Source organism: Salmo salar, chromosome ssa01, assembly GCF_905237065.1.
Source record: "Salmo salar chromosome ssa01, Ssal_v3.1, whole genome shotgun sequence".
Lineage (NCBI taxonomy): Eukaryota > Metazoa > Chordata > Actinopteri > Salmoniformes > Salmonidae > Salmo > Salmo salar.
The window spans coordinates 40,163,915-40,236,003 of NC_059442.1; the positions used below are offsets into that span (position 1 = coordinate 40,163,915).

General features: G+C 42.4%; 2 protein-coding genes across 4 annotated transcripts; both read right to left on the reverse strand.

Moving 5' to 3' along the window:
- Positions 1–7,861: 7,861 nt before the first annotated feature.
- On the reverse strand, positions 7,862–25,641 carry ak7b (adenylate kinase 7b). Of its 2 annotated transcripts, XR_006769802.1 has the most exons (19): positions 25,365–25,641; positions 24,923–25,105; positions 24,689–24,797; positions 24,403–24,497; positions 17,914–18,024; positions 17,710–17,793; positions 17,011–17,099; positions 12,569–12,659; positions 12,386–12,463; positions 12,044–12,193; positions 11,666–11,794; positions 11,354–11,456; positions 11,112–11,240; positions 10,833–10,898; positions 10,365–10,562; positions 9,898–10,118; positions 9,108–9,266; positions 8,609–8,706; positions 7,862–8,038 (listed from the first exon to the last, which is right to left on the reverse strand). XR_006769802.1 is itself a non-coding variant. In XM_045717706.1 (18 exons), exons 1-18 carry the CDS (start codon positions 25,455–25,457, stop codon positions 8,668–8,670), a joined length of 2,127 nt encoding a protein of 708 aa, XP_045573662.1. In that variant the 5' UTR covers positions 25,458–25,641; the 3' UTR covers positions 8,445–8,667. The 2 variants fall into 2 exon arrangements, 1 of the variants encoding a protein (XP_045573662.1); XM_045717706.1 differs by lacking the exon at positions 7,862–8,038 and having other exon boundaries at positions 8,445–8,706.
- Positions 25,579–35,193, reverse strand: galcb (galactosylceramidase b). Of its 2 annotated transcripts, none has more exons than XM_014194036.2 (17): positions 34,935–35,193; positions 34,724–34,792; positions 34,531–34,594; positions 34,246–34,359; positions 33,938–34,077; positions 33,782–33,820; positions 33,257–33,384; positions 30,139–30,294; positions 29,287–29,411; positions 28,853–28,980; positions 28,293–28,382; positions 28,115–28,204; positions 27,681–27,825; positions 27,359–27,539; positions 26,974–27,137; positions 26,636–26,712; positions 25,579–26,452 (listed from the first exon to the last, which is right to left on the reverse strand). In XM_014194036.2, exons 1-17 carry the CDS (start codon positions 35,073–35,075, stop codon positions 26,306–26,308), a joined length of 1,998 nt encoding a protein of 665 aa, XP_014049511.1. In that variant the 5' UTR covers positions 35,076–35,193; the 3' UTR covers positions 25,579–26,305.
- Between the last annotated feature and the right edge of the window lie 36,896 nt (positions 35,194–72,089).

The window sequence follows — 72,089 nt, forward strand, 5'->3', positions numbered from 1 at the left end:
CCTGTGAATCTACTTAAACAATTATGCCGTTCGGTCTGTTTTTATATGACATACTAACGCAAGAATGTTATGTACTCTAACATAGGAAATATAAATGTTGCCTCCTACAGAAAAGAAGCACAATGTGATCATCTCTGGAGCCTTCTGGAGTCCGGTACTTTTTTTCAGGGCCAAACTGATCCTAAATCATTACACCCTTGATACACACAGCGCCATGATCTTATTAACATGTCAGTGTGATGGTCGTACATATTGTCTGATGGTTGTGACGGTTTCTGTGTTTTCCCGTAGCGGAGAGCGAGCATGTGGTGTAGCTCCAGTGTGGTGGTCATGCTGCTCCTTTGTATAAAACGTTTCATGCTCGTTATACAGCATATGGTCATTATTGCGGTGTGTCGACCTTGTATGTCAGAAGGTAGCTAGGCTACACAGTATAAGGCTGTATTCCAATTGAACCCACATTCATATTCTTTACAGATGGTCTTTTTCCCATGGTCAAAATAAAATCGTACAATGGTATTGTAAAACAAATAAAAATGACTATTACTAAGTAGGTAGTCTCCCCTCTTAGGTAGATGCTTCCAGTGTTCAGAATAAGAAGTGTGTGTGTGTGTGTGTGTGTGTGTGTGTGTGTGTGTGTGTGTGTGTGTGTGTGTGTGTGTGTGTGTGTGTGTGTGTGTGTGTGTGTGTGTGTGTGAACAGACAGTAGTTAGTAAACGCAGAACGCTGTAGCCTATACTGTCTGTTTACTGTACAATGCGAGATGAACATGCTAGTACTACACACAATGTGCTACCAGAAAAACGTCCATCCGGAGAGAGGCCTTGCTCCACTCCTCTCTAGTCTGCTACTGCGTTCGGTAGCATGGCAGGCCGACAGCTCCTTGCTCCTCTGCTCCTCTCCCTCATCACAGCGCTGCATGGCCAGAGCAGATCAGAAGCCTTCATTGTATATTTTTCTCTGGGGTTGTTTTGATCTTCTTCAAGACAGAGAGCAGCTTTTTTTTCACACTCACTCACTCACTCACTCACTCACTCACTCACTCACTCACTCACTCACTCACTCACTCACTCACTCACTCACTCACTCACTCACTCACACACACACACACACACACACACACACACACACACACACACACACACACACACACACACACACACATATATATATATATATATATATATATATATATATATGAATTGTCTTTGAACAATGCACTGTTTGAACAGGGTAATGCGGCAAGCTGCAACTCAGCTGGAAAGGATGAATCCACTGTTGTCACCTGATGTTATCAGTGCTGGGATTTCATTAAAAAGGGGGGACGGTGTTGGGGATTGGGGGATGCGCTGTTGTTGGACAGACAGACCGACAGGCAGGCAGGTCCCAAACTTCAAACAGAGTCAGAAGGAGGAGAGGTGTAGCACCCAGACAGCCTTCAGTGCAGGGGAGGAGTGACACTGAGAGGAGCACAAAGCGAACGAGTAGAGCACCTGCCTGGCTGTCTGGGCGTACCTGTGTGCTGTTAAATCATTAATTAGGGTGTGGGCTGTGCACTCGGCACTCAACACCTCCCTTTCTATCACCGTGCCAGGGATATCCTCACTAGTATCCTCACTAGAACGCTCTGTGTTTGGCTGTGCATGTCTGTGTTTAAGTAAAAAAAACTGAGCATTGTAAATGTTACTCAAGATAATGCCTAAAACCTCTGTGTGTGTGTGTGTGTGTGTGTGTGTGTGTGTGTGTGTGTGTGTGTGTGTGTGTGTGTGTGTGTGTGTGTGTGTGTGTGTGTGTGTGTGTGTGTGTGCATATGTACCTCATATTTGACCTCGCCGGCACTACAGCATGTCGTCACTGGCATCTCTTTCTCCTCCCTCCCCCCTCCCTCTCTCTCCCTCCCCCACTTCTCTTTGCGCTCTCTCTTGTGCTTTCTCTCTCTCCAGAAGGCAGCGGCTGTGAACTCTGACTCTCTGACTCTGGCAGTGAGAGTCACCAGCCGCTGATTTGCTCTCCTCATCTCCTTCTCCTCTCCTCCTCTCCCTGTCTTTCTCTCTCCTACTCCAGAAGGCTGGAGCAGCGTGCTCTGCATGCCCCCATCTCTCTCACCCTCCTCCCCCTCCCCCGGCAGGCAGCAGTGTTGGCACGGCTTGAAGCGGGGTGTCGGGTTGGGTGCCGGGGGTGTGGGTGGCACGGGGCGGTTGGAGCGGGTAGAGCGGAAGGCGGTGTGGTGCCTGTGCCTCCTCTCCTGGCTGCTGTGCAGCGAGCGTGCCCTCTGTCACTCACGCAGAGACGCCCTGTCCAACTGTCACTTCCTGACAGCCTGATAATCAATCTCTTTATTAACTGCTCTGCTGCAGACCGGCCCGGCCGCGCAGTGGGGAGGAGGAGGAGGAGGAGGGAGAAGGAGACCCATACTGCTGCCTCTGCTTCACAATAACACATGGGCCTGGACATGGGTTGGGTTGGTGTGGGTTTTGCTCGGGCTGCGGTTGAGGGTGGGTGGTTGGTAGTCACTGCGGGACGACAGCGGGTCTACGCAGGGTTCCGTCCCCAACGCTGAAAGAATCACACCGGTGTGCTGGAGGGCCTGGTCGTCACGACGATAATTTATGAGGAGGAAACAGCATCTCTAATGCTGTCCTCCAGCCAGCTCACTACGCGTCAGATCTCTCTCTCTCTCTCTCTCTCTCTCTCTCTAAACACAACATGGCAGCAAGAAGCATCTGTGTGTTTGTTCCCCTACTTACTCATGAGTTCCCCTCTATCACATAGAACTCAAAGAAACACAAAGGAATAGATAAATAAATAAGAATAAGACGAGATGGAAAGACAGTGCTGTAGGAGATGAAATATGCATCCTGTGGTCCTCCCTACTGTACTCTACTGTACTCAGTGTCTTTGACTGTTTGTCATTTCCAGGAGGACTTTCTGATGGAGACACAGAAGAGTCTACTGAGAGAGATCAGTGAGCTCTGCACGGGGAACGCTGCACGTCACCGCATCGCCACGGAAACAGAGCTGCCGTGGCCCGACTCCTCTGAGACCCGCTGACAACCCCACAACATGACTGAAACGGATACACACACATGCTCGCAGATGCACACTTTCTCTCTCTCACTCTCTCTCATGCACACACACACACAGACGTCCTGTTCTAATGTCCATCCCAAACAGTTGACTAGCAGATCTATTCGAATAATAATTCTATGGAAAATAATGATAACCATAAAACTCATAATCTGGGTAACATAGCCGGAGCTCTGCTCCCTAATGAAACTTGGGGGATATGTCCCAAATAGCACCCCTATTCCTTATGTAGTGCACTACTTTTGACCCTGACCAATGGGGCTTTGGTCAAAAGTAGTGCACTATGTAGGGAATAGGGTGACATTTTGGATGTAGCCCCAGCCGCCCTGCTGTTCCCAGGGTAATGCTCCTGCCTAGGCTCACACACTTTCCATGAAGCAACATTGCAAGCCCACTCAAAACGTGAATCACCTAGAAATGAAGAGAGCTGTTCTCTCTGTTCTCCGCCTCGTTCTCCTCTTCCTACCCCCGTCTCCCTCGTTTAATGTCCCCGGAGTGTGATGCGGACTAAAGCTCTGTTGATACGGAAAGGTGTGTGTCATGACTAATGTTCAGGGGAGCACTCTTGTGTCTGGTTGTTACTTATGTTCCACAGCATCATCTGCATGACATCCACAACTGAACTTGACTCTGCTAACTTACATTCACACATGGACAGCCTCAGGTATGTCACACAGTTTTAGCGACAACAGTTTACCTTTTGTTTTTATTGCGCTGTCTTGCTTCTTTTATGAGTTTTCACATAATCAGTTTGTACCCTGGTATTTTTAGGATTCATGTTAAGGAACTTGATGTAGTTCTAAACAGATATTAACATTTGAATCATTGGTTTGGAGCTTCTGGTAAAACTATTTTAGTTGGACTGAGGGAACAAGGGATCAAAATGCTTCACATCAACAGGGAACAGTACTATTTTAATGTTGTATTATATGACTTAATTTCTCTATCTAGGATTTTATATACGTATGATGATGTCATCTCGTTGTTGCTGTGTATTTGTCACACTTACAAAAAGTGTATATTTGTCACACGGATAAAATAAATAGTCTCTGCAGTAAAAAAGGAATGACAGAATTGCAGCTAAGGAAGGCATTACTTGATTTTGACATAAGCGTCATGAAAATGAGAGCGTGGGCAAAATGCTTCTCTGCATAACCACTCTGTTAATGTATAGGCTAATACATAGTACTTACGGTACTTACTGGACACCATTTCCACTTTGAATCATACAGGGATTGAAGTTTGTAGTGATTCTGATGGATTTGTGCTTTTTGTGGCTATAACAGTTACACAACTTTGTGCACTTTTTGTTAAATAACAAATAAATACCTATACAAAAACCCACTTTCCCCTCTGTTCTCGCTCATGTCTATGCCTGCGTCCCAAATGGCCCCTTGAGGCCCTGGTCAAAAGTAGTGCACTACATAGGGAATAAGGTGCCGTTTGGGACGTAACCTATTTCTCTCCTCTCCTCTAAATCCATGTTTATTCAAGATCTGCTGATTGACAGATGAGGGTAGACAGGCGTATTTAACAGGGGATGATCTCTCCCTCTTCGTCCTTGGGTGTGAATTGGGTTTCACACTGCCTGGATAACCACCCAAACACCCCTGCCCGGTCAGTCCCTTCCTCTGGTGGCCTCTCACACCCCCTCCTTCCTTTCAGCTCAGGCAGGGGTGTGTCTGTGACTGTGTGTTTGTGTAGAGAGGGGGTGATGTGGTAGAGTTAGAAGCAGATTGACAGAGCAGCATGGAGCACCCCTGCCCCCCTTGGTGCCCTGTGCCCAAACCCCCACACTCCACGTGATGTTTTAACAAAGGCCTCCATCTCTACCATCGGCAGCACCCACCACAACCATGGCTCCCTCCCAACCCCCAAGCCCCAGCCAGCCCCTACCTGAGCCAGGTCAGCCGTAGCCAGGTCCAACCCTAGCTCCAAGCCTCTAGCCAGGCCCCATCCCAGCGGTGCCTCCACCATCCTGGAATCAACTAGGTATGAAACCTGATGGCAGCGAGACGAGGAGAGACAGAAGCAGATGTACTGACAGTGGGAGTAGGGCTGGGTCCTCTACGGCTGCTGCACATGAGTGAAACACCTACACCCTTTATCACATTTGGGAAAAGCAGTGAGAAACAGCACAAGGTCAGCACTATTAGCACTTCATTCAACCTATTTGTTTTGTTTAATCACACACATATGAAAACTGAGAAAAAAAAAAGATGAACTACTTGTGTATTTGAGCTTAGAAGTGCTGAACAAATTTTTTACGAAAGCAACTTTTAGTTTGTGATTAAACATTGTTACCGTAACAGATGCTGGACACATGTTAATGACCCACTTAATATCCACTTTTAGACATATCAAAGTAGTAAAGTTGCAGCGCAGGGGAAATCTGCAGCACCGATGTGGAGAATAGGTCAGAGGGAGTTTGATCATTTCTCCTACACTGACAATTATGGGTAAGCAATTAGACAGGACAGTAGCATACATTACTAATGAGCAATACTCTAACGAAGACCACCTCAACTCTCCCATCCATCACGGAGAAATAGCCCTGACTTTCCAATAGCAATGAGAGCAACCCACAGAAACACACACACAGAGCTCAACAGAGCCTGCTGTTGCAATGTGGCTCTTGGAGGTGTTCCCCTAGTTTGATGAATTTCCGTCCCTGCTGTAAATGTGGCTGCTTCTCCTTCTCTCCTCTTTCCCCCTGTCAACACAATCCCTCTGTCGATCTGTTGTGAGGCCGGGGCGCGGTGGGGGCCGTTCCGCCCCTTGCGGCGTCCTCTAGGCGCTCACTGGGCCCCCTCTTTCTCCGCCCCGCCTGAACGTACCCCCTCCCTCTGTCAGCGCCTGTCATCTACTTCCGAAAGCTGGCATGGCCCAGCCGGAAGAGGAAGAGTGATTGTCCCATCCCTCCACCACTTTCCCTCTCTTTTTCCTCCTCCTCCTCCAAATAATTTCCTTGGTACTTATCAGTGGCATATTAATGAATCTGCCTTGCCATTACAATAGGCAGAAACTAACTTCAGAGGGAGAAAGGAGGAAGCTCTCACTCTGGGCTTGCTATGCTGTCCTCACACAGTAATGAGAGAGAGCAGCTTCTTGGCTTTGTCAGAGGAGGATGTTTGGAGCAGAAGAGCAGTGCCTCTGCTGTGTGTGTGTGTGTTGATCATGTAAGGTGAGAGTTTTCACACTTGGGATCTAAAAGTAAGCTACTGAGGATATTTCAAAGTCAAGCATGTTTTCACAGGGAAGGGTGTGTGTGTGTGTAGGAAATGCTGGAAATGTTCAGGTGCCACTTATTTAGAGGGTGGCTCATTTGTACTCATCTAAAGGACAAACCACTCAAAATAACTCGAGACGGATACAAATACAAAGCTGAGAATAAGAACAATTAAGTAATATAGTTGTGCTTTTGTATTATTTAGCAATTAGATTGTCTTTGCAGATGTCCCCATAAAGCAAAACAAAACAATATTGTCTGTAAGCTTGAAGCTGTCCTCTAGAAATATAATGTTGACAAATTATAAAGGTAGGTGACGTCTCTCACAGACTTCGCTTGCCTAGTAACCCCTTTAATCAATGAAAGCATTTTCCAGACCTCCCGACAGTGAGTGGAGCAGACAATAAATATTGGCAGAAAAGAAAAATGTGTCGTCCTCCCGACTCGAGGGGCACATAATGATATTCACAAGGAGACCACCCGCAGAGACGGAAGGCAAACTGTTCCTAAGCAACAAAACACATTTTCTTTCTGAACGCCAATGAGGCAAGGTTTTCTGGGGGAAAATTTCCTCACCAAGTTAAGGCCTCGGCTCATGGTGTGTGTGTGTGAAAGAGACATCCCTCCATGGCTTAAGCAGCTTTAAGGAACAGTGACCAGCATCACACAGTGGATTCTGTCCACCTGCAGCTCAGCATATTGACCCTGTGATATAGTAAGCTATAACTGCTTAAATTGCGTAATGTGCTGAATTTCTTTATGGTAAAGATGAATTTATCCATTTATGATTAAATAAATATCTAAATAAATAAATATATATATAAACAAAATATACAATGTCTGGTGTATAATTGTTGTTATTGGTAAAGCCAGAAAACTACATTATCAAAATTAACCCATAGCTGGGGCAAGGCTGCCATCTAGTGTTATAATGCTGCCATTCAAAAGCAGTAGAGACTGACCCCTTTTGGATGATATTGGACATGACACCAGTTTCTACTATGAAGAATGCATCTCTATAGTCTTTTGTGGCTTCCTCTTCTCTCCTCGTCTCCTCTCCAGCAATTGCATGGATCAGAAAAGCTGAAAAGCAATATGCAATGTGGAGGTGGATGTCAACCACTATTTTCACCTGTGAAGGTAGGGACCGTCGGTGTCAGCTCAGATGACGAAAGGGAGACTAGAAAAGGGTAATGTAGCCTAACTGTCAAGAATCTGTATTAATTTCCCCCCGAATAAAACAATTTCAACAACAAAGACAAGTACATCTTATTTAGTTTAAGGGGAGTAAAAGTAAAAGTCCAAGCAAACTGCATATTTTTACCTCAGATCTGTGGTTTGATTTACGCCTACATATCAGAAAGGAAAATATAAAAACACAGCTTGAAATTGTGTTGTTGTGGCTCGCGCTACAATGTTCTCAAACAAAGTGATTTCCCAGTGTGGTGATTAAGCATGTACAATGAAATAATTTGGTGTTCCAGTACAGCTAATTATGTACACTTAGAGCTGCGAGTGGAAACATGAGAGAGTGACACAATTAGCTGCCATTTTTAACATTTATCCTTTGAAATCACAAGCCAAATCAAAGTCATTATGACCCGACTGGGTCTACTTTTTAGTTACCAAGCGCACCCAAGTTCATTACGCAAATTAACATGTTAATTAGCTGTTGGCTTCAGTCAGGCTTTCATCCAGTTCTCAGGGCTTTTAAGTAATGGTCTGCAGAAAACAACACAAACAAAGCTGTGTGTTAATAAAACAGGGCAGGGAATGACATAATTTACTAATCTAGTTTATCAAAGTCACAGCATGAAATGGGGGGCCACTTAAAATGTTATGGCTGAAATATGTCTGCAACCAAACTCAAGAAAAGTTTTTATTTTGATTATATTTATTATACATTGACAGTATATTGTAGTTGTTTTATATTATTTTGGCAATAACGTGATTACAACACAACTGTGAAAGATGCAATGAAGCCATGACGTTCAACTCATAACATTTCAACATAGTGAGTTTACATCAAAAGTAATATTTAGACACTTTACACGTGTGAACTGAAATATTACTTTTGATGTAAACTCACTAAGTTGAAATGTTATGAGTTGAACGTCATGGCTTCATTGCATCTTTCACAGTTGTGTTGTAATCACGTTATTGCCAAAATAATATAAAACAACTACAATATACTGTCAATGTATAAGAATCCCCCCTAAATATAATCAAAATAAAAACTCTTCTTGTGAGAACAGGCTTTTACTAAATCACTTTTAAATATGATGTGAGTACAATTCTGAAATGTAGATGGTACTGATATGAGGTTATAAATCTTGAAGACAAGTCCCATTTCACTCCACTTGGGGGTTGTTCTTGAAGAGATATTCTGCCTGAAATACAAAACACAGAATAAGACATTTGAATATGTTTTACAAAATCGCTGTCGGATTAAAACCTTGTAACTATTTTTGAAAACCTCAACTATTTTTGCCAATTTTCATTTTTCTTAAACATGTATTCTTCCATATCAAGCTATATAGCATAGCTTGATATGGAAGAAATTGCCATATTTCAATACATCACTTTGATTTGAGGATGTCTTGGAAACTTTTTACATATTTTGTATGAGGATTTGTTCAACAAATAATGCTGTGTATGTGGTTGTTTTTCGCTACTAAACGTAGTTTAATGCACTACCTAGTTTAATGCACTAACTGTAATTCACTCTGGATAAGACTGTCTGCTAAATTACTGAAATATATATATTTTTTTATCTATAATGTGGTCTCACCAGGAAATCAACAGGGTCCTGAGGCCTGGTTTTGCAGCACTCGATCAGGCCCTGGGTGAGAGTGGGCATGACGTTCTTCATCAGATAGTTTCTCAGGGGAACAGACTGGACCTCCAGGAGATCATGCTCCTGCTTCTTCACCTCCTCCAGACACTTACTCTGGAACACATACAGAAACATTCAAGTGCAACGCCACCACTTCTCAACCAAATTGTTACTATCGCCGACACAATACCAGTGTCAACATATGTGAAAACGGCTTATTTCTACGTTTTGTAGAAAAAAATATGAAGCTAAAAAGTGCTACCCGGTGACATCATCAAAAGTTGCAACATTTTAAAAACAGTGATTTTCAAACACTATGAGATTCATGGTGATATGGGGAGCAAGAAAATACCCTCCCTTGGACAGAAACGTGTTGCAGGTTTTAAAAATCACAGTTGATTTGATGTCATAGAGAAGCATTTTTTTAAAACCTTTCTTTTTAACCACAGATCATAGAAACACGCTGTTTTCACAAATGTAGACACTGGTTTGGTGCTGGAGATGATGAATATGAGCTTGAAAAGTGGCAGAATTGTCCATTAACATACAGTATGAGGACTGCTACTAAAAACATCACAGCGGCTGTATTGAATAAACAAAATATGGCAATTATGCGAGATGTTCACATAGGTGTTGAATTTTTTTTTGTACCTAGCCCTCAATCACTTCCTTCAAGAAAGCTACAGGTAAGAGGAAGAGAGTGGGTAAGTTCTAATCTCCCTTATACCCCGCCTCTTGAACTCACCCACTCCTCCCAGCGGGCTGCTCTCTGCTGGGCCTCCTCTGTCTCCCACCTCTCTGTGTCAGCCCTCTTCTGGGCCTCCGTTCTCAGCCGGTGGTCTGCGCTCCTCCTCTCCTCCTCCTCCAGCTCCTGGCTGGTGGGGCCGTAGTTCTTAGGCTTCCCCACTGACTTGATGATCCTCTCTGTCACCACCAGGTACTGCTGGTCGTCACTGCTGGTGATCTCTGACACCGAAATAACACAAATGACTAGTTTAGATACACTGAGTAGGTAGTAGTCAGTAAAATCACACTGTACTGTACCTGAATTCATAGATGAATAGTAGAATGTAACTAAATAGAAAAGTACTTTATAGCCCCAAAAGAAATGGACAATATGGAGATCTACTTATGACATAGTGGTATGCGTGGTACTAGTACAAGTGGTATGCCAGTGGTTCATTTCTATGGGTTAGTTCCCTCAGTATTTACCAATGTGCTCCGGGTGAATATCTAGCTCTTCAAAGTAGTTGAGGACGGTTTCGTCCTCCACGTTGCTCTCCCGGAACCTGGCAAGGCGGCGCAGGAACTGCTCCTGGGAATAGGACGTTCCCTCCACCAGGCTCTCCGGGAGGTTCAGGACACGGTTCTTCAGGAATGCATCGGAGGTGTCCAGGGAGAACACAAACTCTAGAACCGAGAGAGTACACAACATAAGAAAGCTACTATAATCTCCAGTGGGGAGACACAATCTCTAACGCAATATTTTGGTTCTGGGTTTCCGAGATGAGAAAAGCACTGAAAATATACTGTTCTGAAAGATCTGAAAAGACAGGGTCAGCTCTGTAACTACTATGAAATAATGATGACCACTGTGTCTGGGACTACTTGGCTTGGTATTCACGTTCACCGTGTAATGAACAAAAAGGCAAACATATGTGTTTTCCAGCTTGGACAGACCTGGAATTATCTTCTTGTTGAATGGAGGGATCTTTGACCTCATATCCTCTGGCTCATCATCATCAGCTAAACAAAAAATACAGATTTTGGTAAGTGAGCTGAAACTATAAATATGTGTCCCAAATATCACCCTATTCCCTATATAGTGCACTACTTTTGACTAGGGAATAGGGAATACGTTTCTTGGTCAAAAGTAGTGCACTATATAGGGAATAAGGTGCCATTGGGCCGCCGCCATTGTAACATACTTCCAGTAGTGAGGATACAGCTCTGTCTCACCATAGAACAGGTCCTTGGCCTGTTCATATGTCTTGGGAAAGCTGTCCAGGACAAAACCCTGGTTCCTGCACTGCTTTGACTTCAGCTTGTCTCTCATGATCCTGATCACATACTGGTCATCCAGTCGACCTTGGAGAATAGAACAGGATAGAACAGACAGAGAAAACATGTATTGCACTGACTATATCATCTTGTTTTAGAAAAGGAATATGGCTAAAACAACAAATTGCATCATTCTGTACCTCCATTTTGATCCATGTTCTCCTTCAAAGTCTCCAGGAGTTCTGATGAGGTGGCAGAATCCTCTGCCTCAGTCTCTCCGTCCTCCATCCTAATGATAGACTCCTGGAATGATGGATCTCATTTAAAAGGCATACATTGGTATGGTGCACCTGGATCGTTAGGCTGCCTTCCAAATGGCACCTTTATAGTGCACTATTTTTGACCAGAGGCCTATGGGCTCTGGCCCAAAGTAGTACACATCATAGGGAACAGAGTACCATTTGGGACATAGCCCTGGTTTGTTAGTCTTTGTCTGCTGGATGGAAACTGACCAGGTGTGCAAGGGTCTCAGTGATGGTTTCCTTGAGTCTGATGTGGTGCAGTTTGTAGTGTTTACAGATCCTCTCTGCTACTGTGCTCTTTCCCACTGCTGGAGGGCCCATGATACACACTCGGATGGGCTAAGGAAAAGACCACATTTACTATACACAGAGTAATTTACAGTACACACCACATAACTTATTCAGTCAAATGCAATGGGTTTTTACATTAAATAATTTCAGCAACCCACACTCGGAATTTAGTTTGATCTAGTTGAAATCTACACACCGTCATGCAACAATATAGACCCGTTCAATACAAGAGTGCCTTTGTTCAATCTTAAATGATAGTATGGGCTGCTAGCCTGCTACAGCTGCTGTCTAACTTACCAGCAGGCCCCTGGTTTGCTTGTATTCCTCCACAACACGGTCAATGTTGTCTATGAGACCAGACTCACACACCCAGTGGATGTTGAAGTTCTCTTTCAGGTAGACAGCCTCAATCCGAAGGTTGACAAAAAGAGCATCGATGTCCATTTGCTGAGGAAAAAAAAAAGAAAAAAGACCAGATTTAATGATTTGCTTCTTGAATAATTATAATGATAAACAGTAGACCATGGTAATAAAACTGCCATCTAAACCTTGTATTTACCTTATATTCTATGTGAAGCATATTGTAACGTCTGAATCAAATGTATTATGAATAAAGTTTGATTTGATCTTTGTACGTACTCTCAAATCCCGAGTGAGAAAAGCATCCTCTTTTGGCACTCTCTTGGTCTTTCCTGGCCCCACCACATCGGCTATTGTCTGGTGATGAAAAAATAAGAATTCAAATAATCCTTAAAGCACTTTTTTGGGATGATTGAACCTATAGTCGAATTCCCAATGATCAAACATATTTGCTTTAACTACCTTTACAATGTCATCGATAGTGGTCTTGGAATCATCCACAGCGACTAAGTAATGTGGTTTTGGCTTGTGGTCAATTACATTCTGGATCACTCTTCAGGAGAGAAAAAAAGTGTCTGATTAATAGATACTGTGCCTAGTGAAAGTCTACACACCCCTTGCACAGTCTTCACATTCTGCTGCCTTAGAATTACATCTGATTTTTCCCCCTTCAGTCTACACAACCTACTCCACATTTTCCAAGTGAAAGAAAGTTATTGAACAGAAGAAAGTTAGTGCAACATATGTCCATTGTTTTTGTCAAAATTGCTCAAGCTCTGTAAATTTTGTTGAGAATAATTGACGGACAGCAATATTCAAACCTTGTCTCTGATTTGCAACCCAGGAACACTCAACACCTCTAGGAAAGCGATTCTGGTGTGTCTTTGGCATGAAAATGTATGTAATTGTCTCGTGGAAAAATAAAACTCTATCCCAGGGATATGTTTTCAGAAGGCCAAAGCGGGTTTTCCTTTAACTTTTTACCTGGGCTTTGTTCCTTTCACATATATTTTAAACCTGACCAACTCTCCAATCCCTGCCGATAACAAGCATACTCATAACATGATGCTGCGACCACAATACTTGAAAATACAGAGGGTTTCACTCTGTGTTGTGTTTCTATTGGATTTGACCCAAACCTGTAGTTTTTCATTCAGGCCAAAAAGTGAATGTCTTTGCCTTGTTGTCTTGCAGTATTACTTAACTGCCTTGCTGCTGTTAAGAATGGATGATTTGGAATGGATTTTTTTTGGAAGACAGGTTTCCTTCTTTTCAGTAATGTGGAGTGAATGCAATGTTGTTGATCCCTTTCTATTTTCAAGTATTGTCATGGCAGCATTAGGGCTGTGGTGGTCATGAAATTTTGTCAGCCGGTGATTGTCATGCAAATAACTGCGGATCTCACGGTAATTGATCGTTAATTAACATAAACACATTTAGTGTCTCCTGGCTTCCACGCATTGCATAAAAGCCACTGATGCAGACCTTTGGAACATCTACATTTAAAGAAATCTGATAAATCAATTTATAGCCTATACCATCACAATAAATCCATTATTTATTTTAGACAGGTCTAAAGAAACATGATATGAAGAAAATGTTGTCTATTTCAGAAGAACAGAATAGCATACTCTGAGTTGTCCTTATGTTAGGTCCTGATCTGGCTATTTATTTATTTATTTCACTTTTATTTAACCAGGTAGGCAAGTTGAGAACAAGTTCTCATTTACAACTGCGACCTGGCCAAGATAAAGCAAAGCAGTTCGACACATACAACAACACAGAGTTACACATGGAGTAAAACAAACATAGTCAATAATACAGTAGAAAAATAAGTCTATATACAATGTGAGCAAATGAGGTAAGGGAGGTAAAGGCAATAAATAGGCCATGGTGGCAAAGTAAATACAATATAGCAAGTAAAACACTGGAATGGTAGATTTGCAGTGGATGAATGTGCAAAGTAGAAATACTGGGGTGCAAAGGAGCAAAATAAATAAATAAATAAATACAGTAGGGGAAGAGGTAGTTATTTGGGCTAATTATAGATGGGCTATGTACAGGTGCAGTAATCTGTGAGCTGCTCTGACAGATGGTGCTTAAAGCTAGCAGAATTGCTCAGAAATCCGTGGCATTATTTGCTTGTATGAAGAATACAATTCATCATAGCTGAATAAAATAGAAAGGATATTTTCTCCAAACAATTTGAGGGAGTGCCCACATGCGGCTATTCTGTGTTGAGCGGTTAACAAAGAAACAGGTCCTCCAATATGATTAATTTAGAGTTATTTATGCAACTGTAGTTCTGATACAAACTTTGGGCTATATGTTCTGAATTTTAATACATTCTAAGGCTGCATTATGAGACTCTAATGATGATTTGAAAAAAGTTGCATGAAAGGCATGAGCTCTGCTTTGTTTTTTTGCATCGGCTGCACACACCTCCTCAAGTCTATCATTTACAATTTGACAAGGACTTGATAATGCCTTAAATGTCCCGGTGGCATCCTCTTTGTGTGGCCGTAATGCCCCCTAAAAAAATCGATGCCCTTTGCGGCCAGTGGACATTGTGCCCTTTGGCTGAATATAATAATTATAATTCCCTTCTTCCGTCTGCGTGCTCCGAAGCATCTCTCACTCACATGGCTCTCTCAGTTATCTCAATTCTTATTAGCCAATGCCCGTCACATCATTGGGTCTTTCTCACAGGCTACAAGTGAAGACAAACACATCGGGGACGTAACTGCACGTCCTTATTGAATTCCGAGGCACATATTGAAGATGTTGGAAGAACTGTCTACATTTACTTTTAGTCAGCCAACAAGATGAGTAGGCTTAACAAACAGCAAAAGCACTAGCCTATGTCAATCTGCTATCCCCCATAATACAAAAGTTGACCTATTCTATTCTGTGAGAGAAATAAATATTCCAAACATAGTCTGGGACAGTTGTGGGATTTGATAGATCCCAAAATATACAACCACTAGCTTCAAAAAAAACGTTTAAAAGCTTAGTTTAAAATGCTGACAAACTATTAGGCTATTTCTTCACATTATAAGCGCAGCAATGCGACACAGCAGTAGGCTATAAGCGCAAACGTTCCAAAATGCAATCAATTAGCGGGAAAACATTTTCTCAAACGTGATCGCAAATGCGTTATGCATGTAATGCTTTTATTATAAGGTGCATTTGTATTGTGAAAATTATCTTCCCCAAACTTGAAACTCACGTGCTGCGTATGTATGCCAGTTAAGCTCTACACCCCTTGTAAAGTGGATTCATTTTCTTAATTTTGAAAGTTATTTGGCCACTTTAGTTGTGATACAAACCTTATCAAAATATATAGGTCTATGGGCTAGGCAACATGAGGTGTGTGACTATGATTTGAAAAAAGTCACAAAAAAAGGCATGCACTGCTTCCTGCCTTACTGCACACAAGCTGGGCATCATTCACAAGATATAGGCTAATATTGTCACCCATCAGACGATTCTCGATTTCATCTTGTCTTTACATATACTAAATAATATATGTGAGAATTTATTTTGATTTGGAATGGACCATTATCATGCATATCAAAACAGGAGCAATGGAAAAAAATACATGTCATCTATGCACTTAAATAGTGAATGGAGGACGCTTTTCCCATGGTTCCTTTTCATGCCAGCCAGGTAGACTATACTCCTGTTGTAAAGAGAAGCAATGTGCTTAATATTATGAAAGTTGAGAAATAAATATAGTAGGCTTAACCTATAGAAAGCTGATGGCCATCAAAACTCTGCATAGCCTATAGAAATGTTGCCCAACATGAGCTTATGGGCTCTCATGAAGTGTTTGATTCAATTTTCAATTATATTTTCATTGATGTCAAAGTGATTTGAGGGCCAATAGAGTGTTGAGTACCAGGCAGTTAGAAAGTTCGGTAGGTTACTAATGACCATCCGCAGCATCAGAGCTTGGAGAAGCGTTATGACTCGTGACCGCCGGTGTGGCGGTAATACGGTCACCATAACAGCCCTAGGCAGCATCATGTTACAGGTATGCTTGTCACCGGCAGGGACTGGGGGTTTGTTAGGATCAAAACAAATATAAAAGGAGCGAAGCCCAGGTAAAAAGTTTGCAGAAAACCCGCCTCAGTCTTCTGAAAACCCTGCGACATTTTCACACATTTTAATGCCAAAGACACACCAGAATGCCTTTCCAAGAGGTGTTGAGTGCTCCTGAATGGTCCAGTCTCCATCCTGACTTAAATCTGCTTAAAAAATCAGAGACAAGGTTTGAATATTGCTGTCCATCAATGATTCCCAACCAAGTTTACTGAGCTTGAGTAATTTTGACAAAAACAATGGATATACTGTATGTTGCCCTAAGAGCTGTGCAAGGTTGGTAGAATCTTTAAAAAAAAAATGTTTTACAGCTGTAATGACTGCCAAAGGTGCTTCCGCCAAGTATTTCTTAGTAATTTGGGAAAAGTTATCATTTTTCTTTCACTTTGAAAATGTGGAGGTTGTATTAATCAATTTATTTTATTAAACTAGGCAAGTCAGTTAAGAACAAATTCTTATTTACAATAACGGCCTACCCCGGCCAAACTCGGACGACACTGGGCCAATTGTGCGCCACCCTATGGGACTCCCAATCACGGCCGGATGTAATACAGCCTGGAATCGAACCAGGGACTGTAGTGACGCCTCTTGCACTGAGATGCAGTGTCTTAGACCGTATAAATCAATAGGGGGAGACATTAATTTAATCCCTTTTGAGATTTAATTTTATTAAAGCAGAAAAATGTGAAGACCATGCAAGGGGTGTGTAGGCTTTCACTAGCGACTGTACATGACAGAGATTTTGCTTTATAAAGACAGGCCTATTTCATGTTTTGAAGGAAAATAAGAATAGAACTCACCCTGCAAGGTCATTGATGTGAATAGTAGGAATGACATTGGTGCCTTCTCCAAAGATAGGGACTTTGGGCAAGTCTCCCAACCAAGATGTCTAATGAAAAAGGAACCACACAAGACAACTTACATTCAATGATCCCTTGTACAAATATACATGGAGTACACCAAATATGAGGAACACCCTCCCCCCTTTTGCCCTCAGAACAGCCTCAATTCATCAGGGCATGGATGACTCTACATGGTGTGGAAAGCATTCCACAGGGATGCTGGCCCATGTTGACTCCAATGCTTCCCACAGTTGTGTCAAGTTGGCTGGGTGTCCTTTGGGTGGTGGGCCAATCTTTATACACCCCAGGAAACTGTTGAGTGTGAAAAACCCAGCAGCGTTGCAGTTCTTGACATAAACCAGTGTACCGGGCACCTTCTACCATACCCCGTTCAAAGGCACGTAAATCTTTTGTCTTGCCCATTCACCCACTGAAGGGCACACATACACAATCCATGTCTCAAGTGTCTCAATGCTTAAAAATATTTTTTTTAACCTGTCTCCTCATCTTCATCTACACTGATTGAGGTGGATTTAACAAGTGACATCAATAAGAGATCATAGCTTTCACCTGGTCAGTCTATGTCATGGAAAGAGCAGGTGTTGTTAATGTTTTGTACACTCAGTGTAGGTAACAATAATCAATGTTATGATCTACCTTGAAGAAGAAGTGGAAGACTTGCTCTCCCATTCCATACTGAACTCCTGAGGCAACTACGTATGTGGAGAGCAATGAACTTTTCTATAGCGAAAGAAAAACATTGTAATGAGCAGGTTGAATAATGTTATGTATTGGCACTGAACAGTAATGCCTACACAATTTTAATAACACAATAAACTGACAAAGAATATGCAGATTAACCGTTTTGCCCATTTTGACCACAAGTTTTTCAACGTTGATATGCTCTTTGAAGTTGGGATGGGCTCTTCTTCTCCTGTAGTCTTCCTCAGTGAATGGAATCTCAGGGTCATCCTGAAAATGTAACAGCAAACAACATACATTCAAAAAAACTTCCAGTGAACAAGTCTGGGTTGAAACAGTTAAAGCTATTGATTACAAGTGATTACTCTATCATACAATACTTTGTAAACACACGTGGATCATTTTAGATATTGTAGAGAGTTCGGGGGTGGCTCTAACCGGGACTTGAACACAGGTCCAGCGACTGTCAACCCAACACCATAGCCATTACGCTAAGAGATCCGAAACCTCTTGACAAGGTCGCTAGGTGTTGGCTAGCCTGGGTACCAGTCTCTTTAGCTAACATTCAACTCCTTGCCACTCCTCATTGCCAAAGAGACTGGCCTTTCAGCAATCTCAACATTCAATATGCAGCCAGATTTACGGCGCAGTTGCTGATTGGTAGTTGGAAACAACATTAATATTTTCCATGACAACGTTCTGGAACATGCATGGAACAGTGCGCACAAATTCGGCGCAATATAAAATACACATTTTACGTACAACAAACAATACCGTTACGACCTGCTGCAGTAATTCCCTTTGTGAGAAGGCAGTGCTAATGCAAGATCATGTTGTTCAAAGTGGCTAGAGAGGACTCCGTAATGAGAGAGAGAAATATATTATCCTACAAGATTCAATCGAGTAAGGTTTTCTTCAGTTGCATCCCATAAATGTGAGGAAAGAAATGCAAAACAGCCACCTTTCGTCATTCCTCGCACACATGCTGATCATAATGACTTGCTTAAATGTTGACAATTTGCTAAGCTAATTTCAGATACATTATTTGTCCCTCCTCTCTTATTAAGAAATGGAGTCCAGAAAGGTTACTTTAGGAAACATTCTGAATAGACTTAGAGTGAATTAGCGAACTCACACACACATACACACCCTAAAAGGACCCACCAATCAAAGCCAACAGCGCACCTCAAACATACACATCACATTTGTCCTTTCCTAAAAACATATTCAAAACCTAGGCTCACCTTCAAATCTTGGCTGTAGTCCATCAGAAAGTAGGCCTAGGCTACATTATAGCATAATGCTAAAATAATATTGCCTATCAAATGAATTGATAAGGAAAGTTTGAAGGGGGAGACAGACAACTATAGTATTACCAGAGACGTTGGTTATGTAATTATTATCCACGTATGTGACTTACTCCAGAGTAAGATTAGCACGGGATTCATTTTTCCAAACTGCCCCATGTAATTCTTCATTTTTTCATTCATTTGAGTCTGACGGAAGCCTGGAGGTTTTTATTCTAGGCGTGAAGACATTTCAACATTGTGTCTCGACGATAAAAGGCTACAATGATCACTCGTGCTTGGCTGCCAAACGTATAGGTGTCCCCATAGGTCAAATATTAAAATTGAGGAAATGTGATAGTAATTATTTTAGTGATCCACGTTAGACGTCCCTCCTAATGAAAAGGCCCCCCATCCTACTGATGTGAGCTGATGGACCGTGCACTTGCACTTGATATGCGTGTATGGATGAGAAAGTAAACTTGCCATTCCCAAAAATCAGCTCACTGGGGAATGGGGATTCCCTGCTTTGCGATCTGCTGCCTACGTCAACAGCCCAACAGCCAGGGTTTCATTAAATAGGCCTAGGCACAATACTTTTTTATTGCACATTTAATTAATGCGATGCTCAACTTCTATTCATTGGCACAAAGTGTGTGTCAGGGCTTGCATAGTTCAGGAGGGGGTGCCTAAATTCACTATAGTAGGATTAGGCTAGGCCTAATATATAGGCTAGCATACAAATGGTGGATTAATAGCCCAGCCTATGAATTAAGTTATATTTTACAAATCTCTGTCTTGCCTGTTCCCATCGTGTGCAAATCAAATGAAACTTCATTTGTCACATGCGCCGAATACAACAAGTGTAGACCTTACCGTGATATGCTTACTTACAAGCCCTTAACCGACAGTGCAGTTCAAGAAGATTTAAGAAAATATTTATCAAATACACTAAAGTAAAAAAAAAGTAACACAATAACGAGGCTATATACAGGGGGTACCGGTACCGAGTCAGTGTGCGGGGGTACATATTAGAGGTAATCTGTAGATGTAGGTAGGGGTGAAGTGACTATGCATAGATAATAAACAGCGAGTAGCAGCAGTATACAAAACAAACGGGGGGGAGGTCAATGTAATAGTCCGGTGGCTATTTTATTAATTGTTCTGCAGTCTTATGGCTTGGGGGTAGAAGCTGTTAAAACCTGTTCACGGCCGGATAAAAAACGTACCCGATTTAAACTGGTTACTGCTCTTGCCCAGAAACGAGAATATGCATATTATTATTCGATTTGGATAGAAAACACTCTAAAGTTTCTAAAACTGTTTGAATGGTGTCTGTGAGTATAACATAACTCATATGGCAGTCAAAACCCGGAGACAAATCCTAACAGGAAGTGGAAATCTGATGTGTGGAATCCCTTTCAAGCCTTTGCCTATGAAACACACAGTGAGTTAGGATTCATTTAGCACTTCCTAAGGCTTCCACTAGATGTCAGTCTTTACAAAGTGGTTTGAGTCTTCTCCTGTAAAACCTGACCGAACGAGAAGCCTGGAAAGTTTGACATAAGGGAAAGGCGATTACAACTATGACGCGCGTGCATGTGGGTACTCTTTTGTTCCGAAACGTTTTGTAAGACAATGCAATCGTCCGCCTTCAATATTATTGAAGTTCTGATTGAAAAAGGTCCTAAAGATTTATGCTTATACAACGTTTGACATGTTTGAACGAACGTAAATAAAAAAAAAAGAATTGTACTTTCGTGGCGACATGTTCCGCGCGCTTCGTACATTTTGAGTAGCCTTCGGAACGCGCTAACAAGAAGGAGCTATTTGGACATAAATTATGAACTTCTTCGAAGAAAACAACATTTGTTGTGGGCCTGGGATTCCTGAAAGTGCCTTCTGATGAAGATAATCAAAGGTAAGGGAATATTTACAATAGTATATTTGATTTTAGATGACTCCAAGATGGCGCTAGTCTGCATCGCCTAGCCTATTTTTCTGAGCATAGTACCTTGTTTATTGCAAAGTGTGATTTCCCAGTAAAGTTATTTTGAAATCTGGCAATGCGGTTGCATTCACGAGATGTTAATCTATAATTCTTTGAATGACAATATTATATTTTACCAATATTTTCGAATAGTAATTTTGTAAATTGTAGCGCTGATTCACCGGCACTTTTGGAGGCAAAATATTTTCTGAACATCACCGCCATTGTAAAATGCTGTTTTTGGATATAAATATGAACTTGATAAAACAAAAAATGCATGTATTGTCTAACATAATGTCCTAGGAGTGTCATCTGATGAAGATTGTCAAAGGTTAGTGCATAATTTTAGCTGGTTTTCTGCTTTTGGTGACGCCTGTCTTTGCATTGAAAATAGCTGTGTGTAATGTTTTGTCAATGTACTGTCCTAACATAATCTAACTTTATGCTTTCGCCGTAAAGCCTTTTTGAAATCGGACAACGTGGTTCAATTAAGGAGATGTTTATCTTTCAAAGGGTGTAAAATAGTTGATTGTTTGAGAAATTTAAAATTATTCGATTTTTGCTGTTTTGAATTTCGCACCATGTATCTTGTCAAGCAATCCCGTTACTGGGATCCGAACGGGAAGGGGTGGCCCCAACAGGTTTTAACCTGTTGGGGGAAGGGGGCAGTATTGACACGGCCGGATAAAAAACGTACCCGATTTAATCTGGTTACTACTCCTGCCCAGTAACTAGAATATGCATATAATTATTGGCTTTGGATAGAAAACACCCTAAAGTTTCTAAAACTGTTTGAATGATGTCTGTGAGTATAACAGAACTCATATGGCATGCAAAAACCTGAGAGGATTCTATATGGGAAGTGGCCTGTCTGACAAGTTGTTGTTCATCTGGGCTCTTTTTATTGAAGACTGAGGATCTTTGCTCTAACGTGACACTTCCTACGGCTCCCATAGGCTCTCAGAGCCCGGGAAAAAGCTGAACGATATCGAGGCAGCCTCTGGCTGAAACACATTATCGCTTTTGGCAAGTGGCCGATCAGAGTACTATGGGCTTAGGCGCGTGCCCGAGTCGACCCCATGCTTTATTTTCTTTTGTCTGTTTACCTAAATGCAGATTCCCGGTCGGAATATTATCGCTTTTTTACGAGAAAAATGGCATAAAAATGGATTTTAAACAGCGGTTGACATGCTTCGAAGTACGGTAATGGAAAATGTAGAATTTTTTGGTCACGAAATGCGCCATGCTCGTAACCCTTATTTACCCTTTCGGATAGTGTCTTGAACGCACGAACAAAACGCCGCTATTTGGATATAACTATGGATTATTTGGGACCAAACCAACATTTGTTATTGAAGTAGAAGTCCTGGGAGTGCATTCTGACGAAGAACACCAAAGGTAATAACATTTTTCTTATAGTAAATCTGACTTTGGTCAGGGCTAAACTTGCTGGGTGTCTAAATAGCTAGCCCTGTGATGCCGGGCTATCTACTGAGAATATTGCAAAATGTGCTTTCACCGAAAAGCTATTTTAAAATCGGACATAGAGTGCATAGAGGAGTTCTGTATCTATAATTCTTAAAATAATTGTTATGCTTTTTGTGAACGTTTATCGTGAGTAATTTAGTAAATTCACCGGAAGTTTGCGGGGGGGTATGCTAGTTCTGAACGTCACATGCTAATGTAAAAAGCTGTTTTTTGATATAAATATGAACTTGATTGAACAAAACATGCATGTATTGTATAACATAATGTCCTAGGTGTGTCATCTGATGAAGATCATCAAAGGTTAGTGCTGCATTTAGCTGTCTTCTGGGTTTTTGTGACATTATATGCTAGCTTGAAAAATGGGTGTCTGATTATTTCTGGCTGGGTACTCTGCTGACATAATCTAATGTTTTGCTTTCGTTGTAAAGCCTTTTTGAAATCGGACAGTGTGGTTAGATTAACGAGAGTCTTGTCTTTAAAATGGTGTAAAATAGTCATATGTTTGAGAAATTGAAGTAATAGCATTTCTAAAGGTATTTGAATAACGCGCCACAGGATTCCACTGGCTGTTACGTAGGTGGGACGATTTCGTCCCGCCGGCCCTAGAGAAGTTAAGGAGCCTTTTGGTCCTAGACTTGGCGCTCCGGTACTGCTTGCTGTGTGGTAACAGAGAAAACAGTCCATGACTTGTGTGACTGGAGTCTCTGACAATTTATGGTCTTTCCTCTGACACCGCCTATTATATAGGTCCTGGATTACAGGAAGCTTGGCCCCAGTGGTGTACTGGGCTGTACGCACTACCCTCTGTAGCGCCTTACGGCCAGATGCCGAGCAGTTGCCATACCAGGCGGTGATGCAACCGGTCAGGATGCTCTCGATGGTGCAGCTGTAGAACTTTCAGTCTCCTGAGGGGGAAAAGTTTTATTGTGCCCTTTTCACGACTGTCTTGATGTGTTTGGACCATTATTGGTGATGTGGACACCAAGGAATTTGAAACTCTCGCTCCGCTCCACTACAGCCCCGTCAATGTTAATGTGGGTCTGTTCGGCCCCCCTTTTCCTGTAGTCCACGATCAGCTCCTTTGTCTTGCTCACATTGAGGGAAAGGTTGTTGTCCTGGCACCACACTGCCAGTTCTCTGACCTCCTCCCTATAGGCTGTCTCATCCTTGTCGGTGATCAGGCCTACCACTGTTGTGCCGTCAACAAACTTAATGATGGTGTTGGAGTCGTGTTTGGCCACGCAGTCGTGGGTGAACAGGAAGTACAGGAGGGGACTAAGTACACACCCCTGAGGGGCCCCAAGAGTTGAGGATCAGCGTGGCAGACGTGTTGTTGCCTACATCTCCGCTGGCATCTCCACTGGCCTCTCTTCCATCCTCTGTATTCCTCTTATAGCTCTTGAACCAGTAGCCTAGCCCAATGCAAGTCCCAAACGTAGCAATGTACAGTAGTTTGGTAAGTTATTTTGAGCAATATTTTATTGCGGAAAGAAGCACCTTGCTCTTGCTTGCTGGATATAAAATAGACTCAGTATTCACAATGAACTGCTGGGGAATCCTCTGCTCTCCCCACGTCCAGTGTTTATATTTACAATGAAATGCCCAATGTTAGAATGTTTCCATTCAAATTTATGAATTAAGTTAGAACGTTTTCCTATTAGTCAAATTTTCTGTGAGGGTTATCGAATCAGAATCAAATCCTCTGATTTCCTCAAGCTCATTAATGATAGAATGTTAACATTTGAAGATTGCCAAAAGGACAGTCTCTTTGGCAATGACAAGGAGTGGCAAGGAGTGGAATGTTAGCTAAAGAGACTGGTACTTAGGCTAGGTGTTGGCATAAGGTCGCTACAATAAAGCGGAAGTGAATCCTGGCCCACTCACCGCATCGACAGGCTTGCTGAGTGCCCAGGTCATTACAGTTGAAATGAGGATGAACATCTTTGGCTGACTGAACCTGGCCATCTCAGCATGAAGGGCTGGTGAAACAACAGTGAACTGTGAAGTAGGTATTGATTTCTAGGGTCATGCAATGCAGACATTTCAATTTAATCAATGGTGTGTTATGCAATGTGTTATAATTCCCAGACCAACACAGAGAGATAGTGTTGTAGTGGTGTGTGTGTGTTTGTATTAATAATCAGTCAATGAGAGACAAACAGTAGCCTACCTGAGATTGCCCAAGAGGCCTCGTCCATCTGGTCAGCATCCTCGGTGATGTTGTAAATTATGATATCACACTCCATCAGGCGCTCCAGGAGTTCTTCCCTTTTCAGTTGCTTAAATCATACAAACGCATAGCATAGGACTTGTTTAGGTAACACTTACCGTTCGTTTTCTTTGACGATAAGATGCAGAGCATGTGGAAATGCCATTCTGCTACACATATTAGGCTGTTACTCACAAAATATTCATCCAACACATAACTTGGTCTTCTTTCGTTTTTGTTTGCAACAGTCCCGACAATTTGAAAGGTTCCCTCTTTGACTTTTGGATGCTCATCTTTGGACAGCCTCTCTTCCCCTTCCTCCACCTCTGGCTCGTCAGTTTCCACCAGGGACGCCCCCACTACACAGGCAGACAAGAACTGCACACAGCATAGAGAGACATTTTAAGCAGGTATGGTTCTGGTCAACCCAGTCTAACCCATTGCTTTAGCTACTTTCTTTTATATAGCTACGCATACAACCGACACATATTTGTTTTGAAGGCATTGATTGGATAGCAACGGTCAGCACACCGCTAGGCTAACGTTAGCTGGCTAGCAATGGATGAGACCCACGGTTTAGTTCCGAGTCGTAGATACATTTTTATTTACACAATATGTCCGTTTCAGAAAGCCCAACCTTTGCGATACATTTCGAGGCATAGGAGTCAAAGTTGTTGATAAAAATACGCTTGGTGTGACGAATAATCTTCTCAACTTCTTCCTCAGCCATCCTGCGCTCAGATGTTGACTGGGCGTCTCTCCCGTTACTTAGCAACAACCGTTCAAGGGGGTATCGTTTGCCCAATGTTTGACACAAACTTGACAAATATGCACAAAAAAATAGAGCCCGGTTCAAAATATGCCTTCTCTTTAATGTAAAGAGTTATGACAATTAATAATCTATATTTACAGTCATTAGGCAATGATTATTTTATCAGTGGAAAGACAAAAAAGGCTTAACAGAAAAGTAATTCCATCACAGTAATTCTCAGATCCAAACTTGAGTAATTTCACCATATTTCTGGGGAAATACTAGGCATGTAACAATATTTAAAGCGAAGGTTTGCACTTAAGATGGTGGATAAATGAGGTCTTACTAACAGGTAGCCTAGCAGTTAAAAATCGTTGGGCCAGTAACCGAAAGGTCATTGGTATGAACCCGAGCAGACTAGGTGAAAAGTCTGTTGATAAGACTCTCTGCTAAATTATGTAACTATTACTCAGGCCGTTGACAAGTTCTGGTCTAAGGGGTGGCTATCCCATAGAAACCAATGCAATAGCAACTGGGTCTGGTCAACTTAGTTCATTGACTGTATAGGAGCCAGTGAGATTTCTCGCTTCCTCTTCCGTCTCTGCATGCACACACACAAAATAACAATAGAAAGTATGGATATTTGTGCCAATGTTTGATTGTTAATGAAATAGCACTGAATCCAAATTAATCCCTTTAAAAAATATTTCTGGAATTAAAAAACACCACCATTCTCATTTTACACACAATCACATTTAAGGGCTCAAAGGCATAATTGTGCCAATAAATTAATGACCAAGGTTTATTCACCACAAAACACAGAAAAATTATAATTTTGCTTCCACAGCAAAGTTGTCAAACTGTGCAAGTTCAAATGAGTGTGTTCCTATGGCAGCCCAGCCATTCTTTGGTCCCAATACCACAGCATCCTTCCATAGTGGATATCCATTCAGCAACCCTGTGGCATACTGCCCCTGAAAAAAAAAAAACGTTTCCCCATTTAGTATAGCTAATGTGCCCATAGTCAGACAATATGTCACCCTACCAAGGTCTGGAAGTCATTTAAATGAAAAACAAAATTGAAAAAAATGCATTTTGATGAAGTTTCTCTGAAAATAGTTGGTGTACTGTTTCAGATATTGAAGTTGTAAACATACCTCGACTGTGAGGGTTAACGTGTGCCAGCCATACGCTCTCGTTCCAGACAGACCCTCTGCCAGTACAGTCTTGCCAACTGTGGAGTAAAAAGACTTGGCATATTGATTTTATCAACGCCCTGTGCTTTACAATGATACATAATTTACTGAAAAGCAGGCATGTTTAAAACTCAGGTATAAACATTATTGCGCCGTTTCCCCAGACAAGCCTAGTCATGGACTAAACAGTTATTTCAAAGGAGATTATCCTTTGACCATGGTTTTCAGTCCTGGATTAGGCTTAATCTGTGTCGGGGAAACTAGCCCTTAATGTGTATGTCTATGATTGAAATACTGACCTAGGTCATTGGTGACTTTGTAGGAGCCATCTGCGAACACCCAGAAGAAGACTCCCTTGGCGCTACGGACAGACTGCCCTCCTTTGTCCACTCTGGCTGCGATGAACACTCCCCCAGTCTTCACCGTCTCCATGAAGACATCACACGTCACTGTCAGGTTCTGCCTGGAAAACAGTATACAACATTACAAAATACACACAGTAAAATGACCACTTTCTTGACCTGAACCGTTTTCCTTACCAGAGTAATATTACTATCATTGTGGATTTGAGCAGAGGAGTCTAAGGCCTATTGCTGAAACACTACATACACAATACATTACAAAGTGCACACTTCAACCCTCCAGGATAAGGGTTGGCGTCAGGCCTGACCCCTGCCCTCTCACCATTTATAGTCTCCAATGACGCTGATGGTCTGGTCAGCATCTGTTGCCCAGGTAACAGGCATCTGTGTGACCACCTGGCGCAAAGTGAAGACATGAGGACCAGGGTCCGTCAGGTTAATGTAATACTCAAACACCCCCGTCTGGTCAGCAAAGTCTGGGGCCTCAGAGAAGGAAGGGTTGGCTGCAGAGAGAGAGAGAAAAGAGGAGAAAGGTAGCAAGCGAGAGCAAGACAGACAAAAGCATTTATTTAATTAGAATTTACAGATCATTTGCAGGTTGTTTTTGGCAGATAGTGACATTTCTAGCTTTATAATGCACTTACCAACATTAAAGTCATCAAAGTAAACTTTAGGGAATGGGCCAGAGGTGGGTGGATCAGGGTAAGTCCCTTTCAGTCCAGTGGATATGGTGGTTAAAGTGTAAACCTCATCAACATCCAGGCTCAAGGTGAACGAACCATCAGAAATCTACCAGAGAGGGAGGGAGGGAGGAAGGAAGCATGAAACTCATGACAATGTGGTAAATAAAAAAATGCCCACATCAAAACATCTTCAACCTAAAATCATAAAACCTCTCATAAAAAAGTTAGTGAGGAGATGTGAAATGTCATGGGAGAGTAATATCATTTTGTACAACACTCGCTCTAAAAACAAGATCCAAAGACGGTGTCATCCTGTCAGATATCATCTTGTAAAAATATTTTAGAGGCTGGCGTGCCCTATTGCAGAGCTATTTCTGTCAGAGGAGTACGTTTACCTTTAAGGGGCTCAATTTCTTGAAGAAGAACGGCTTTTTAGTCTTGAAGTCAAACCTTGACTGCCACACCTGTAGTTCCTTGATCAAAGCCTAGGACAGAGAAACAGGTACTCAGACAAAGTGGCCTCTCAATCATTAAGTGGGCAGAAAAGTCTCAGGGGATTGCGACAGTACTCACAAAAGATCCCTTGAGTTGGAATGTTACATTCTGGGCTGTGACATTGAAGGGCAGGAGTGGAGGTCTGATGCACACAGAATGATCATGAGTCTGAACAGAAGAAAAATAAATGTAAAAACGAAGGTGATAGCCCAGTTGTCAGATAGCTTTGTGTTTATATGATAAGAAATAATAAAGTTGCCACAAGCGCAAACCACTCTGGCTACACCATCCTTGCATCAGCAGAAAGATAAGTAGAAGTGAGCTGCTAGCTCACGAGACTTCCTTTTGCTTTTCTAAAGCTTAGATTGTAGGCTCCGGAGAGAGCAGAGCTTAAATTTGAAAGAGAAAGTCAACAATGTCCTCTTCGGGTTTCCATCCCAGTCAAAAGCAGACTTAAAAGTTAAGCTTCAGAGATTTAAAAAAAGGGTTTTACCATAATTGTTTATTCAAAATTAGAAAAGTGTTCATAGCAGTGTCCTGTCAACAGTAGGATTAAGCCTTTTACTCACATTATACAGCATTACTCAGAATAAAGATCCTGGTTAACAGGCATAATGTATAGGAAGATAAATACTGACCATGGTTTCTATTACAACAGTGAGGTTTCCGTTACTGTCGGTCAGGGCAACATAACTTCCCCCGTGTACCAGATGCCCAACGGTTTGCAGATAGGTCCATCCTGGCTGGCTAAACTGGGTGGTGTGGGCTAGGAGATAATATTACCTCATGTCAATGAAATTATTAGTCCTTTTTACATTAGCAGTTGTCACATACTTGTCTAAAACATGTTGGTGAGCTTTGTACTGTAGCAGGATATGGCCGCTAATGTCGCCACGTGAGCTGGCGATACTTTTGGGGAAGCTTCACAGAATGGTGAAGCAGTAATAAACCACTCAAAAACAGTGACACGTTAAGCAAACATTATTGTGCTAATCTGTAGCTAGTATGCAAGTTAACTGTACCAATAATGAAAATGTTAGGGTGAACTATCCATTTAAGTGCTGTGGGTTACCAGTTATCCAGATGGGTGATTCCACCACATAGTTCCCAGTCCACGGCTCCTCTGCGGTCATTAGGCCATCTCTCCCAAAGGGAAGGTCCTCATAGTAACTGGCTACCAGGTTCCAGGATATGGTGCTGAAACAATACAACAGATATTTCACTGACCACTCTTTTACAAAAAGGACAACAGGTAACCCTTTTAATGGCAGACTACTTTTGACCAGGGTCCATAGGCTCCGGTCATAATTTAATAACTAGGCAAGTCAGTTAAGAACAAATTCTTATTTACAATGACGGCCTACACCGGCCAAATCCGGACGACGCTGGGCCAATTGTGATATAGCCTGGATTCGAACCAGGGTGTCTGTAGTGACACCTCTAGCACTGAGATGTAGTGCCTTAGACCACTGCGCCACTCGGGAGGAAACAGGGTGCAATTTGGGACGCAGCCCATACCTACCATTATACGAGTGAGGGTTGTGTGTTTTGGACGCTGATCTATCAGATTCTTATAGCTGCACCTTGTCTCAGGTTACAAACTGGAATTCATGCAGTTTCCTGGTTTTCATCCCAAAGTCACCTGCCCAATGGGGCAACCTTAGAGCAGCCTCAACTTGCCCAACTGCTCAGGTCACTTACCCCGGCATTAGGGCAATCCTTAAGATCAATCTCTGTGTTGATCATAGTACTACCCTCTCACCCTTCCAATACTATGGCTGATTTTAGTAGTCTTGTTTAAAATCAGCCCAATCTCGCAAACTCACATTCTGTTGTGAAATGAAAAGTGAGCACAGGAGTCAGTCTGGTTCCACGAGGCTATGATTTTAGTAGAAATCAGTAACTACGACAGTTAGCTACATACGCAGTCATGAGTCCGTTGACATAGTTCTGGTTGAGGATCCGGGCCCAGCAGCCTCCTCCCACCTCGTCGTTAAAGGTGCTGTAGTCTTCAGACGACCATAGCTTCTTCTGGGTCTTCAGGGCCTCTATCACTGTGGTGGTGCCTGGGTAGTGGGCCCTATCAGGCCACACAAATGGAATTATAAAAAAAAAGTGATGAACAAAGGCACACTTAAAAGAATAAGCTAAATAAGCACTGTGCGTGCAGACGGTAGTTCTGAGGAATAACTTTAAATAGATGGGAGAAGCGCATGCAGTATATTGAACAGAGGTGGTATCTTGTAACACAGTAGAAGCTCAGAAACAAAGTAGAAACTCTCCTACCCTATCACGTCTACTGCGTCGGCCAGCTCTTGATCGACACACAATGAATAGGTTATGGGCTGCCAAAGGTTATCACTGGCTATGATTCTGACCCTCTCCAAACCACTCTTATCCAGAGTGTACCGCAGCAGCTAACCAGTGACAGTCAGAAAGAGAGGCAAGTGAAAAGGTGATCCTGTATTGAAGAACCATTCAGGACAATTGACTACATTGCCCTTTTACTTTAACATGTGCCAATGTCAAGAAATAAACATAGCTTACATACTAGTGTGCACATTCTCTATTAGTATGGAATCAACTCCTGATATTGCTGTGGTTTGAGACTGTCATGAATATATGCACTAAATAAGATTATTCAGATATGCAGAAGAATAATGAAGAATTTATTTGAATTGGTACTGGTGTACTGAAATTCACTTAAAGTGATACTTCGGGATTATGGCAATGAAGCCTTTTATCTACTTTCCCAGAGTCAGATGAAATCATGGATAACATTTGTATGTCTCTGCATCCAGTATGAAGGAAGTTAAAGGTAATTTTGCAAGCCAACGCTAACTAGCGTTAGCCCAATGACTGGAAGTCTATGGTATCTACTAGTACTTACCATAGACTTCCAGTCATTGGGCTAACGCTAGTTAGCAACTTCCTTCAAACTGCACGCAGAGACATAAAAAAATAGTATCCACGAGTTCATCTGACTCTAGGGAAGTAATCCTGAAGTATCACTTCAAACAAAATTTAAATTGATCAGGAATTGACTGTAATTGTCTTAAGACATCTCTTCTGACAGCTCAGGCATTTAAAAAAAAAAAAAAGCCACCAACATTCAGCTTTGTCTGACAACAGAGCAATCAAAGTTATGAAATGTAGCACGCAGACTTCCTTATTGCTTGCCAAGTGTTCTAGAATTGTAGAGTGGTTTAAAACCTCTTGTGGCTAAGGGGCAGTATTTTCACGGCTGGATAAAAAACGTACCCGATTTAATCTGGTTACTAATCCTACCCAGTAACTAGAATATGCATATACTTATTATATATGGATAGAAAACACCCTAAAGTTTCTAAAACTGTTTGAATGGTGTCTGTGAGTATAACAGAACTCAAATGGCAGGTCAAAACCTGAGAGATTCCTTTACAGGAAGTGGCCTGTCTGACCATTTCTGGAACTTCTTTGCCATCTCTATCTTTTACAAAGGATCTCTGCTCTAACGTGACACTTCCTACGTCGTCCATAGGCGCTCAGAGCCCGGGAAAAACCTGAATGTCGTCATCCCAGCCCCAGGCTGAAACACATTATCGCCTTTCTCAAGTGGCCGATCAAGGGACTGTGGGCTTAGGCGCGTGACCCCGTCTTTGTGATTTTTTCCTCTGTTTGCCGAAAAGGAGATTCCCGGTCGGAATATTATCGCTTTTCTACGAGAAAAATGGCATAAAAATTGATTTTAAACAGCGGTTGACATGCTTCGAAGTACGGTAATGGAATATTTAGATTTTTTTTGTCACAAATTGCGCCATGCGCACGACCCTTATTTACCCTTTCAGATAGTGTCTGGAACGCACGAACAAAACGTCGCTATTCGGATATAACGATGGATTATTTTGGACCAACCCAACATTTGTTATTGAAGTGGCAGTCCTGGGAGTGCATTCTGACGAAGACAACAAAAGGTAATCAAACTTTTATAATAGTAAATCTGATATTGGTGAGTGCTAAACTTGCCGGGTGTCTAAATAGCTAGCCCGTGATGCCTGGGCTATGTACTTAGAATATTGCAAAATGTGCTTTCACCAAAAAGCTATTTTCAAATCGGACATATCGAGTGCATAGAGGAGTTCTGTATCTATAATTCTTAAAATAATTGTTATGCTTTTTGTGAACGTTTATCGTGAGTAATTTAGTAAATTGTTAGCAAATTCCTCCGGAAGTTTGCGGGGGTATGCTAGTTCTGAACGTCACATGCTAATGTAAAAAGCTGTTTTTTGATATAAATATGAACTTGATTGAACAAAACATGCATGTATTGTATAACATAATGTCCTAGGTGTGTCATCTGATGAAGATCAAAGGTTAGTGCTGCATTTAGCTGTCTTCTGGGTTTTTGTGACATTATATGCTAGCTTGAAAAATGGGTGTCTGATTATTTCTGGCTGGGTACTCTGCTGACATAATCGAATGTTTTGCATTCGTTGTAAAGCCTTTTTGAAATCGGACAGTGTGGTTAGATAAAGGAGAGTCTTGTCTTTAAAATGCTGTGAAATAGTCATATGTTTGAAAAATTGAAGTTTTTGTATTTTTGAGGAATTTGTAATTCGCGCCACGCCTATCATTGGATATTGGAGCAGGTGTTCCGCTAGTGGAACGTCTTGATGTAAGAGGATAACTAACTCGTGCCAGAAGCAAACATACCAGACCCAGGGAACTGAAAGGAGAGACACACCCATGGAGAACCCATACTCCATTACAGTAAACCCCTGTGTGTTCAGTTCTTCATTCACCTTGACTGGCATCTGGGTTTAACGATACCACGTTCTTTAACTTATTACTTTAGTGCAAAAGCATCTGAGAGCATGTTTGTTTAGCATGATCATTGCATTTCTAGACCCACAGAATGCTATTGACTACACCTGTGACAGTCAGCTTCACGTGAGAAATACCATGCCATGGAGGAAACAGAGCGATTTGCTGTGAGCCGAAGTTGCAAAGGCTGTTTTGTGTCACTTCAGCGCAAGTTGTGGTCCATGTTATCCCTTACTTACCCTACTACCTCAACAGCGTCGTTGAGGTACGGGTCTATACCCATGGCATTGGAAACATCCCAGTTGCCGTCTGCTGCGATGATGCCCACACCGGTTAGGCCAACTTTATCCAATGTCTCTCGGAGCACCTTAGTAACAAATGATATGCTCTCAGATGCAAACAGCTGATCTTGATCGGATTTTTATGAACAATTTTCTGTCGCTCTCTGCCAATAGCCCTAAATTCACAGGAGGCTGCTGAGGGGAGGACAGTTCAGAATAATAACTGGAATGGAGTCACTGGAATGTATCAACCACATGGAAACCTTGTGTTGGATACCAGTCCTTTGATACCATTCCAGCCATTACGATGAGCCCATCCTCCCCAATTAAGGTGCCACTGGCCACCGGTAACAAATTAACTAATGGCTGCAACAGTAAAACCAAATGTTGGTGGCAGTTTGTCATCTTTTTCTTCTAAGACATTTCACATTGTGTAATGGTAATGGCTGGTAAAATATGAACACAAAACATGACAACACCAACCTTGATGTACTTGCTGTCGAAGTTCCGTTCATTCCAAATCTATATAGTTATAAAAACAACAGCATAACTTTAAACAGGTGGGTAGAGTAAATGAATACATCATGTTTGTATCCAATTAAAATATTCTCAATACACAACAATGAATTGAATACACACCCCGACATAATCAATATTCAGGTCATGGTAGTGTTTGGCTCCTAAAATCCACGACACCACGTAGGATGCGGTAATATCAGGGAAGTCATACGGCCAGTTCTTCCCATGTCCAACCCAACCCGGAAAGGCCCATGGCAAGCCTGCAGTTACAAAAGGAAACATGAACAGAGACTATCGTTAGAGAGACCACACCTGACGCTGATCTGTCGAATCGTCGCAGATATTTCCAACTGTCTTGTGTTCTAGTTTGATACAGGGATGAAAGGGTACGGCGGCAATGAAACGGTCTACTGCTCCTTCAGCCTCACCTATGAGAGTGATGTTGGGGTTCCTCTTCTTGGCTTCTCTCATCAGCCACCATTCATACCCTCGGAAGAAGTTCTCATCATTTTCATAGTGCATGTGAGACGGTTCCGTTCCATCTAGAGGGAAAAACAGAATTGACATTTAGTCTTCAGCTAACATTACATTCGTAACTCAAAGCCACTCTCTGCCATACTTGATAAACACAAAGAATGCTTCCCAAATGGCACCCTAATCCCAAAATAGTCCTGGTCAAAGTAGTGCACCATAAAGTACGTTTCCATGTTTACCTGTGGTTTGGGCATCACCTCCAATCTCCACTTTCAGGATGTGTAGAGAAGCCCCAAAGTTTGGCTACAGACAGAAAATAAAAGTTACATACTGTTATGGAACTCACACCAAGATAAGATTACTGGCTGGCTACCTTGCATGATAAGAGGAATTCAGACCTAACATAAGAATGTATACAGTTGTAGCAGCTACCTTGAAGAGATAGTCCAATATCTGGCTGCGGTAGGGTTCTGCATAATTGACAAGTAGACGAGATGTTGCCTAAAACGAAAAGGGAAAGGTGGCAAAAAAGTGACAAAACGATTTAAATTGCAACGCACTCGTTTCATTGATTGGTTCACAGTACAGTCGAACCAGGAAGTAGCTACTAGCCTAGTATTAGCAGCTAGGATAAGTTACTTACCCCTCCACCACTCAAACCACCAATGCCGTCAAACGTTCTTCCTAATCCAACTTTATCATCCAAAACGTAGCTCTCGGCAATACAGAGATCAAAACACAAACTAAAACACAAGGCGATAGCAAAATATAATTTATAAATCATCCTGATCAATGTTTCCAAAAAGTCTGACTGCACTGTTAACGCTGCAGTCTCACGAGTTATATAACCACGCCCCTGTTTAGATCATGTGACAGTCACAAGGACATGATTTCGAATTGCTATGTTTTCTTACATTGATGAGACTGGGTATAAAAATCCCCCCCTTTTATCTGTGGAGATATATATATATATAAATAAATAATTTTCCTTGTTTCAGGTCAACATCATAAACAAATTGTACATAGTATGTACATATATTTGTATTCCAAAAAGAAACAAGGTAACAATAAACATAACATAACCAACAAACACCAAAACAAGAACATAATAATTATACATTCTCTTTCTTCATTTTTCATTACTTTAATATTTTTTTTTATTAATTTCATTACCATTATCATTTTTTATTTTCTTTACATAGCATTAATACATTGACTGTCGCTAAATGTGTGGATGTAGTGTGTAATATACCTCTACCAGAGTATAGAGGCCTATAGAATAATATATTTATTTTTTTACAAAAAAAGCGACCGTAGTCCAGTTGACCCATAAATTCATAAAATTTTTATATTTACACTTTATATGGTATCGGCCAGATTAGGGAAAAGAGATAGCAAAAAGGGATCCCATATTGTATAGAAATCTCCTTCCTTGTTCCTAAATATTACACACATTTTTTTCCAGTGGTAACACTTTAAAGATCTCACGATACCACAGATTTATTGTTGGTGGCTGGTCTTTTATCCAGTTAAGGAGAATGGATTTGCGGGCCACAAAGAGTATTTTCTTCAAAGAAGATTGAGCTGGGCTAAGTTAGGTGAGGCCCTGACGACACACAGCAGAAATAGCCATGGGTCCATTCTTATATGAACAGCTTCTTTTTTTAAACATTTTCCCAGAAATGTTTTATTAATGGGCAAGTCCAAAACAGATGGCCATGAGTGCCTTTTTCCTTCTTATACTTACAACAAGTATCAGAGAATTCTGCTTTCATTTTACTTTGCATAATCTTATATTGCATCTTGTGGTTGTATCACTGATGACTGTATCATCAGGACTAGTTCTTATTATACCTCAGTGGGATACTCACGTCTCGAAAACATTAACTCCCTCCCCAGGTTATTGCGCACAGCGCATATGATGATGCGTTTATAACCATAACCAAGTGGAAAGGTGGTAATTACCTGTTATAAAGTCATAACTTGTTGGATGTATTCACGTTGATGTTCTCCGTTTTGCTCTATGACCCCCACAAGTGTCATGGGACTCGTCTGAAGGTAACCGGTTACCAGGCCGAAAAAAAGTATGGAAGTGAATGGGGCATTTCCATGTCAAAGGTATACAGATAATGCCAAGGAAAAAATATAATTATCAATCCATCGCTCAGATATAGGACAGACACTTCAAAACATACTTCCTTTTGCTTTATTTTTGGACTATCTGTTTTTCCATGTATGATTTATTCAAAGCGTTTCTATGGGATAGGCCAAATGCAATGTTTCATCAAATGTTTTTTTGGGGGGGGCCACCGAAATTTTCCTAATTATTGGACATGTAAAAACACCAGCAACTCAGCTACAAGTGATTTTAATTTGGAAAATCTATTCCAAAGTATTCCCATGCATAATAATAATAATAATAATAATAATAATAATAATAATAATAATAAAATGTGTGACCGTATACAAATGTAAGCAAGGTTTGAAATTATTATGTTTTAGTCAAATATTATCTGTTTGGGCTGCCTTAGGGCCAGATTTCCCAAACTACATAGCTGATTCAAATAATCAAAGCTTGAAGATGAGTTGGTTATTTGAATCAGCTGTGTAGTGCTAGGGCATGTCAAAAACCAAAACATGCACCCGGGGGATGGAGACATAACATGCTTAGTTGAGCTTCTCCAGAAAGTGACATTGCAGGCTTTCTGTACAGCACTTTGAGATATCAGCTGATGTAAGAAGGGCTATATAAATACATTTAATTTGATTTACAGAAGCTCAGTGCTGCCCCCTCTCATTGAGTAACTCAAGTTGAAGGCTGATCGGAGTACAATTAGCAACTAACTTATCCTTAAACTTCTTCTGTGTGCAATTTTAAAATAATTGGTTCAAGGACATACATCTGGTGTATTAGAAGCAGTTATTGGTACCATGATGGTCTTGCAAATACAATTTTTATTTACACTAAGATTGACCACAAAGATGGCTATTTTTTATTCACTATAATAGGGGATCCTGTTTTCCGCTAACAATGTCTACAGTACTGCGGTCAGCCTTGAACATGCTTTCAATGAAAGGGGGCAGTCGTTCTCCACTTTAGAAGTCAGAGCTCAGGGATAATAGAGTTTCCCACCAGTAATTACCAGTTGGAGGGCAACTAGTGGATTTTTCCCAGTCGTATGTGGTAAATACCACCTTCGCACTTGGTTATGAAAGCAGCATTAGCCTGGGATATCAAAGATGCAATGTTGGTCTTAATGGGAGTCACCATAGAATTCTATGGGAGTGATCTACTTAAAGTAGTTTTCATCATTTAATTTTAGCGAATCACACAACTGCATGGTGTGTGGAGGAAAGTGTGGGAGATGATTGATCTAAAATCTCTGATGAAATAGTTCGCCCAAATAATGGTCCAAAAATGAATGCACTTTTTTGCCTCCATCAGCTGACGCCTATGACATACACTACCGTTCAAAAGTTTGAGGTCCTCTGTCCAGTGTCTGTGTTCTTTTGCGCATCTTAATCTTTTATTTTAAGAAAGTACTTTGTTAATGGCCATTTTGAGCCTGTAAGAGAACCCACAAATGCTGATGCTCCAGATACTCAACTAGTCTAAAGAAGGCCAGTTTTATTGCTTCTAATCAAATCAACAACTTTCAGCTGTGCTAACATAATTGCAAAATGGTTTTCTAATGATCAATTAGCCTTTTAAAATGATAAAATTGGATTAGCTAACACAACTATCAATGGAACACAGGAGGGATGGTTGCTGATAATGGTCCTCTGTACGCCTATGTAGATATTCCATTAAAAATCATCCGTTTCCAGATACAATAGTCATTTACAACATTAACAATGTCTACACTCTATTTCTGATCAATTTGATGTTATTTTAATGGACACAATTTTTTGCTTTTCTTTCAAAAACAAGGACATTTCTAAGTCACCCCAACCTTTTGAACGGTAGTGTACACTAGGTCAAAATAGAAAACAGGTAGATTTGATTGGTTGAAATGGGAAACGTCACTATCGTGGGAAAACTTAAAGGCAGACAAAAAGATGGGAAGAGGACTCCTTTGAAATATTCACCTTAAGACTAAACAACATAACTTTAGCTGATGAAGAGTGAGCATGAAGTATCATTGGTGAAGTTCTTGATATACCTCTCTGTTCATTTGCAGGCAGAGGATGTGCTTTTTGACAGGTGAGTGTTGAAAATGCTTGCTTTAGATAGCTAACGTTACATTTCCAGCTACTGCTTGTTTTTGTTTGTTTAATTCAGAGGTGACAACCGAGTCTCGAAAGCCCAACCCTAGGCAACCATGATTAGGCAGGCATGCCAGAACGTCACAATTCAAATCCAAAGTTTGCAGGCAAAACGTTTGCAGCACTTGGTTTTAGTGAAGGTAGTTGACGCAAACTAGCCACTTGCGAAATGCACACAAAAAAATATATATGTGATCTCCATCTTGCTAGCTAGCTACTATTTTGTATAGTAGTGACGTAGGCTGTGATGTAGTTCCTCTATGCCAAAAGAGTCCATTATTGAAACCAGACCCTTAGTATGACCTGGTGGTAGAAGATGTCTCTGAGCTTGTTTATCTGAGACTCAATGCTCTGGTTAAGTTTGCCAGATAGTACCAGAGTGAGCAGTCCATGGCTCGGGTGACTGGAGTCCTTGACGATCTTCCAGGCCTTGCTGCTCAGTCACCGCCTGGTGTAAATGTTCTGTAAGGCTAGAAGCTTGCCCCCAATGATGTACTGGGCCATCCGCACCACCCTCTGTAGAGCCTTGAGGTTGAGGGCGGTGCAGTTGCCATACCAGGTGGTGATGCAGTCAGACAAGATGCTCTCAATGGTGCATCTATATCAGTTCTTGAGGATCTAAGGCACCATGCCAAATTTCTTCAGCTTCGTCATCTCCTCCTCCAAGTAGGTGGATGCTTTCATAGCTAGCTACAGTTTGTGTAACAGTATGGTTGCCTGTCCTCCATCTCTCTCAGGTTTGCTGAGACAAGTATGACAGTAAAATATGGGTCCATTGGATGTGGGTGAGTTTCCCCATACTATACTGAAAAAAATATAAACGCAACATGGAACATTTCAAAGATTTTACTGAGTGACAGTTCAATAAGGAAATCAGTCAACTGAAATACATTCATTAGGCCCTAATCTATGGATTTCACGTGACTGGGAAAACAAATACGCATCTGTTGGTCACAGATACCTTAAAAAAAATAGAAGCGTAGATCAGAAAAATAGTCAGTATCTGGTGTGACCATCCGCTTAAATGGCTGTGTGAAGTTTCTGGAAATTGTCGGGAACTGGAACATGCTGTCGTACATGTCGATTCAGAGTACCCCAAACATCCTCAATGGGTGTCATGTTTGGTGAGTATGCAGGCCATGTAAGAACTGGGACATTTTCAGCTTCCAGGAATTATTAACAGATCCTTGCAACATAGGGCCGTGCATTATCATTCTGAAACATTAGGTGATTGTGGTGGAGTGGCAAGACGATGGGCCTCAGAATCTCATCACGGTATCTCTGTGCATTGAAATTGTCATCAATAAAATTCAATTGTGTTAATTGTCCATAGCTTATGCCTGCCCATACCACAACTCCACCATCACCATAGGGCACTCTGTTCACAACGTTGACATCAGCAAACCACTCACCCACAAGAAGCCATACATGCTGACTGCCATCTGCCCGGTACATTTGAAACCAGGATTCATCCGTGAAGAGCACACTTCTCCAGCGTGCCAGTGGCAATCTAAGGTGAGCATTTGCCCACTGAAGTCAGTTATGACGCCAAACTGCAGTCAGGCCAAGACCCTGGTGAGGACAACGTGCACACAGATGAGCTTACTTGAGGTTTCTGACAGCTGTCTGGGTGGCTGGTCTAAGACGATCCTGCAGGTGAAGAAGCCAGATATAGAGGTCCTGGGCTGACGTGGTTACTCATGGTCTGCGATTGTGAGGCCGGTTGGACATAATGCCAAATTCTTTAAAACAGGGTGGCTTATGATAGAGAAATTAACATTCAATTATCAAGAAACGGCTCTGGTGTTCATTGCTGCAGTCAGCATGCCAATTGCACGCTCCCTCAAAATTTGAAACATTTGTGGCATTGTGTTGTGTGACAAAACACATTTTAGAGTGGCCTTTTATTATCCACATCACAATGTGCACCTGTGTAATGATCATGCTGTTTAATCAGCCTGTTGATATGCCACACCTGTCAGGTGGATGGATTATCTTGCCAAAGGAGAAATGCTCCCTAACATTTTAGAGAAATAGCAGGACTGACTTTGTGTTAGCTAGCCAACGTTTAATTACTTCTGCTTTATGAACTAGACACGGACACGAATGATCCATTGGTAGCTTGTTGTTACCAAGTATTGGTGCTAACCGTGTGTTATAGGATGCTAGCATGCTAGTTAGCTACGGCGTCATAAGACACGGTGCACTAGGTGGGTTTTCACGGAAGAATACTGTACCAAGTTATCTAGCGGAATAAACTAAGTTTGAGCCTATTCCTGGAAACATTGAACCACTGTAGTTTACATCAATTTTAATTTCTAGTGGTAGCTAGGAAAGTTATATTTTAGCGTTTTAGTGTTTCAATGATTGTTAGTGAGGGAGGCCCTGCTCTCTCGCTTCCCCAGTTGTTTAGTTAATTTTTCATGCCAATCTCCTTTGCATTAGCCTAGCCTCTCCTGTAGCCTATCAACTATGTGTCGGTCTATCCCTGTTCTCTCCTCTCTGCACAGGCCATACAAACGCTTCACATCGCATGGCCACTGCCACTCTAACCTGGTGGTCCCAGCGCGCACGACCCACGTGGGGTTCCAGGTCTCCGGCAGCCTCTGGAACTGCCGGTCTGCGGCCAACAAGGCAGAGTTCATCTCAGCCTATGCTACCCTCCAGTCCCTCGACTTCTTGGCACTGACGGAAACATGGATTACCACTGAAAACACTGCTACTCCTACTGCTCTCTCCTCGTCTGACCACGTGTTCTCGCACACCCCGAGAGCATCTGGTCAGCGGGATGGTGGCACTGGAATCCTCATCTCTCCCAAGTGGACATTCTCTCTTTCTCCCCTGACCCATCTGTCTATCTCCTCCTTTGAATTCCATGCTGTCACAATCACTAGCCCATTCAAGCTTAACATCCTTACCATTTAACGCCCTCCAGGTTCCCTTGGAGAGTTCATCATTGAGCTTGACGCCTTGATAAGTTCCTTTCCTGAGGATGGCTCACCCCTCACAGTTCTGGGTGACTTTAACCTCCCTACGTCTACCTTTGACTCATTTCTCTCTGCCTCCTTCTTTCCACTCCTCTCCTCTTTTGACCTCACCCTCTCACCGTCCCCCCCCTACTCACAAGGCAGGCAATACACTTGACCTCATCTTCACTAGATGCTGTTCTTCTACTAATCTCACTGCAACTCCCCTCCAAGTCTCCGATCACTACCTTGTATCCTTTTCCCTCTCGCTCTCCTCCAACAATACTCACTCTGCCCCTACTCAGATGGTATTGCGCCGTCACAACCTTCGCTCTCTCTCTCTCCTGCTACTCTCTCCTCTTCCATCCTATCATCTCTTCCCTCTGCTCAATCCTTCTCCAACCAATCTCCTGATTCTGCCTCCTCAACCCTCCTCTCCTCCCTTTCTGCATCCTTTGACTCTCTATGTCCCCTATCCTCCCGACCGGCTCAGTCCTCCCCTCCTGCTCCGTGGCTTGACGACTCATTGCGAGCTCTCAGAACAGGGCTCCGGGCAGCCGAGCGGAAATGGAGGAAAACTAGCCTCCCTGCGGACCTGGCATCTTTTCACTCCCTCCTCTCTACATTTTTCTCCTCTTTTTCTGCTGCTAAAGCCACTTTCTACCACTCTAACTTCCAAGCATTTGCCTCTAACCCTAGGAAGCTCTTTGCCACCTTCTCCTCCCTCCTGAATCCTCCTCCCCCTCCCTCTCTCCGGATGACTTCGTCAACCATTTTGAAAAGAAGGTCGACGACATCCGATCCTCGTTTGTTAAGTCAAACGACACCGCTGGTCCTGCTCACATTTCCCTACCCTATGCTTTTGTCACGTCCTGACCAGCAGAGGGCGTATTGCTTAGTCTAGGTCAGGATGTGGCAGGGGGTTTGTGTTTGTTAAATGTTGGGTTGATGATTGGGACTTCCAATTGAAGGCAGGTGTGTATAGTTGCCTTTGATTGGAAGTCCTATATAGGTGTGTGTGTTTGTCTTTGGGGTTGTGGGGAATTGTTTTTGCACTTGCTTTGTGAGCCTGCAAAACTGTTGGCTGTCGTGAGTACTGTTTTTGGTTTTCCAGTGGATACTTTACTTGTTTTGTTAATTAAAGAAACATGAGTGTCCACACTTCCGCTGCGCCTTGGTCCTTCTCTCTCATGTATGACATTTTCAACGAAGAGTACGACTTAAGTTGTGACAGCTTTGACCTCTTTCTCCCCTCTCTCTCCAGATGAAATCTTGCATCTTGTGACGACCGGCCGCCCAACAACCTGCCCGCTTGACCCTATCCCCTCCTCTCTTCTCCAGACCATTTCCGGAGACCTTCTCCCTTACCTCACCTCGCTCATCAACTCATCCTTGACCGCTGGCTACGTCCCTTCCGTCTTCAAGAGAGCGAGAGTTGCACCCCTTCTCAAAAAACCTACACTCGATCCCTCTGATGTCAACAACTACAGACCAGTATCCCTTCTTTCTTTTCTCTCCAAAACTCTTGAACGTGCCGTCCTTGGCCAGCTCTCCTGCTATCTCTCTCAGAATGACCTTCTCGATCCAAATCAGTCAGGTTTCAAGGCTGGTCATTCAACTGAGACTGCTCTTCTCTGTGTCACGGAGGCTCTCCGCACTGCTAAAGCTAACTCTCTCTCCTCTGCTCTCATCCTTCTAGACCTATCTGCTGCCTTTGATACTGTGAACCATCAGATCCTCCTCTCCCCCCTCTCCGAGTTGGGTATCTCCGGCACGTCCTACCTGACAGGTCGCTCCTACCAGGTGGCGTGGCGAGAATCCGTCTCCGCACCACGTGCTCTCACCGCTAGTGTCCCCCAGGGCTCAGTTCTAGGCCCTCTCCTATTCTCGCTATACACCAAGTCACTTGGCTCTGTCATATCCTCACATGGTCTCTCCTATCATTGCTACGTAGACGACACACAATTAATCTTCTCCTTTCCCCCTTCTGATAACCAGGTGGCGAATCGCATCTCTGCATGTCTGGCAGACATATCCGTGTGGATGACGGATCACCACCTCAAGCTGAACCTCGGCAAGACGGAGCTGCTCTTCCTCCCGGGGAAGGACTGCCCGTTCCATGATCTCGCCATCACGGTTGACAACTCCATTGTGTCCTCCTCCCAGAGTGCTAAGAGCCTTGGCGTGACCCTGGACAACACCCAGTCGTTCTCCGCTAACATCAAGGCGGTGACCCGATCCTGTAGGTTCATGCTCTACAACATTCGCAGAGTACGACCCTGCCTTACACAGGAAGCGGCGCAGGTCCTAATCCAGGCACTTGTCATCTCCCGTCTGGATTACTGCAACTCCCTGTTGGCGGGGCTCCCTGCCTGTGCCATTAAACCCCTACAACTCATCCAGAACGCCGCAGCCCGTCTGGTGTTCAACCTTCCCAAGTTCTCTCACATCACCCCGCTCCTCCGCACACTCCACTGGCTTCCAGTTGAAGCTCGCATCTGCTACAAGACCATGGTGCTTGCCTACGGAGCTGTGAGGGGAACGGCACCTCCGTAACTTCAGGCTCTAATCAGGCCCTACACCCAAACAAGGGCACTGCGTTCATCCACCTCTGGCCTGCTGGCCCCCCTACCTCTGCGGAAGCACAGTTCCCGCTCAGCCCAGTCAAAACTGTTCGCTGCTCTGGCACCCCATTGGTGGAACAAGCTCCCTCACGACGCCAGGACAGCGGAGTCAATCACCACCTTCCGTAGACACCTGAAACCCCACCTCTTTAAGGAATATCTGGGATAGGATATAGTAATCCTTCTACCCCCCCCCTCGCAAAAAAAAAGATATAGATGTACTATTGTAAAGTGGTTGTTCCACTGGATATCAGAAGGTGAATGCACCAATTTGTAAGTCGCTCTGGATAAGAGCGTCTCCTAAATGACGTAAATGTAAATGTAAAAATAAGCTTTTTGTGCATATGGAACATTTCTGGGATCTTTTATTTCAGCTCAACAAACATTGGACCAACACTTCATATGTTGCGTTTCTATATTTGGTAAGTGTATTATAATAATATACTGTATTTTAAGTATGACAGTTTAATGAACATCTCAATGTGCAGTACAGAAGAAAAACAATATACATAAGGGTTCTGCCCAGTGACACGAGCCTACCAGATGAGCTAAACTACTTCTATGCTCGCTTCAAGGCAAGTAACACTGAAACATGCATGAGAGCACCAGCTGTTCCGGAAGATTGTGTGATCATGCTCTCCGCAGCCGACGTAAGTAAGACCTTTAAACTGGTCAACATTCACAAGGCCGTGGGGCCAGATGGATTACCAGGACAAGTCTGTAATAACATGTTTTAAGCAAACCACCATATATTCCCTGTACCCAAGAACACTAAGGTAACCTGCCTAAACGACTACCGACCCATAGCACTCACATCTGTAGCCATGAAGTGCTTTGAAAGGCTAGTCATGGCTCACATCAACACCATCATCCCAGAAACCCTAGATCCACTCCAATTTGCATACCGCCCCAACAGATCCACAGACGGCGCAATCTCCATTGCACTCCACACTGCCCTTTCCCACCTGGACAAAAGGAACACTTACGTGAGAATGCTATTCATTGACTACAGCTCAGCGTTCAACACCATAGTGCCCTCAAAGCTCATCAATAAGCTAAGGACCCTGGGACTAAACACCTCCCTCTGCAACTGGATCCTGAACTTCCTGACGGGCCGCCCCCATGTGGTAAGGGTAGGTAACAATACATCCACCACGCTGATACTCAACACAGGGGCCCCTCAGGGGTGTGTGCTCAGACCCCTCCTGTACTCCCTGTTCACTCATGACTGCATGGCCAGGCACGACTCCAACACCATCATTAAATTTGCCCATGACACAACAGTGGTAGGCCTGATCACCGACAACAAGAAGACAGCCCGTAGGGAGGTGGTCAGAGACCTGGCCGTGTGGTGCCAGGACAACAACCTCTCCCTCAATGTGATCAAGACAAAGGAGATGATTGTGGACTACAGGAAAAAGAGGACCGAGCACGTCCCCATTCTCATCGACGGGGCTGCAGTGGAGCAGATTGAGAGCTTCAAGTTCCTTGGTGTCCACATCACCAACAAACTATCATGGTCCAAGCACACCAAGACAGTCATGAAGATGGCACGACAAAACCTATTCCCCCTCAGGAGACTGAAAATATTTGGCATGGGTCCTCAGATCCTCAAAAGGTTCTACAGCTGCACCATCGAGAGCATCCTGACTGGTTGCATCACTGCCTGGTATGGCAACTGCTCGGCCTCCGACCGCAAGGCACTACAGAGGGTAGCGCGAACGGCCCAGTACATCACTGGGGCCAAGCTTCCTGCCATCCAGGACCTCTATACCAGGCGGTGTCAGAGGAAGGCCCTAAAAATTGTCAAAGACTCCAGCCACCCTAGTCAGACTGTTCTCTCTGCTACCGCACGGCAAGCGATACCGGAGTGCCAAGTCTAGGTCCAAGAGGCTTCTAAACAGCTTCTACCCCCAAGCCATAAGACTCCTGAACATCTAGTCAAATGGCTACCCAGACTATCTGCAGTGCCCAACCCCCCACCCTCTCTTTACACCACTGCTACTCTCTGTTGTCATCTATGCATAGTCACTTTAATAACTCTACCTACATGTACATACTACCTCAAATAACCGTTGTCCCCGCACTTTGACTCTGTATCGGTACCCCCCTGTATATAGTCTTGCTGTTGTTATTTCACTGCTGCTTTTTAATTACTTGTTACTTTTATCTCTTATTCTTATCTGTATTTTTTAAAACTGCATTGTTGGTTAGGGGCTCGTAAGTAAGCATTTCACTGTAAGGTCTACACCTGTTGTATTCAGCACATGTGACTAATAAAATTTGATTTGGTAGTAAAAACAATCAGTAATAATAGAATTTGAAAGTGTAGAACGCCACCCCAGATGTAGTGAACAAAATGTTTTTTGTTTTTTTTAGCAGTGGTGGTTTCTGCTGGTCCAGCTCAAGGTATCCTGAAAAAAAAGATGTATCTCCTAACGTTAAACATATTTTCACATGACCCTCCCCTTATACTGTAAAGTAAATTGAACACCCACCCCCCTCATACAATATCTCAAAATAATGTTTCCGACCACAAATAACAATAACTGTAGCGATCCTATGTTTATTAACCTGAATATCTACTTTGCTTTTGTGGTACAGTCGACGCCACGCAGAGCTACGGGCCAGAAGGTTGAGGGTTTGCCGACCACCACAGAAGAGCTCACTCTCCCTGCCTGTTTCATTACTTCACGATCAGAGCCGGTTGCAGTCAATGATCAGCTAGGGGAATCAGATTTTAAACATTTTGATGACATATTTATAATTATATACAATATATGCAACAGATTTTCCACCAACAGGTTTGTGTCAATGCCCCACACAACCAATAAACAAAATATACCGATTTCGGGCACTTCAATATCATGATTTGCATTTTCAACACCACAATAGACTATGTCAATCTCTACAAACCGAAAACGCATCCCTCACTGCCTTCTAGGTTTACCCAATATCGAAGGCTTGGCTTGACAATCTCTGAATGTCATTAAACTTTTTGGTGTTTTCTAACAAATGTCTCTTTCCATTCATCAATATTGGCCGCTGCACAGTTTGGATTGATTGATTGATTTTATTTGTCAGTTAAAATACATACACTACATGACAAAGTGTGTGGACACCTGCTCGTCAATCATCTCATTCGAAAATCATGGGCATTAATATGGAGTTAGTTCCCCCTTTGCTGTTATAACAGCCTCCACTCTTCTGGGAAGGCTTTGCACTAGATGTTGTATCATTGCTGCAGGGACTTGCTTACATTCAGCCGCAAGAGCATTAGTGAGTTCGGGCACTGATGTTAGGTGATTAGGCCTGGCTCGCAGTCTGCATTCCAATTCATCTCAAAGGTGTTTGATGGGGTTGAGGTCAGGGCTCTGTGCAAGCCAGTCAAGTTCTCCACACCGATCTCGACAAACCATTTATGTAAGGACCTCACTTTGTGCACGAGGGCATTGTCATGCTGAAACAGGAATGTTCCATCATCAAACTGTTGCCACAAAGTTGGAAGCACAGAATCTTTTAGAATGTAATTGTAGCGTTAAGATTTCCCCTAGCCCAAACCATGAAAAACAGCCCCAGACCATTTTTCCTCCTCCACCAAACTTTACAGTTGGCACTATGTATTGGGGCAGGTAGCATTTTCCTGGCATCCGCCAAACCCACATTCCTCCGTTTTACTTCGTTGGACTGCGTTTCCAATGGCGGCGAGCTTTACACCACTCCAGCCGAAGCTTGGCATTGCACATGGGAATCTTAGGCTTGTGTGTGGCTTTTTCAGCCATGGAAACTCATTTCATGAAGCTCCCGATGAACAGTTGTGCTGACGTTGCTTCCAGAGGCAGTTTGGAACTCTGTAGTGAGTGTTGCAAACGAGGTTAGACGATTTTTATGCGCTTCAGCACGGTCCTATTCTGTAAGCTTGTGTGGCCTACCACTTCGCAACTGAGCCGTTGTTTCTCATAGACGTTTCCATGTCACAATAACAGAACTTTCAGTTGACCGTAGCAGCACTAGCAGGACAGAAATTTGAGGAACTGACTTGTTGGAAAGGTGGCATCCTATGACGGTGCCATGTTGAAAGTCACTGAGCTCTTCAGTAACGCCATTATACTGTCAATGTTTGTCTATGGAGATTGCATGGCTGTGTGCTCAAGTTTATACACCTGTCATCAACGGATGTGGCTGAAATAGCCGAAACCACTAATTTGAAGGGGTGTTCACAAACTTTTGTATATATAGTGCACATACACAAATAATTATAGTGTACAGTGCATAAGTCGGGGACTTATTTCCATTGTGTCCATTGTGTCTACATTTGCTGCAGCATATGCTATAGTAATGTAAGAACTGAATGCACGTCTCATTTTCACATCGCCATCTGGCTTTCGGGGGTCACGCTATTGTTTTTACATAGCTTTTATGTTTTTTTTTGTCATGTATAATGTGTGGTAGCCTATATCATAGGCTATGTATTTGTCACGTCCTGACCGTAGTAAGTTGTTATTTTCTATGGTAGAGTAGGTCAGGGTGTGACAGGGGGTGTTTGTCTGTTTTTCTATTTCTATGTTCAGTTTCTAGTTTTGTATTTCTATGTTGGGTTTTGTTTGGCATGACCTCCAATTAGAGGCAGCCGGTTGTCGTTGTCTCTAATTGGAGGTCCTATTTAAGTTGATGTTTGTCCCACCTGTTTTTGTGGGTGATTATCTTTTGAGTAGTGTGTTGTCCTCTCTGCATCACGGTTTGTTGTTTTTGTATTTTCAAGTATTTAAGTGTATTGCATTCAGTTTCACGTTTAATAAATATGTGGAACCACAACCATGCTGCGCGTTGGTCCGATCATTCCAACAGTCGTGACAGTATTGGATAACTGCAAAATCATTTGGGCTTGGGCTCATAAAATGTATTTAATGTATTGTTCATCAGGCTCAGGTAGCATCATTTCCATGCCGATCAAAGCTCTAATCAAATCCAGACAAATGAATATGCTTTATACTGAATGCTTTAGAATGACACTTCCAGTGTGGGTGGGAAATACCGGGTTACCTGGGAGAAAAGTAATTATTCTCTGGATGGAACATTGGTAAAATACTGGTAAAATATAGTCTAGCTTATTCTTTAGATGTTTGGGGTTGCTGGTGAACCATGATGTGCAGGCATAATCAAAGTGACACTGGACTTGCACACTTGCTGGAGTCTTCAGAGTGTCTATAGGTTTCCATCCAATTGGCGACCAGATTTTTATGTGAATATTAAAAAAATCTGCAGAAAAACAATATGCAAATTTCAGGGTTTCCTTTAGGAACATTTGACGATGAATCAACAAGATCAATAGTGGATAATTCTTAGCTCTGTGTCTCATGTCATCACTGTTCTTTCATGCACAATGATGCACCTGGCCTCTCTGCTGCCTGTCAGCTATTCCTATTTGTTCTTGTTGATTCATATAAAAAAATGTATGCAGCTTTGAAGGTGTGAAATTATTGTTAGTTAGCCTATTGCAGATCTGGACAAACAATCCACCTACCACTGTTGTCAATATGAATGGTGGATAGAGGGCAAGATAAACCGTTAGACTGGTAGATTAAACTGACCTGTGGTATAGTAAAAGTTAGCACACAGTGAAAGCGTAGTGCATAAGGGAATTACCAAAACTTGGTATAGGGGAGGCGCACGCAAGCAGATGAGGAAATTTGGCTAGGATGGAATAAATTCAGTGGCGACCCGTCATTCAGGGCAGGTGGGGCAGAGCCCCAACATTTTGGGGGGGAGCTTGCTGTTTTGCATGTTATTTTGGCATTAATACGTGTCACATATCAGTTTGCAAACAATGTAAAAAAAAATGATTTATCATTGAGTTAATAAAGCCGCATACAAACAGGCAGCTCCAAAATGCAGGTGTTTCAGCCAAGCTCAGTGCTTTCTGTGGTGGTGGGACAGGCCAGGAGAAAGTAGGAGCATTGCAATGTGACTGGCTCAGAATTGCGCCGTGATTGGCTCAGTGTTCTGTCACTCATGGGGACACTACATCACCTGCCTTTAGTAAGGGTGGACACCAAGAATGTGAGCCCTTTGGGTGCTGCCATAGAGTTACATTAGAAGTGCCCTTCCAAGAAGGCTCAAGGTCATTGGCCACAGATAAAACGACGTCAAATCATGTTATATCTACTGTTGCTTTGATTGGACTGATGTCAACATCTTACTTTCAAAATCTTAGCAAGCAGTCATCATCATAAACCAAGTAGACAATCTACTGGCAAATCATTTTTAATCCTTGACATATGAAGTGAAATAATGGAGATAAATTATAGATAAAACGGTGCTCATCGGCCATTGGACATAAACACTACACAACAAGTTGGAAATCGCAAATTCAACAATGAGTTGTTTGGAAGGAATTGGTGACAGTGGCTAACCGCAAGCATTGCAACTGGGAAGTCAGACGGGAAAAATACGTTTTGAACGGTAATCCAACTCGGAATTGTAAATCTTTTTCTTTGATGACAAAATTTGCCAACGAAGGACAGCCGTGCACAACAAGGTGAGTCCAAAAATGTCTTATATGCTGCTGTATAAATGATGTAATATTCCAGGGAGATATGGTCAGCCATATGAGCTATGTTTTTTAAAAAGGCTGAATGAATTGTCTCTTTGAAAATGATTGCCTTCTCCCTTTCAATGGCCTCCTCTGCCCTTTGGTACATCTCATTGTTATAGTACCCTCCTCCATTATTATTGCTGAGCGATTAGTTCTTTTTGAGGGTAGTTAGGTTTTCGGTTGGATTATTTAAAAAATACTGTTTTTCGGTTTCGATAATGTTTTAACATTAAATGCACTATTCATTATGTGGGTTGAATGCTGTAAGAACACATCATAAAACAATTAATTACTTGCTTATCATGTATTAAATATATGTTTTGAGCAAAATAGTGTTTTTTAGACACAAGTGCAAACTTTATGGAGTATGCCATTCAATGAGCTGGCCTGATGGTTCCCTCTGATCTCATCATGCTTATCTCATCATACTTGAGGAACAATATGTGGAGCAATAGAGAACAAAATAGGAAATCCCCCCCACCCCCAACACTTGTGCCATGTCAGAGGACACCCAGGTCATCTATTGAGATGTACCTTTTGTTAAGTTAATCAGGTTGTACATGAGCTGAAAATGAGACTTGAGCAGAACTTTAATGTATTTTTGAATGTGTTTTTTGTGTTGTCTTTTTTTCCTGTATCATTGCCAAATGATCTATCTACTAAACATGTTAACTTCATTCACGTCTCCCTGCCTTATCCTTGTATTGAATGAAGTAACAGTGGTCAGCATCAAGCTGGGGAATAGTAAAAGCAGTTCAGTCAATAGATGGGAAGGTACCGGTCTTGATGCCAGTCTTATGCAACCATAGCAACCTGCCACTTGATGTCAGTGTTGTCCAATGGTAATACAAAACTTGAACCGCTGTCTTACTGGTCCCTTGATTCTCTCATCAGTATCTTCCTCATCTTCGAACATATTGCTAGTATGGAAACTTTTCAACTGAGCACAAGTTGGACACACACACACAGTTTGATAAGAATTGTATTTTGACACTTTATGAATTTATTTTTTTATAATCTGACACACAACAATTATGTTTTTTCTTATACCTTGGTGTGCCAAATGTCATACACCTACTGTCTGGAGGCTTTGATTGTGTAACTATTTATATTCTAAATGTGGCAATTAGAGTGGCAGTCACTTGAAAGGAATTTAAATTGGGTGGTGCTGCCAGACAAAAGATTTAGATTTAAACTGTCCTCTATTGGACTGCCAAGAGCACAATCAGAATTAAAATTACACTGCTTGAAAAAACCCAGCATAACTGCACATTGTATGTTGTAAAGTGAGAATGAATTGAACAAACTACACAACCAAGCCTTCTCATCATGTACACATGCAACCTCTTTAAATGCAAACAGAAAGGTTTAACACCAGTGAGTTAAATCATTTGTGAAACATTTTCATTCTGTGACATTTTCAAAATGGCAGATATAGGAAGAGGGAAAGTGATCGAGGCACAGTCTGCAGTGGTTGTGAGCAACTGTCAAATACGTATACACTGAGTATACAAACATTAGGAACACCTGCTCTTTCCATGACATAGGGGAATCCAGGTGAAAGCTATGATTCCTTATTGATGTCACCTGTTAAATCCACTTCAATCAGTGTAGATGAAGGGGAGGAGACCGGTTAAAGAAAGATTTTTAAGCCTTGAGACAATTGAGACATGGATTGTCCATGTGTGCCATTCAGAGGGTAAATGGGAAAGACAAAAGATTTACGTGCCCTTGACCAGGGTATGGTAGTAGGTGCCAGTCGCACCGGTTTGCGTGTGTCAAGAACTGCAACACTGCTGGCTTTTTCACACTCAACAGTTTCCCGTGTGTGTCAAGAATGGTCCACCACCCAAAGGACATCCAGCCAACTTGACACAACTGTGGGAAGAATTGGAGTCAACATGGGCCAGCATCCCTGTGGAACGCTTTCGACAACTTGTAGAGTCCATGCCTCAACGATTTGACGCTGTTCTGAGGGTAAAAGGGGGGTGTAAGTAAATATTAGGAAGGTGTTTTATAACATCAACAGGGAAGTGATTTTGATTACTTAAACTTTTCTGTAAAGCAATCAACACATTGTGACTGGTAGGTAGCTGTGTCACGTTTATTCTAGATTGGTAAGGGAGACGTGACATGAAGTGATATCAGATGAACATGCATCAAAGTATATTTCACAGTTATGTCATTATGCATGTTTACTGCAGTGTTGCGGTGCATAAAATGTTAATATACTGTACTTCCAATCTATATGAAATCATCTTCGGACAATACCTTCATCTCATCTCACAGGACACATATGCAAGTCCCTGTATAGCTACAAGCTGATGAGTAGCTCGAAATAGGAACATTTGAAACAAAAATGTGAACACTTCACTCCGTCTTTTGGAAGACCTTCTCAGGGACAATACCTATTGTTTTACAGTGCTTCTTTGTGTACATCAAAATTATGCATATTACTCAGATTACCCTTAAGTCATTTAACATTAGAAAGTACACTCTTTTCTGTCAGTCACATTATTTATTGTTGAGGGCAGCCAATCAGTCACTGTGCTCACGACATGGCCAGGGGCATTTAACCAGATGGTTAGGCCCTGATATGTATAACAACTCCTTCCACTGCCATCGCAGCATACTCTGGGGTATACTGGTGAAGGCATTTGGGGTCTCACAAACAGCAGAGGGATACCATTGTGGTGCGTAGCGTCTCAGACAAAATTCTGTGTTGTTTAACCAGCATACTAAAGTAGCTTCTGTATCGACTGCTGAAGAGTAGAGTGCTGTGATTGTCAGGGAATACCATTGTATAGGTTCTCAGACAAGACACAGCTCTGCTTTGTTCAGCCAGCATACAGGTAGCTAGACTTCCAGTTGTTGCTGGTGGCAGTTTAAGTCGGATGACCGGTTCATAGTAACGGCTGGAATGGAATGATATCAAATACATGGTTTCCATGTGTTTGATACAATTCCATTCACTCCATTTCATCCATCGTTATTAGCCATCCTCCCTACACCAGCCTCCTCTGGCATAGGAAGCTTCAGCATCGACTGCTGGAGAAAAGAGGGAACAGTCATTGGGGCTGACTGAGTGACAGAATGACACAGTGTCTGATAGTGGATGAGGGATGTGTGTAGGAGTGTGTGTGGGTGACAGAACCCAGGGAAGGTGGAAGGCAGTGTGCTGTCAGCTGATTGTCTGTTCCCTCAGGGAAGTACGGGGTATGGGAAACAACTCGCGTGACGACTGTGTCCCTGGCACGACAGAGATGCAGAGTGATGAGCTGTACATGATTAACCACACACACACACACACACACACACACACACACACACACACACACACACACACACACACACACACACACACACACACACACACACAGTGGTGAGCTATACATGATAACTCTGAGCCCAGGCATGAAGCCACAGGGTATTCTTTGTGAAATATATCATCCGAAGGTTATATGAAAGACGTTTTTCTCTTAGAGTTGTTTATTTTAGTACCTGTAATGCTTGATGATGTATGATGATTTTACCTGTGTCCTAACTTTGAGCCAATATGCTCTTTTATCTCTAGAAGGACTATTGGTAAGAGACTGAACATCCTGTTGGTTTTGCAACTCGGTAGCCTACAATTGAATTTGTCACCTCGATGTTCTCCTGACTAATCATTTTCAACATCTGTGTCAAGTACACTATATGACCAAAAATATTGGATCACCTGCTCGTCGAATATCTCATTCCAAAATCATGGGCTCCAGTATGGGGCTGGTCCCCCCTTTGCTGTTACAACATTGCCTGGGGGAGAACAGAATCGTCTAGAATGTTGTTGTATGCTGTAGCGTTAAGATTTCCCTTCACTGGAACTAATGGGCATGGCCCGAACCATGAAAAACATCCCCAGACCATTATTCCTCCTCCACAAAACTGGCACTAGTGTTGGGGCAGGTAGCGTTCTCCTGGCATCCATCAAACCCAGATTTGCTCATTGGACTGCAAGATGGTGAAGCATGATTCATCACTCCAGAGAATGCGTTTCCACTGCTCCAGAGTCCAATGGCGGCGAGCTTTACACCACTCCAGCTGACACTTGGCATTGCGCATGGTGATGTTAGGCTTGTGTGCTGCTGCTCAGCCATGGAAACCAATTTCGTGAAGCTCCCGACAAACAGTTCTTGTGCTGACGTTGCTTCCAGAGGCAGTTTGGAACTCGGTAGTGAGTGTTGAAACCGAGGACATACGATTTTTACTCACTACGTGCTTCAGCACTCGGCGGTACAGTTCTGTGAGCTAATGTGTGGCCTACAACTTCACGGCTGAACCGTAGTTGCTCCTAGACATTTCTGCTTCACAAAAACAGCACTTACAGTCAGACACATTTAAAACAAACTAAAACATTTATATATTTTTTTAAATAAAAACATTTGCCAGGAGAACGCTACCTGCCCCAATGCTAGTGCCATCTATAAAGTTTTGACGAACAGACTTTTTGTAAAGGTGGCATCCTATGACGGTGCCACATTGAAAGTCACAGGTCTTCAGTATGCCATTCTACTGCCAATGTTGTCTATGGAGATTGCATGGCTGTGTGGCTGTGCACACAGCCATTTTTGCATGGCTGTGTGCTCAATTCTATACACCTGTCAGCAACAGGTTTGGCTGAAATAGCCGAATCCACTCATTTGAAGGGGTGTCCACATACTTTTGTATATATAGTGTAGATATACAGTATATCAATATAGGTGAGCAGCAAATGTAGAACACAGTTCTAAGGTTAAGTCCTACTATTGCCACTATGACATGGTGTCCATATTAGGATAGCATCAGAATTCCTGCTGAGACTGAGGCTGTCCTAATATGGACACTGTACTCTCATCACCTCAAACAAGCTCAAACCTCTTCATTCCATTGTTGTCCGTGATATTGAGTGTACCTGGTTCTTGAGTGAATATCTATTTGTCTGTCTGCATATCTCCTGATTTTATTCTGCTGATATCCAGTATACTAACCCCTGCTGACCAAAGAAAGGGGGGCTGACGGCATTCCAATCTGTAACCTCCCACGAAAAGTGTCTACTCTGCCCTAAATCACTCTTACAGTCCTTCAGGGAATGTCCCTCTTGTATTGCTCTTAGTTTCTCGAGAGCATGCCCTTTTCAAATGTTAATAATGTGCACAATAGTACAGCTATCTGAGACAAGCTAGGCTGGGCCTGCTCTGAAATATAGACATGCAGCTGCCTGATGTCATTTCAGCTGAGTCGGTGCATGTCAGTGCACAAATGCGTTCAAGCTGTGCGCTGTGATGCATTGTGTTAAAAACAGCAGCGGAGCAGGTTCAGGGTAGGGATGCTGTTTGTTGTGAGAAATGAGGATTTGAGGAATGAGAAGGAGAGGAAGATCTCATCACTGACCATCCAATGGGGACACACTTTCGAACTCGTCAAGATTTGGGAGAGTAATAGGGGACACAGTCACTGTCAGCCTTCAACCCTCTCTTCTAGGATTTGACTAGAACGCCTCAGAACGAAACAAGACGCTTGTAGTACCTGTCAATGTACTTCTGATGTGTTTTATGTTGAAGTAGTCATGCAATGTCATCTACTCATAAGGCCTAAACCATATCTCCATTCAAAGATATTCCAAACTGCTTTAAACAGTATACATTTTCTAATTTGTTTTAAATTCTCATTTTACATTAATGACCAAAATGTAATGTTTTAAACTCAAAATAGATTAAATTAAACACATCAAGTTTTAATTGTGAGTGATATTTGCACCTATTGCTTCCAATTGTTAATTTTCCTCTTAGAAATTATATTAAAGTACCTGGATGCAAGTATGTTCTTCAGCTTTTGTACATAATTTATAAAAGCACCATGTTGGACAACCTCTTCTCTTTAAAGTATTTTTTCTGCTTCTGTCTTTGTATGCCCTTTTAAATGGAATTGCTCTCCTAATCGGAGAGAGAGAAAGAGGAAGCTGATTTAATGGCACAACAAGAAAATGCTTTCAGGCTTCAAGGCTTATCAATCAGCTCCATCTTTCACAGTCGGAGCTCTAGCACCCACCACCACCACCACCGAATCGTTTCCCTTTCCAATGTTGTGAATGAGTAAGAATAGTAGCAAAGAGTAGACGGGGGATAATACCTGACACCTCACATGGTTTCTGAATGCTGAATGTTTCATGGACTTGTGTCCTAAGACATAAACAACATTAGCCAAGGATTATCGAATTCTTAAATCATTATTCTGGTATGGTTCAGTAGCGATTTTAGCATGAAAATCTTGGTGGGGCAAACTCACCACATTTTTTTTTAGATGCATGCCAGCAAAGCCACTACACAATACAACACTAAACAATCGATTAATTGCACTATAACGGTGACAAACTGTGCCCACAAACTGTTAAGGGCTACATAAAGCTGTCTCAACAGCAGAGCTCTGCTATCAGCTGAGCCTTGTCTGGCAGCGAGACAGTTAATTCAGCCTCATTTACTGCCTTTTAAAAAAACATAGCTGATATGGCTGACTTGCTTAAACAAATGGGGTTTCTACTGACAATTGAGATGAACAAACTATGGCATAAGGGGATGACGAGCGGATAAGAGGCAATCTGTAATTTCGATTAAGACATTAATGAACGAGCTAGGATGGATGTAGTCAATATAACTATTTGTTCAGCACCTTTGAAATGTACAGTGACAGAATTCAGAACATGGGCCATTTTTACAGTATTCTCACTTTATACCAAGTCAGAACCATAGGATAAATAAAGGTGGCATATAAGCAGACACTGGAAGCTCTAACAATATTCGATGATTACATGTGCACCACCAAGTCAGAACAGTACGCTAAGTTTTAGGGGGAAAGGGACCAAATTATTAGGGTGAGGCACTTAGCTACTAACATCTTACTACACAACATACACTTAGTATTACTTTCTTAGGTACAGTATACATATCTCCCTGGCATATTACATAATTTTCATGCAGCAGCATACAAGACATTTTCTGACTCTCGTTGTTGTGCTGTGCTCACTTGAACAGGAAAGTGGCGCGGCGGTCCTTCTTGTGGGCAAGTTTTGTCATCAAACTTTGTCATTAAAGTCTGGCATTCTCTGGATTTATGGTGCTTTCAAGACAACTGGGATCTCAGAAAAAAACAAGGTTGAATCATGACGTCAGTGATCTTCAGGTCGGAGCTCTAGAAAGAGGCCCGAGTTCCCGACTTTGAAGTCCGAGTTGGATGACCGTTCAAAAGGTATTTTCCCAGTTGGAGCTATTTTTTTTCAGAGTTCCCAGTTGTCTTGAACTCACTGAAGTCTGATATTTCCCAGTACTGAGTTTCCAGTTGTTTTGAACACGGCAGAAGTCATGCTGAATTCACAGCATGGCCAATATATTCAACCATTTCTGGCCCACGGTGTTGGATATTTATCCTTTTAAGCTTGGAAAAGAGAGCCTTAAACTCAGACTTGGACTACACACCCACTCCACTGAATAGCAGGCTAGTGATTGCTTAGCAACGCTTGCAGTTTGCTACTGATTCCTTCCAAACCACTCATTGTTGAATTTGCGAATATAAACATTACCCAAGTTAAAGTCCAAATGCCGTTGAGCACGATACGTTTTGTCTATAATTTCTCTTCATATGACAAGGACTGAAAAGGATTTGCCAGTAGATTGTCGACTTGATTCATGATGATGACTGCTTGTCTAGCTTGCTGGCTAAGCTCTTGAAAGTATGATCCAATCAAAGCTACGGTAGATATAACGTGATTTGACGTCATTTTATCTGTGGCCAATGACCTTGAGCCTTCTTGGATGGGCACTTCTAATGTAACTCTATGGCAGCACCCAAAGGGCTTGAATTTTTGAGTTCTCCCCATAGATTTTGTGGTGACGTAGTGTCCCCATGAGTGACAGAACACTGAGCCAATCACGGTGCAACTAGAGAACATCACCAATCCTTAAGCTCCGTATTGTCCGCTGGCTGCCCCACCACCACAGAAAGCACTGAGCTAGGCTGAAACACCTGCATTTTGGAGCTGCCTTACTCAAGAAAGTACAATGCGGCTTTACATTGTTTGCAAACTGATATGTGAAACATTTTAATGCCAAAATAACATGCAATAAAGAGCCTCCCGAGTAGCGCAGCAGTCTAAGTCATTGCATTGCAGTGCTAGCTGCGTCACTACAGATTCTGGTACGATCCCAGGCTGTGTTGCAGCCGGCCCCGACCGGAAGACCCATGAGGCGGTGCACAATTGGCAGAGCGTTGTCCAGGTTAGGGGAGGGGTTGGCCGGCCGGGTTGTCCTTGTCCCATCTCGCTCTAGCGACTCCTGTGGCGGGCCGGGCGCAATGCACGCTGACACGGTCGCCAGGTGTACGGTGTTTCCTCCGACACATTGGTGCAGATGGCTTCCGGGTTAAGCCAGCATTGTGTCAAGAAGCAGTGCTGCTTGGCGGGTTTGTGTTGCGGAGGACACACGGCCCTCGACCTTTGCCTTTCCCGAGTCCGTGTGGGAGTTGAAGCGATTAGACAAGACTGTAACTACCAATTGGATATCACTAAATTGGGGAGAAAAAGGGGTAAAAATAAATAAAAATAACATGTTATAATAGCTAAACAGGTGGGGCTCAAAACAGGTGGGGCTTTCCACTGGTTATGTTTTTATGCCGTTGATTGAAGGTAGCCTCTGTTTGCATTGATCTATTCATCTCTTGCTGCTTCTTACATCTTCCTCATTGAATTTTCATTCCAGGTAGAAATGTCAAATAGATTGACACAGAATATCAAATGGCAAAGAGTTCTTATTTTTTCTCTCATATATGACTATGTATGTGGTTACTTCAATGCTAATCTTTCCTTTAGAACGTCTCTCATCTATGTCCTTGTGTGACTGTTCAACACTGACACATTAAATGTAATTGAATGTAATGGAACATGGAGGGCTTAAAACCTACCATAAGGCAGAGATTGTACATGCATTTACTGTAGCTTTGCTGGCAAACACGTGTGTGCTTTCCAGCCTGAATTGCAGAAAATGAGAACTTGATTAAAAATGCATTGACAATAAGTCAGCATTGTAGAGCGGATTAAGAATTAAACATCTCTGCTTCAGAAATGTATTTGATAGCTTCTATCAGTTCACCCAGGGTGTGTGTGTGTGTGTGTGTGTGTGTGTGTGTGTGTGTGTGTGTGTGTACTCTTTTCTCTCCCTTCAATCATCTCGTTTGGCACTTAGTGTACTGTACCAAAGCATAAAGTGTCTATTATGGTGCAATTACAGTGATATTATTTTAGATTCGGTATAATCTAAAGAAAAAAATAAGGGATTCTCCACCGTAGCTAACTTAATTCATTGTTACAGTAAAAACAAAAAAATCAATTTGAGTTGAATTTCATGTTCATGTTCACTGAGTGCTCTCTAGAGTGACAAGAACTGCATGATGTGCTGCAATGTCCTGGGCTACCGATAAGTGATCACATCATAATGTCTGTCTGCCACTGTGGAACTATCTACTGCTCTCAGAGAGACAGTGGTTAAGGCTAGTATTATTTCCTGAACATGGGACATGGACAGGAAAAACTCTGTCTGCTATAGTTACTTCAAGCCGTGGTGATAACTAGACCAAGAGTATAAATACACAGTACCAATCAAAATTTTGGACACACCTACACATTCAAGACTTGGTCTTTTACCAAATAGGGCTATCTTCTGTATACCACCCGTATCTTGTCACAACACAACTGATTGGCTCAAACGCATTATGAAGGAAACTAATTCCTCAAATTCACTTTTAACAAGGCACACCTGTTAATTGAAATGCATTCAATGAAGCTGGTCATGTAGTAACCAAAAAAGTGTTAAACAAATCAAAATATATTTGAGATTCTTCAAAGTAGCCACCCTTTACCTTAATGACAGCTTTGCACACGCTTGGCATTCTCTCAACCAGCTTCATTGAATGCATTTCAATGAACAGGTGTGCCTTGTTAAAAGGGAATTTGGGGAATTAGTTTCCTTAATGCGTTTGAGCCAATCAGTTGTGTTGTGACAAGGTACGGGTGGTATACAGAAGATAGCCCTATTTGGTAAAAGACCAAGTCCATATTATGGCAAGAACAACTCAAATAAGCAAAGAGAAATGACAGTCCATCATTAATTAATGATGGATTGAATGCCAAGGGTGTTCAAAGTTGTCATCAAGGAAAATAGTGGCTCCTTTGAAGAATCTCAAATATAAAATATATTTTGATTTAACACTTTTTTGGTTACTACATGATTCTTTATGTGTTATTTCCTAGTTTTGATGCCTTCACTATTATTCTACAATGTAGAAAATAGTACAAATAAAGAAAAAACATTGAATGAGTAGGTGTCCACACTTTTGACTGGTATTGTATATTTACTGTGCATTCAGAATGTATTCAGACCCCTTGAATTTTTCCACATTTTGTTATGTTACATCCTTATTCTAAAATGGATTAAATTATTTTTTTTCCATCAACAATCTACACACAATACCTCATAATGACATAGCAAAAACAGGTTTTCAGATAATATTCTCTTCTGTCATAACTTGCCCTTGAAGACTAGATAAAGTAGTGCTCACTAGCATAAAGTCTTATATCGATAAAACGAATGCATTACTAATCTATTTAACACCGGTAAAGTTGTCTGAATCGTTTAGGGACTGGGGAGAAAATGCAATAACTCCAAAACAGTGGAAAGATTGGTCCTGTGCAAAATGTCCAAATGTCACCAGTTTGAACAGTTTTAAGGAAATGAAAAGCTAAGAAAACAACAAAACACATTTCTAATAAGAAATCAGATTGTTTTGGGTGCATATTTTATGTGGTTGAAATCCTGACTGCTTGTATAAGTGTCAAAGATAACGCATTACACGCACATTCACATTTTCTCAAGATGCTGAAAGAAAAAAAAACACATTTCTCCACTCCTGTTCCTGAGACAAAATGTACATTTGTTGTACAATTTCACTGCAAGAAATGCATCATTCTGCTGGAGATAATATTATATTATGCTACATGTGAGAGGTTATAGGCCTGCAGTCAGAGTCCAGATTTCAGTCCATTTAACCCATATGAATTTAAACTATGAATATTCTGTTTATTCATGGGTACAGGGATACCAAAGGTGCATGTAAACAGCTTATCCCGAATATGACCTTAAGTGGGATATGAGCTACTAAACGGAATACTGTGTTCATGTAAACGTGGTCAGTGAGAGCACAACTACTCCAACACCTGCATGGAGAGAAACTTGTTCAGAAAAGTCCAGTCATTGCGCAACAATTCTATATGCAACCACGGGAAAAACATATCTTTGATGGCTTCCGTGAGACAGTTTCTGACAGTTTCTGCAGAAATGTTTCGGTTGTGCTAACCCATAGTTTCATCAGCTGTCCGGGTGGCGGGTCTCAGACAATCCCGCAGGTGAATAAACGAGATGTGGCGGTCCTACGCTGGCGTGGTTACACATGGTCTGCAGTTGAGAGACCGGTTGAACGTACTGCCAAATTTTCTAAAACGACGTTATGTTAGAGAAATGAACAATAAATTCTCTGGCAACAGTTCTGGTGGACATTCCTGCAGTCAGCATACCAATTGCACAGTCCCTCAACTTGAGATATCAGTGGTATTGTGTTGTGTGACAAAACTGCACATTTTAGAGTTGCCTTATATTGTACCCAGCACAAGGTGCACCTGTGTAATGATCATGCTGTTTAATCAGCGTCAGGTGGATGGATTATTTTGTCAAAGGAGAACTGCTCACTATCCGGGATGTAAACACATTTGTGCACAACATTTTGAGAGAAATAAGCTTTTTGTGCTTATGGAACATTTCTGGGATCTTTCATTTCAGCTCATGAAACATGGGACCAACACTTTACATGTTTTGTGTATAATTTTGTTCAGTGTATTTCCACACTATGAAGTTGGAATAATACTGTGAAATTATGAAAATGATGATAATTCCCTTTTAATGTAAGGGCTGAAAAGACTGCATGAACTTTCAGCCTGTTTTGGTGGGATGGAGTTCTGGTCTACCTGGTGACATAACTAGGTGGTAAATTATTTAATAGACCAATAAGAAATACATTAACACTTTACATGTTGCGTTTATATTTTTGTTCAGTATAAATAACAACAGACTCAGTGCTCCCCCTTTCATCAGTGATGCTACTTTATTAGCTAGCTAGCTAACTTTAAAGCATATCTCTTATATAGATTTCAATTTCTGCTGGTCCTATACAGGTGTGGCAACATATTCAACGGTTATTATAGCTGTTTTTTATTATAGCTGTTTTTTACCTAGCATTTTATTGTTGTTGGGGCTCTACAGAAGTCATCATCAGAGAAATGCTCGCTACAAACCCGTAGATCCAAAGCACTAAGTCTGTGGATGGTAGTGGTTGTGTCTTTGCAGAACAACTTGCCAAAGCCTCAGTAAATCTGGGTCGTCAAAAGAAAATCTGTGAAAAGTTATACTAGCTATGTTTTCTCATTGCATTGTCGCATGTTGGGATTACACATCTGTGAACCACTTTCAACAATATTCAGAAAAGAACCTAACAACAAAAAATACTTCTGTCCCCTTGTCGTCCACCGGCTGATCTCGTGAGTGACTGACAACGTAACAAGCTAGCTACCTAGTGCCTGTTCCAGTAGCACGCCCCCTACTTACACACGCGCAGTAGCGAGAGAAACGAGGAAGTACACGCATGTATACCAATATGCCAGAAATGATCGCTTGAGTTCACCAAAATGGATTATAACTTTGCTGAAAAAGTTTGGTATGACACAATTTCATGTGAACAACATCTAAAGACCTGCATCACAATACAGACAGCTTTGCCGTTTGTAAAATGACATATTTGGGTGTTTTTATTTATGTGTTTTGGATGCCCTGGATTCGCCTTTAACAACTCCCAGAGTCGATTGATGCACCCCTGCGTCACTTGGTGATGTCATTTTGAATATTAAATCGCTCCTAATGTGTTTATGCTAGAGACTTAGTGTTTCTTGTAGTGGCTGCAGCTCAATCCCCTCTTTCCGCCGATATAATGTATGCGCCTTTTCCATAACATAGGGCTTGTGAAAGCTGCCTTTTTCTACACACAAGAACCACAAGATCCGGACAAGAAAATCATCACAATCTTCTGTAAACCCAGAACCGTGTGATCTACAAATTAATAAGTCACCACTAATAAGATGAAACTCTCACAATCACGACAGTGTCGGTTATTTGGCTCTACAACATCCTCAAGCTTTACTTCAATTGTCTGAACCCCAAAAAGAAATACAAAATTAATAAATTGTCTGAACTCTGCCCTGACCTCCGAAGAGATCTTCTCACAAAACCGACTGTTCAGACCAAACCGTTGGAGGTACAAACTAATATGTCACGAACACGAAGGTATCGGTTGTTCTGCTCTACCACACACACAAGCTTCAGGGAAGTTGTCTGAAGGTAACCCAGTACTGGACTGTAAAAATGGCTAAATCAAGAAATTCCAGGCTTGTGTGTAACTGCAGCAGGCCTGTTTGTAACTGCAGCTGAGTCGAGGTATAGCCATTGATGCAGATGTCCTGGGTCCGGTTGGTGATGTATGATTGTAATCAGGAGAGTTTGGTGCCCTTAACACCCAGACTCTCAAGCCTGGTGAGTAGGATCTGATGGCTCACGGTGTCAAAAGTGCCACTCACGTTTAGGAGAATCAGGATATTGAGGGCATAAGCAGAGGTGAGGAGGTTGTTGACGACTTTGAGGAGTGCAGTTTCAGTACTGTGAATAGGGTAGAAACCAGACTGGAGGGGCTAAACTAGGTTGTTGATCAGCAGGTGGCTTTGTAATTGGGAGGCAACGGTCCGTTCCAGGGTCTTGGCGGGGAAGGGGAGGTTGGAGATGCAGCAGTAATTATTGAGGATGGTAGTGTCCAGTTTTGTGGGTGACTGCAGCTGTTTTGTAGTTGAAGGGGACAGTTCCATGGGTGAGGGAAAGGTTGACAATGTGGCTTTGATGAGAACCGTAAGGAGGGGATCCAGGGAGCAGGTTGTAGTCTTTGATGACATGATGAGTTTATAGATATAGGGACAGTCAATGGGGCGAATGCAGAGAAACAGGTTTCAGGGGTGGTGATTGGGATGTCAACATTAGTGGTGGGGTGGTTGACGGGGGGAGGGGCGGCAGAGGCAGATTGGGCAGTGATGAATTTATTTTGGTGCTCTTTTCCTTGACAAACTGAAGGAACGAGTTGCAGAGTTCAGTGGAGCAAGTAGTGGTATCATTGCATGGCTGTAGTAGTTTGCTGACAGTGGACAACAGAGTTCGGTAGTTCTTGTTGGAGCTGTTGATGGTGAAGAAGTAGGCTGACCTGGCAAGACTGAAGGTATCTCTTTAGGTGGAGATTGTAGGATTCAGTGTAGACTGTGAGCTCCAGGGGGCCATCTTGCTTCAGGGCACGAAGCTCAGGTATTTACCATGGGGAGGAGACGGAGACGTGGTTAGTTTTGAGGTACAGTGAACTTTCTTATTGCTAAGGACACATTTCCTGAACAGTTCAGGGCATGGTTTCCCAATAGCATCTTAAAGCTAAATTCACCGTTACAACCTTTGCCTAATGCCTGCCTCAAACCACTCATAGAACAGCTAAGTGTGTCGTTAGATGCTTTTTTGCCCTCCCACCTCACTTTATATACAGAAGATCCGCTAAACATAGAATTACATGGTTTATCTGTGGTTTATGTGACTGCTGATAACTTCAGAACAAAGTTGACTACATTTTTTTCCCAAGATGGCGTAGCAGTTCAGACGTCCTCTACCCTCCTCTTGTCGTGTCCCGTGTATATATATATTTACATATTTTTTCTTCACTTATCTTTTTATATATATATATATTTTTTAATTCTAAAAACTCAACCTCAAAGCACTCTCCTGCAACCCGCCTCACCAATTTAAAAAATAAAGTATTATTTACCTCATCTGAATTCCACAACAGAAGCTAGCAAGAGGTTAGCCATTTTCACTGGCTAACGTTGAAGTTCAGCTAGCCACGGTTAGCTGTCCTCAGCTATCCATTAGCTCGAAAAGCTATCGCCAGTTTTTGTACAGCGCGACTCAGACCAGAGCATACCGGACCTATTCTCTCTCCTTTCCCCGATTTCTACCGCAGGCTCTGGACATTTACACCTGGATCTTGCAGCTAACTAGCTGCTACCTGAGTGACTATTGGCAACGTCGGTCACGGAATTAACACACATTATTACGGAGCTAGCCAGCTAGCCAGCTGAAGAGTTCCGTCAGCCACTCCTGGGCTATTCCTGAGCTAGCCAGCTGAAGTGTCTCCTGGGCTACAACTCACCTATCCTGACCCGTTTTACTGCCGATGCGGAGCCCCATCGGGTCTTCACGACTGGACCACCGACGTTATCTGCCCGAGGGAGTTATCCAACTGGCCCCTCCGTCGCGACGTAACCTGATCGCCCATCTGCGGCCCGCTAATCGTTAGCTGTCTTTTCGGCTGCGATCTGAATAGGTCTATCGGACACTTTTCTTGGGCCACTATAACTAACTATTTTGCCAACTTGGACTGGTCCCCCCTTCCACACAGAACCCCACTAACCCACAGACGGAAACGCACGAGGTGGCTAAAAACAGACCTCCCTCCCATCTTCCACCAGCTTGCTACCTATGGCCCGGCTAGCTGTCTGAATCTCACTGGACCCTTTGATCACTCGGCTAAGCATGCCTCTCCTTAATGTCAATATGCCTTCTCCATTGCTGTTCTGGTTAGTGTTTATTGGCTTATTTCACTGTAGAGCCTCTAGCCCTGCTCATTATACCTTATCCAACCTCTCAGTTCCTCCACCCACACATGCTATGACATCTTCTGGTTTCAATGATGTTTCTAGAGATAATATCTCTCTCATAATCACTAAATGCCTAGGTTTACCTCCTCTGTACTCACATCCCACCATACCTTTGTCTGTACATTATACCTTGAAGCTATTTTATCGCCCCCAGAAACCTGCTCCTTTTTCTCTCTATTCTGGACGTCACAGACGACCAATTCTTATAGCTTTTAGCCGTACCCTCATACTTATTCTTCTCTGCTCCTCTGGGGATGTAGAGGTGAATCCAGGCCCTGCAGTGCCTGGCTCCACTCCTACTCCCCAGGCGCTCTCTTTTGATGAATTCTGTAACCGTAATAACCTTGGTTTCATGCATGTTAACATTAGAAGCCTCCTCCCTAAGTTTGTTTTATTCACTGCTTTAGCACACTCTGCCAACCCGGATGTCCTAGCTGTGTCTGAATCTTGGCTGAGGAAGTCCACCAAAAACTCTGAAATCTTCATCCCTAACTACAACGTTTTCAGACAAGATAGAACGACCAAAGGGGGCGGTGTTGCAATCTACTGCAGAGATAGCCTGCAGAGTTCTGTCCTGCTATCCAGGTCTGTACCCAAACAATTTGAACTTCTACTTTTAAAAATCCACCTCTCCAAAAACAAGTCTCTCACCGTTGCCGCCTGCTATAGACCCCCCTCGGCCCCTAGTTGTGCTCTGGACACCATATGTGAACTGATTGCCCCCCATCTATCTTCAGAGCTCGTGCTACTAGGTGACCTAAACTGGGACATGCTTAACACCCCAGCCATCCTACAATCCAAGCTTGATGCCCTCAATCTCACACAAATTATTAATGAACCCACCAGGTATAACCCCAAAGCCGCAAACACTGGCACCCTCATAGATATCATCCTAACCAACGTGCCCTCTAAATACACCTCTGCTGTTTTCAACCAAGATCTCAGCGATCACTGCCTCATTGCCTGCACCCGTAATGGGTCAGCGGTCAAACGACCTCCACTCATCACTGTCAAACGCTCCCTGAAACATTTCAACGAGCAAGCCTTTCTAATCGACCTGGCCCTGGTATCCTGGAAGGATATTGACCTCATCCCGTCAGTAGAGGATGCCTGGTTATTTTTTTTAAATGCCTTCCTCTCCATCTTAAATAAGCATGCCCCTTTCAAGAAATTTAGAACCAGGAACAGATATAGTTCTTGGTTCTCCCCAGACCTGACTGCCCTTAACCAACACAAAAATATCCTGTGGCGTTCTGCATTAGCATCGAACTGCCCCCGCGATATGCAACTTTTTAGGGAAGTTAGAAACCAATACACACAGGCAGTTAGAAACGCCAAGGCTAGCTTTTTCAAACAGAAATTCGCTTCGTGCAACTCCAACTCTAAAAAGTTCTGGGACATTGTAAAGTCCATGGAGAATAAGAACACCTCCTCCCAACTGCCCACTGCACTGAGGATAGGAAACTCTGTCACCACCGATAAACCCACTATAATTGAGAATTTCAACAAGCATTTTTCTACGGCTGGCCATGCTTTCCACCTAACTACCCCTACTGCATTCAACAGCACTGCACCCCCCACAGCTACTCGCCCAAGCCTCCCCCATTTCTCCTTCTCCCAAATCCAGTCAGCTGATGTTCTGAAAGAGCTGCAAAATCTGGACCCCTACAAATCAGCTGGGCTTGACAATCTGGATCCTTTCTTTCTAAAATTATCTGCCGAAATTATTGCAACCCCTATTACTAGCCTGTTCAACCTCTCTTTCGTATCGTCTGAGATTCCCATAGATTGGAAAGCAGCTGCTGTCATCCCCCTCTTCAAAGGAGGTGACACTCTTGACCCAAATTGCTACAGACCTATATCCATCCTACCCTGCCTTTCTAAGGTCTTCGAAAGCCAAGTTAACAAACAGATTACCGACCATTTCGAATCCCACCGCACCCTCTCCGCTATGCAATCTGGTTTCAGAGCTGGTCATGGGTGCACCTCAGCCACGCTCAAGGTCCTAAACGACATCGTAACCGCCATCGATAAGAAACAATACTGTGCTGCCGTATTCATTGACCTGGCCAAAGCTTTTGACTCTGTTAATCACCACATCCTCATCGGCAGACTCAGTAGCCTTGGTTTCTCAAACGATTGCGTCGCCTGGTTCACCAACTACTTCTCTGACAGAGTTCAGTGTGTCAAATCGGAGGGCCTACTGTCTGGACCTCTGGCAGTCTCTATGGGGGTACCACAGGGTTCAATTCTTGGGCCAACTCTTTTCTCTGTATACATAAATGATGTCGCTCTTGCTGCTGGTGAATCTCTGATCCACCTCTACGCAGACGACACCATTCTGTACACTTCTGGCCCTTCTTTGGACACTGTGTTAACAACCCTCCAGACGAGCTTCAATGCCATTCAACTCTCCTTCCGTGGTCTCCAACTGCTCCTAAACACAAGTAAAACTAAATGCATGCTCTTCAACCGATCGCTGCCTGCACCTGCCCGCCTGTCCAGCATCACTTCTCTGGACGGTTCTAACTTAGAATTTGTGGACAACTACAAATACCTAGGTGTCTGGTTAGACTGTAAACTCTCCTTCCAGACTCACATCAATCATCTCCAATCCAAAGTGAAATCTCGAATTGGCTTCCTATTTCGCAACAAAGCATCCTTCACTCATGCTGCCAAACATACCCTCGTAAAACTGACCATCCTACCAATCCTCGACTTCGGCGATGTCATTTACAAAATAGCTTCCAATACCCTACTCAACAAGCTGGATGCAGTCTATCACAGTGCCATCCGTTTTGTCACCAAAGCCCCATATACTACCCACCACTGCGACCTGTACGCTCTCGTTGGCTGGCCTTCGCTTCATAATCGTCGCCAAACACATTGGCTCCAGGTCATCTACAAGACCCTGCTAGGTAAAGTCCCCCCTTATCTCCGCTCACTGGTCACCATAGCAGCACCCACCTGTAGCACGCGCTCCAGCAGGTATATCTCTCTGGTCACCCCTAAAGCCAACTCCTCCTTTGGTCGTCTCTCCTTCCAGTTCTCTGCTGCCAATGACTGGAACGAACTACGAAAATCTCTGAAACTGGAAACACTTATCTCCCTCACTAGCTTTAAGCACCAGTTGTCAGAGCAGCTCACAGATCACTGCACCTGTACATAGCCCATCTATAATTTAGCCCAAACTACTACCTCTTCCCCTACTGTATTTATTTATTTTATTTATTTTGCTCCTTTGCACCATATTATTTCTATTTTATCTCTGAACTTTCTTCAAACTACAAATCTACCATTCCAGTGTTTTTCTTGCTATACTTTATTTACTTTGCCACCATGGCATTTTTTTGCCTTTACCTCCCTTATCTCACATCATTTGCTCACATTGTATATAATCTTATTTTTTTTTATTTTTTTTTCTACTGCATCATTGATTGTATGTTGTTTTACTCCATGTGTAACTCTGTGTTTTTGTATGTTGTCGAACTGCTTTGCTTTATCTTGGCCAGGTCGCAATTGTAAATGAGAACTTGTTCTCAACTTGCCTACCTGGTTAAATAAAGGTGAAATAAAAAAAAATAAAAAAAATACAAAGTTGCCAATGTCTTTGCAATTGACACAAATGAGTGACATAAAAATATCCTTCAAATGAAAACCGAGATGGCTGCATTAAAATATAAACAGAAGGCTACAGGCCTATTTCTTTCTTAGACTGTCACACCACTCTGGAAAATATTGAAATAGCCTTCATTTCATGTTAAATCTATTGAGTTCTATTTTGCTACATGAAAGCTACTGTCTGTATTTGTCTCTATACATGTCATGATGTGTAGCCTAACATGTGTGCATTGATGTGCCAAATCTGTGATTTATTGTATTTTCATTGAGTAAGCACTATAATAAGCAGCATCGATATTTGCAGCCGTAGGTGGTAATGTCTCTAATCAAATCAAGCTTTATTTATATAGCAAACAGACATGGATTTTTTTACAAAACAAAAACATTCAAAATAAAAACTGAAATATTTACTACATAACAAACATCAGAGGATAAAAAAATAAATAATAATAACAACAATAACTGAAAGACTAAAAAGTCCCTTAAGGAAAAGCAGAGCTAAAAAGATGTATTTTAAGATCCCTTTTAAATACGTCCACATTTTCTGCCCCCCTCAGGTTCTCTGGCAGGCTATTCGAGAAGCTGGGCGCATAGTAACTAAATGTTGCCTCTCCATGCATCTTGGTCCTAAGCTTTAGGATAGTTAAAAGGCCAGTGCCAGAGGACCTGAGGGACCTACTGGGTACATAACTCAAAGGCATGTCTGACATTTATTGGGTGCACAATCATGAATTGATTGAAAAACCAATTGAAGAATTTAAATGTGTGCTATCTGTCTGGTCTTGGTCAGTACCCATGCTGCAGCATTCTGTATGTTTTGCAGTTGACCAATGGCTTTCTTGGGTAGACCAGACAGGAGAGTATTACAGCAGTCAAGCCTGCTTATAATAAAAGCATGGATGAGTCTCTCTTTATCAGCCTGAGAGAGAAACGGCCACACCTTGGCAATGTTCCTCAGGTGGTAAAAAGCTATTTTGTTTTATCTTTATTATCTGAATTAAAATGTGCTGACAGATTCTCTCTCTGTGCTTTGACTCCAGCAATAAGTAACTTGGTCTTGTCTAGACTTAGCTGGAGGAAGTTATGAGCAATCCAATTATTTAAATCACCAATGCAGTCTATTAATTTTCCGTGGAGCTAAAATCCTCTGGTGACACAGAAATGTCAAGTTGTGTATCATCTGCGTAGCAATGAAAACAAATGATGTGCTTTCTGATAATTCTACTAGGGGGTAACATATACACTGAGCGTACAAAACATTAAGAACACATTTCCATGACAGACTAACCAGTTGAAAAGTATTATCCCTTATTGATGTCACTTGTTAAATCCACTTCAATCAGTATAGATGAAGGGGAGGAGACAGGTTAAAGAGGGATTAACCTGTCTCAATATTAGGAAGGTGTTCGGAAATGTTTTGTACACCAAACAGTAACGGACGCAAAATCTAAAATCGAAATCCACACTTGTGATACGCCACATGGGATATCTATTTTCTGAGTCATGTTCACCGAGGGTGACAAAACTCTCGACCGTTTAAATGCGTTCTAAACCAAACCACCTCTCCAGTCTGTGTAGAAGGACATCATGGTCAACGGCGTCGAATGCAGCACTTAAATCCAAGAGTACAAGGACAGAGAGCTGTTTAGCATCTGTGTTGGCTCTAAGACCATTTGTTACCTGTTTACAAAAAAACTAGGTGTATGTCGCATGTCACTACTTCACAGGAGAGGCATTTGAAAGTGTGTATATATATAATATATATATATATATATATATATACACTGCTCAAAAAAATAAAGGGAACACTAAAATAACACATCCT

Bases quoted from the DNA above. Each gene is read 5' to 3' on its own strand.
- ak7b (XM_045717706.1), bottom strand. From the start codon at position 25,457: ATGGCTGAGGAAGAAGTTGAGAAGATTATTCGTCACACCAAGCGTATT. The intron at 25,106-25,364 runs GTTGGGCTTTCT...TGCTGTGTGCAG, and splicing joins CCTCGAAATGTATCGCAAAG to TTCTTGTCTGCCTGTGTAGT. The intron at 11,241-11,353 runs GTACAGAATGAT...CTATTCTCCAAG, and splicing joins GAACATGGATCAAAATGGAG to GTCGACTGGATGACCAGTAT.
- galcb (XM_014194036.2), bottom strand. From the start codon at position 35,075: ATGATTTATAAATTATATTTTGCTATCGCCTTGTGTTTTAGTTTGTGT. The intron at 29,412-30,138 runs GTATGTAGCTAA...GTATTGTTTCAG, and splicing joins GTCAACGGACTCATGACTGC to CACCATATCCTGGAACCTGG. The intron at 28,205-28,292 runs GTGAGTACTGTC...TCTCTGTCCTAG, and splicing joins TCCAACTCAAGGGATCTTTT to GCTTTGATCAAGGAACTACA.